The sequence below is a fragment of the Podarcis melisellensis genome, assembly GCF_964234715.1.
Source record: "Podarcis melisellensis genome assembly, chromosome: 17".
NCBI lineage: Eukaryota > Metazoa > Chordata > Lepidosauria > Squamata > Lacertidae > Podarcis > Podarcis melisellensis.
Genome location: NC_138534.1, coordinates 19,002,278 through 19,070,997, shown reverse-complemented (window position 1 = coordinate 19,070,997; position 68,720 = coordinate 19,002,278). Strand labels below are relative to the sequence as shown.

Sequence of the window (68,720 nt, the reverse complement as noted above, 5' to 3'; positions counted from 1 at the left end):
AGCATGAATGAACCGGGAATGTCCCTAGTAATTCTATTCCCAAAGGCAGCCCAACACTTCAGTATGTCACTGAAGAAAGAGGAGCTGGTCCTCAAGGGACAAGGGAGGCCCACCTAAGGACCAACTCTTAATATGATGACCTGCCTCTTCTCTCTCAGTAGCAGAAATGCAGATTCCAAGGCTGCTCTTTGATCTTTCGCACAGAGCGACCTCTGAAGAAATAAACAATCTGGCAGGCTAGATCAAAATAGAAAGGCCAAGTGTAGTGGTTAGCAAATGGTTTCTCAAATGTCAAGATTAAAAACCAGTTGACTGTGCACATCACACACGAGAATTCCTCCAGATCCACCGCATCTTTGTGTCCCTTTAAGACTTGTAGCATGATTGCGTTTAGTGTAATATATCTGTGCTAGCCCTGACTCTCAGTGGACACGCAACCTCTGACACATAAGGGATGCATCTTGTATAAATGTGACAAGAGCGCATTCGTTCCAATGGGTCCTTCCGTTTATGGAAGGCTGTTTGCTCCAGCAGATTCTTCTATTGTCACCTTCTTTGCAGCAACATTATTTACAGAAGTCATTGACAGTTCTAGTGTGCAAAAGCAGCAGCAGCTTCTGTTTGAGGAATGGTGGTGGCTGTTCCTCTCTGTGTGTCCCCCCAAAATCCACAACTTACTTCCAAGCACACTGAAAGGTGCACCCAAAATTATTTGAAGAGGCATGCCCCTTGCACAGACAAGAGGGACAGCATACCCCCTTGTGAACGCTTTGGGTTACGATCTCTGCTAACCCGGAAGTAGATGCTCCCGTTTGCAAACTTTGCCCCGGGATGCGAGTGGAAGTCGCAGCACGGCGGCAGCGGGAGGTGCCATTAGCAAAAGCGCGCCTCATGTTACGAGTGGTTTCGGCTTAAGAACGGACCTCCAGAACGAATTAAGTTCGTAACCGGAGCTACCACTGTATTAAGCATACACAATCTGCATCTTTTGAGTGGAGCAAAAAACTTGTGAAGACGCATAGTTCAAATAGCATGAAGAGGCAAATAAATGGCCTTCTTCTTAGGGCTATGCTTTAAGCAGGTCACTTCCAGATGACCTGTTTACTGAGCGTTCATCCTTGTTTGTTTGCAGGAAGACTATACAGCGTACTATCAAACAGTAGATATTCCACACATTCCAATGTAGTTCCCCATGCCTGGAAAAAAAATTCATTGGAAAAAGCAGATTTGTTGTTCAAAAGCACCAAATCCACTTTAACCGCACAAAATTGATTTTGCAGGTATGCTGTTGAATCTCGCCCACAAAAATACCAACAGCTTCAAAGTGCCACAGTCACCTGCCCGGCTGGATAGATGTTTAAATCAGGCCTTAAAGAAGATTGGGAAACTATAAAGAAGATTGGGAAGATTGGGACTATAATGTGTTACCTTGGTTTTAAAGTGTGTGTTTGCTCTTTCTTGGCTCAGTTTCCAGACAGCTCATCCGCACATTCCAGTGTTAATCCCTTCGTATATGTGCTTTCCTATTTTACATGATCCATTTTATACTTGAGCTCAGTTTTATAAATATAGATCAAAGATGTTACGGTTTTATTAAAAATTCCTTTGAAGTTCACGTAACAGTACTTGACGTGGAGGCATCAGGAGAATGTGTGCTGTTTAAATTCACCTAGGCTTCTTGGATTTAAGCTGGTTGTGTGATGAAATGCCCCCTGAATTTCATATAAACTTTAACTCTGCTCTGCTCAACACTCCCTGCTGAAACATCCTTTCCAGGGAGGAAAAACAAAGTGGTTCAAAAAGTGTGTGCTGAAGACTGACTCACACATTACCAGTGTGGTGCTGGAGCTACAAAAAGATTTCAGAATAAAAGGTGGTTCTAGTTTTTACTAGTTCCCCTCTGTTTGGTCTAATAATTTAAATCTAATTTGTTTGTTAACCAGGGGGGTGTAGGAGTCATTACAGGAGGAATTCCACCTAATTTCAGCATCATTTGAATAAGTGAATCACGTAGGTTGGTTGAATCACAAAAGAAGTTCCCACATTATGGAGGAACCAAAAATGCATCTCTTCCAACATTTCCCTGATAAAAATCGGGACACCCTAATCAAGAGGAGGAGGAGGAGGAGGAGGAGGAGGAGGAGGAGGAGGAATTTTACTATTTCTACCCCACCCATCTGACTGGGTTACCACTCTGGGTGACTTCCAACTTATATAAAAACATAATAAAACACTAAAAAAAACCTTCCCTATACACAGGCCTGCCTTCGGATGGCTCGGCGGTCGGATAACTCCATACCCTCCAGCATTTCTCTGATAAAATAAGCACATCCATGTAGACCCCAGAGTTTCATATATGGCAGTGTGTGAAATGGTTTGGAACTGAGGTTGACAATATGAAAGTGCATTGTACACTAAGTGAAATTTAAGCTGTGTTTAATAATAATCTAACATCCACTTTTGCTGATAATATTCCGGTAGCTAGGCCCAATTTCCGACTTTTGCACACAGATACATGGGTGGCGCTGTGGGCTAAACCACAGAGCCTAGGACTTGCCGATCAGAAGGTCCCCACAACAGGGTGAGCTCCCGTTGCTCAGTCCCAGCTTCTGCCAACCTAGCAGTTCGAAAATACGTTGAAGTGCAAGTAGGTACCACTCCGGTGGGAAGGTAAACGGCATTTCCGTGAGCTGCTCTGGTTCGCCAGAAGCGGCTTAGTCATGCTGTCCACATGACCCGGAAGCTGTACGTCGGCCCCCTTGCCCAATAAAGCGAGATGAGCGCCGCAACCCCAGAGTTGGCCACGACTGGACCTATTGATCAGGGGACCCTTTACCTTTATCTCATAATAGTTCCCAACATTAAATGCACAAACCTACTGCAGTGAGTGGCAGCACTTTTCCAGGGATTCTGATAAAGGATCCCTCTTCGTCCCACCTGGAGATGGTAGGGATTGAACATGCAACATTGTGCCCGTAAAGCTGTTCCTCTAGCACTGAGCTACACTTAACAGTTATGGTTAATTCTGTGATTGCCTGTTTGGCCTTCGGACGCCTCTGGAAGCCTGCCTCTTGCGTGCAATAAAAGAGCTTGTGTGTGGTCTGAAAGGCCACACAAGGATTGTTGGATATCGACTTTGGAAGGAGATCTTTTGAACTCTGGTCCCCTTTAAAACTGGAGACCTTCATTTAGAACCTTCGGGAAACATGAGAGAATGAAATAAACAGATAGCTAAGCCATGGAGGATTTTTAAAAAAGCCACACAGGCCAAAACTATAAATTATTATAGTTTTTTTCTTGAAAATCATTGTGTCTCAAGTTGAGGTCGCCCCACCCTGAGGTGCAGTGTATCTGATGGGGAATATCTCCTGCCAGGAAGCAGCTCGTCAATTTATATTTCTGTTAACCACAATGGTGACTGATCTCATTGGAAAAAAATAGAGAGAAGTTCAGAGTGTTGCAAAGATTATGAAAATCAATGTAAAGCTGTATTGTTTTTTTAAAAAAATGTTTATTAAAGCAAATTACATTTTTTGTGGGATGGGGCAGTTGTATTCAACATAGAACATTCCATCAGTGCGATAATTTCTCCTTATGCAATGCAACATTCTCCCCCTGTCCCTCCATGTTCCCTACTAAATCTGTTTTGGGGGGCCCCATACCCTCTGGAGCTGATCGGAGAGAGGGAGAGAAAGAGGTACAGAATTACCGTATTTTTTGCACCATAACACTCACTTTTTTCCTCCTAAAAAGTAAGGGGAAATGTCTGTGCGTGTTATGGGGGGAATGCCTACGGGTGGCATGCCTACGGATTTTCCTCCTCTAAAAACTATGTGTGTGTTATGGTCGGGTGCGTGTTATAGAGTGAAAAATACGGTAATTGTTTTTTCTCTTTTTGCCAATAAGCGCTGTGGAATTCCTAGGTACTTGAACATCATGTTTTGCTCTCTTTGGAATTCTAATGGAAAGCGTTTGTGCGCGCATGTGTTTTGAGGCCCTCTTATGCCTTGCATCTGCCAGGGGAAGTATGCAACTCTCAGGGAGTGACATTCTACAGAGGAGAGCTTCAGGTGCTCGCTGTGTCCAGCTTGCTGAAAAACGAGTGTCTAGGATCAGTCAAATGGTTGGGATCCCAACACATTTTTGTAATGAATAGATCTCCTGTCGCAAACCGGGGAGCTGCCAAGGAAGGTCAGCCACAGGCCACATTTATCTAACTTTAGCAATAGCATGAAACAATTCATAAATCTGTGTTAACAGTCTATGAGTGCAAGGGAAAAGCTTCTGCCGCTCCTTGCCTTTGGAGCCATAAATCTTAATCTTGCAGAACCGCCAATGTTATAAGAACCACAACTTGGGAGTCCCAGGTGGGATTTTAAAAACAAAAAAACTGTCAGCGTTACACTATTTCTGCTCCCCTTGAAGCCAATAATACAATGGCGAACCTTTCAGGTGAAGCTAAATGTTTCTCGAAAATGCACATAAATAATCACCTTGTGTCACAGAACTATTTCCAACATGGGACACGAAGCAGATGTTGCAGGTAGGGTAGCCAAAGTATAAAAGGTCAACATTTTTTGGGGGGGGAAACAAAGAGAAATTCTGCAACAATGGTGCTGGACTGTTCTGAAATCTGCCTTGTTCATTGTGTTGAGATGGTCACCAAATGGCAGAGGGCGGTGTGTGTCTTAAAATCAGCTTGCCATTGGTCCCATTCAGATGATAATATCTCAGCTGATTAAGCCAATGATTACCGAAGAATAGATGCTTTTGAATTATGGTGCTGGAGGAAACTCTTGAGAGTCCCATGGACTGCAAGAAGATCAAACCTATCCATTCTGAAGGAAATCAGCCCTGAGTGCTCACTGGAAGGACAGATCCTAAAGCGGAGACTCCAATACTTTGGCCACCTCATGAGAAGAGAAGACTCCCTGGAAAAGACCCTGATGTTGGGAAAGATTGAGGGCACAAGGAGAAGGGGACGATGGAGGACAAGATGGTTGGACAGTGTTCTAGAAGCTACCAGCATGAGTTTGACCAAACTGCAGGAGGCAGTGGAAGACAGGAATGCCTGGCGTGCTCTGGTCCATGGGGTCACAAAGAGTCGGACATGACTAAACGACTAAACAACAACAAATCTCAAGCTTTCCCCACCTCCTTGCAGCCCCTTCACCCCTTCTTTTAGGAAGACATAACTAAACCAGGAAGTCTGGATGGGAGTTGGGAAGTTGGCTGGTTGTTTTGCCATTGTTTTGCCGAGTGTGGAGACGTTGTGTCTGAAGGAATTGGTGAGGACAGACAAGATGTAATTTATGGACCACTTCAAAGGAGTTTTAGAAGCAAGAAAATCCTCTCTTGGGCTCAAGGGAGAGAAATGCATTGCATTGGATTTGATATGCATAAATAGTACTGCTTGTTAATAGTTGCCATGAAGAGTCATCTTCAAAACCTTGTGTGTGGAGTCTACTCCATCACTAGGGCTTCGAGGGTGAAACTGTTGCATCACTCTGCATGATTCAGAAAAATAGCCAATTCCTTCAGTTGCTCATAGTTCAAATCCTGCTTGCAGATTCATCATACTATAATATTTCTTTAAGTAGTTCTAGAAAGGTTTCCATTCTTCCACAAAACAATCATCATTAGGTTTTCTTAGGACTCAGCTACATTAGTAAAAAAAACCAGTGTTTTGAATGCGTTATAAACGTGAAACACCAGATGGCGCAGTAAAGCAAAAAAAAATCTTAGCAATTTTCTATAGCATTTTTTCCCCCTTTTGTTACAACAATTTAATTTCTGACTTATTTATAGTGGGGGGTTTCCCCCCTGTGTGTAGATAGACCCTTATTTTAGCTGTTAACTTTGCTGATTCCACATAGTCCATGGCTTTACTTATCCATTTTTCTTTGGTGGGAACTCCTTCTTTCTTCCATGCAGAATCCTAGTTGCATACATAAACAGCTTAGTAATCTTTTTGGAACTTATATCGCTATAATGCCTAAGAGAAAAGTTTCAGGGTTTTTTTGTTTTTTTAAAAAGGTATAATCACTTTAAACATCTTTTCTTATCACAGCCAGGCAGTTTTCTGGAATAAATGCCTAATCATTAGAAACAAAGCAATGAAATACAGAACCAGTATATTTCTGAACTAACTAGAAGCCTTAATGGGTGGGACACTCTCTGGAACATGAGAGTGAAGGAAAGCGAAGGGGCCTTCTCATACCTGGGCCTGATTCAACAGTGTGCTAGGATTGGCTATACTCTGAATGGCAATCTAACCACCTTCCCATCCAAACAGCCATCTGTGGCTGAATCATGGAGCAAAACCCTTGCTCCCAGAGGAGGTCAAGAAGCCAGTGGCACAGATTATTGGCTGCAATGTTTATATTGTAGGAGAGAGAATTTTGGCCTTCATCACCAAGTCTGAATACAAATATATACAACAGGAGAATGTTGTGAGCGGGAATACTGATTACTGTAGTGTTTGGATTGTTGGCAGCAGATGTGGCTAACTGAGGGATCAAATCCTTGCTTAGCCAGGAAGTTCATTGAATAGTCTGGAACAACTATCTCCCTGCATAATAATGATAATCATTTTATTATTTGAACCCTGCCCATCTGACTGGGTTGTCCCAGCCACTCTGGGCGGCTTCCAGAATATACAAAAACATAACAAAACATTAAACATGAAAAACGTCCCTATACAGGGTTGCCTTCAGATATTTTCTAAAGGTTGTATGGTTACTTATCTTCTTGACATCTGATGGGAAGGTGTTCCACAGGGAGGGTGCCACTACTGAGAAGGCCCTCTGCCTGGTTCCTTGTAACTTCACTTCTCGTAGTAAGGGAACCAGCGGAAGACCCTCGGAGGAGGACCTCAGTGTTCAGGCGGAACGATGGGGGTGAAAACAAAAAAAAATCCTTCCAGTAGCACCTTAAAGACCAACTAAGTTAGTTCTTGGTATGAGCTTTCATGTGCATGCACACTTCTTCAGATACACAGGTTGATGGACTTCCATTTCATGCGGCTCAATGTGGTGCCTTCCATAGTTCCAGTTACAGATAGGTAGCCGTGTTGGTCTGCCATAGTCAAAACAAAAAAAATTCCTTCCAGTAGCACCTTAAAGACCAACTAAGTTAGTTCTTGGTATGAGCTTTCGTGTGCATGCACACTTCTTCAGATGGGGGTGAAGACACTCCTTCACGTATACTGGGCTGAGGCCGTTTAGGGCTTTCAATATCAGCACCAACACTTTGAATTGTGCTCGGAAACGTACTGGGAGCCAATGTAGGTCTTTTAGGACTGGTGTTATATGGTCTCAGCGGCCACTCCCAGTCACCAGTCTAGCTGCCGCATTCTGGATTAGTTGTGGTTTCCAAGTTACCTTCAAAGATAGCCCCACATAGAGCATGTTGCAGTAGTCCAAGCAGGAGATAACCAGAACATGCACCACTCTGTCAAGACAATCTGCGGGCAGGCAGGGTCTCAGCTTGCGTACCAGATGGAGCTGGTAGACAGCTGCCCTGGACACAGAATTTACCTGCACTTCCATGGACATCTATGAGTTCAAAAGGACTCCCAAGCTACACGCCTGGTCCTTTAAGGGCACAGTTACTCCGTTCAGGATCAGGGAATCCCCCGCACCTGCCGATCTCTTGTGACCCAGAAACAATACTTCTGTCTTGTTGGGATTCAACCTCAATCCATTAGCCACCATCCACCCTCCAATTGCCTCCAGACACTTACACCTAACCTTACACAAGCAAAAATCATTAGCACACTTACAGCCAGGAGAAAACACTTGAGGAGGGAGAAGAGCACAGCCACAGAGGGGTGAAGCCTGGGAAGAATCACAAGGGCCAGGCAGAGAGGCCGGGGGGGGGGGCACTCAGCTTCTGAGCCTGAGATTCCCCACTACAGAAAAAAACAAACTCTTCTGCCCTGAATCAGAATCTTGTTCTGAGCTCATTATCATTTGAACCATATATTCTTGTTTTCATATCGAAAACCTGCTTATCTTTCTAAACCGTCTAGTATGTAGTATGCCATAATATTTTATCCAACGCTTTTTAAACACTGCCGTCCAATAAGTAAACCCTTGGGCTTGTTCGACATAGGCTGGTGTGGAAAAAGGAACATTGTTTTGAAGCATCTGCTTCATAGTGCAGCGAGCTCGCCAAGAAAAATATTTGTGCTGCTTCGTGCTGAGTCAACATATGGTTCAGAATAAACAACGCGCTCGTTTTGCTTGGCGCAATGGTTTGTGTCATGGAAGGTCGCTGGCAAAACATGATGGCCACTGAGATGCTGCAGCTTGTCCTCCTCCGGGATCCAAGAGAGTGTTTATAGCACTGTATTTATGAGATAACATAGAGATAAAGGCTTTGTCGCTGGTGTATAGACCCAGCTGGATTTTTTAAAGATATATGTAGAGCACCGTGTTTGGCTGAAGCAGCCAGTTTGGAAGGATGCCAAACAGGGCTGTGGAACTTGTGGCCTCCAAAGTTAGCTTAACATTCTCTCCATCCTTGACCATTGGACATGCTCACTGAGGCTGATGGGAGTTGGGAGTTCTAGAACATCCAGAAGACGGCAGGTTTTCCATTCCAGATGCAGAAGATGTTCAACCTTATGTGTTGCCCTCATCCCTACTGGGACCCAGAAGTGGCCTTGACAGGCAAGGTAGGAGAACTGTTGCCTTCGGACCCTGCTTCTGAGCTTCCAGACAGCACCTAGAGAGGTCTGCTTTTGGACAAAGGGTGCCAGATTGGAAAGGCCAGCTTTTCCCAACCTTGGAAACACAACTCCCATCATCTCCAGCCAGCATGAGTAACTGTCAGGGAAGGTGGAAGTTAAAAGCAGCAACTGGAAGGCACCAGGGTGGGAAAGGCTGAGATCAGGGATGGAAGTGCCTGGAAATCTCAATAGTATTCACATGTTAACTCTTCATCAGAGGAAGGGGTGGGAGATGATCCCAAGAGTCCAAGGGCTTGCAGATGAACAAAGGATAAGGAAAGGTGTCAATCAAAGAAATTGTTTCTAACTCTCCCATTGCTCCATTCTGTTCTCCCAGTGGCGAACCGGAAGCCTGAAATCAGGACCTGAGCACAACAGCACTGTCCTCATTTGGGATTCCCAGCAACTAATATTCAGAGAAGTGGAGGTAGAAATATAGCCATCAAGCCATCGATTGCCTTACCCTCCATATCTCTCCTGAATCTTACAACCTTCAGCTTCAGTAAATGCCTCCAAGTGCTAGAATTATGAGAGAGAAAGAAAAAAAATCTCTTTCCTCCACACTATGCAGAAGGGCTGAGAGATTCCATATCACAACTGATGTCAAAAACTGGAGGAGTGGGTGGGAGGAACCAGCTGGGGAACCCCAAAGAGAAAAAGGCTCAGAGCCTGGGAACTGGTGGGGGGGACGATGATGAGTGGCCAGAGGGAGAAGACTGGGAAGAGAAAGTGTCAGAAGATGAAGAGATAACAGGGCTTCGTGAGCTGGGGGAGTTGGTGGCAGAGAGCAGTCCAGAATCGGAGGCAGAAGCTGAAGCAAGAGGGTGGGAGGAGGAAACCCAAGAGGCAGAGATGAGTCAGGCTGGTGAGGAGTCACAGGGGTCTCCCCCTCCTGCTGTAACAAGCTTCCCTCCTGCCTTGTCTCCCAGAACCAGAAGACAGCTGACAAGGGCAGAGCAGAGGCAGACTGCATGCAGACGCAGTCTCCAATTGCTTGGGGAAAGCCCTGGAGAGGAGGGGACATAGATGGCAGTGAGGAGGCAGGGACTTTCAGTCTTGGCAGCTGATTCATGGGGCTCATTAGGCCTGAGCCTCAGCTAAGTGTGCAGAGATTGGGCTTTTGCTAATGAAGAGTTAACTCAAACTTTGAACGGTGTGATTGAGTGCTGGCTGACAGCTGATTATGTAAACTAGATTGGTGGAGGAACAGAGAGAAATGACTAACAGAGATGGGAGCGTGAAGTTTCCAGTCCTGGGCAGGGCCCTAAACTTCAGCTCAGGAAGTTTACACATTTATCTGACTATGTGCAAAGGCATTCTTGTCTGGGTGACTGTGTGTTTGCGCAAGGCCTTCCAACCAGGGCAGCTGCGGTCCCTGACCATTTGTCAGTATGTGCCTTGAGACTTTGTGGTGGTTGCAAACGGCAGCTAAGAGGACCCTGAGGTACTCCATAGTTCTGCAGGCTTTTCTCTCTAGGGGTCAAGTGCACTTGGCAAATCTCTCAACAGACTGCCACATGTCTGGATGTTAAGAACTTCCCGTTCCCCTGCTGTTCCTTTCTGGGAGACATGCTGTATCATCCTGTTAATGATCGGCAGGGTACCAAAGACTTCCAAGTCCCCTTCGCTGTAACCCAACTCCGACTGCCTTATTCCCTGGCATCCCCGTCTTGTGAACTGAATCCAACTCCCCCAACGAAAACTGATAAATTTAGAAGGCAATGATCTCACCGCCAAGGAGAGTGAATGACGCTCTTTTCATTCACATAACCCTGCTGGCTTCGTGCGGTGTATAGCTCTGCTCATTCACCACCAAGTTGTTTGTTTACACAAGACATCGCTCCCCCTCCCCACATCTAAAGTTCCCGAAAATTCTGTGTCTCCTGTGATGGATGCACAGAAATATACATGCATGTTCATTTGATTTGCAGCCAGTCAGTACATACAGTGTATTCCGTTTTCAGACAAAATAAATGAACGAGGTTTTAAAGGGGGTTAGAATTGCAGGACATCGATCAGTGCTTTTCTGTTCTTAACCCACACATCTAAAATGGTCCCTCGTGGAACAGGGTGTATACAAGGAATTGATTTCTCCATTCTTAAATTCAGTTCTCCATATTTCTGCAGCAAATTTGCGATTAAAAACAACAACTACCCTCGCATCAGTGCGAATTTCTTCTAATAAACACATTTTGGAAGCAATTTTCCGATAAAATACATACAAGATGAAACCCTGTACTCTTGCCCGCCTGATCAGATTGAGCAATGTTGTGACTCAGGATAAATCAAGACATGAGATATAGACACATGTTCAAAATCACCTGTGAAGAAGTTCCTGCTCTAGAAGGAGTTGGGTTTTTAGAATTGTTCTGAATGCTCCTGCTATAATATCCAACATGCCCCCCCCCCAAACTCTTCATTTCCTCTTTCAATTGATTGTATTTGAAATTCTGCTGCTGCGTTTAGCTTATTCTCTGATCTTGTCTTAGTAGTAGTGGATTTTATTTTTGAACGTCGTGGTTTTTGGCATAACAGAAAGTCGTGATAAAAAAAAAGTTTTAAAAGAAAACAGAAAACAAAAATGACATTTCAAGAACAGTGTCCTTGCTGGTTATTTTCAAAATACACTTGTGTCGCTTCCCGAAGTTGCGGCCTTCACTCAAGTCAACAACCACACTTGCTTCAGTTTCCTATTGGGAATGTTGCTTAAGGAGCAACTACAAAGCCTGTGTTGGCACAATTGATCCTGCTGATATATTGAGGTCCAGGCTCCTTCTTTCACCCAAGCTTAGTCATTCAAGAGAGGAGGCCATGAAAAGCTGCCCTCGGTCGCACAGCTCATGCATGATCAGCTGCCACTGCCCTCTCATACATGCGCTCCAGAATGCGATAGATGCTCGCAAAGCTCGGCCTGTCAGAAGGGAGCTTGCTCCAACATAGGCGCATGAGGTTGTACAGTTCCAGAGGGCAGTTATCTGGGCAAGAGAGGACATTTCCGTCTCTCACGTAATAGATGACTTCCTCGTGAGCCATCCCGTAATAGGGCTGCAGGCCAAAGGCAAAGATCTCCCACAGGACCACGCCGTAGGCCCAGACGTCAGACTCAGTCGTATAGCGATTGTAGAAGATTGACTCGGGGGGCATCCATCGTATGGGAATGGCGTCATTCTCGTTGGCTTTGTAATAGTCTGCCGAGTACATGTTCCTGGAGAGACCAAAGTCTGCAATTTTGACCACCATGTTTTCTCCCACCAAACAGTTCCTGGTGGCCAAGTCGCGGTGCACAAACTTGCGTTCCGAGAGGTAGGCCATGCCAGCTGCCACCTGTTTGGCAATGCAGAGCTGGTCGGTGCACGAGAGGCCAAGCACGCTGGGGCTCGAGGGCCTGATCCGCATGTCAAGGTTATTGTTGCTTAGGCTACAGAGGTTGCGTGGCGATCGGTTGCGCAGGTATTCGTTGAGGTCCCCGAAGGCCATGTATTCGAAAAGTAGGCACATGGGCTTTCCAACAGCACACACCCCTGAAATCAAGGATAGACATGCAATAAATATTTGCTTGCTTGCAGGCCAACAAGCTTGTCGGCAATAGCAAGGTGCTATTTAATGTGCCAGGATATGCAGGCATTTAAATAATAATACAGTGGTACCTCGGGTTAATTACTTAATTCATTCCGGAGGTCCTTTCTTAACCTGAAACTGTTCTTAACCTGAAGCACCACTTTAGCTAATGGGGCCTCCTCCTGCTGCTGCACCCCCGGAGCACGATTTCTGTTCTTATCCTGAAGCAAAGTTCTTAACCTGAAGCACTATTTCTGGGTTAGCAGAGTCTGTAACCTGAAGTGTATGTAACCTGAAGCGTATGTACAGGTACCACTGTAATCTTATAGGTTCTTTTCCCCCTACAGAGGATGTCCAGCAGTTAGCTATTTAAGAAAGGAAGTCCATAAAATGCTTCCTCAACTTGTTAATTGCAATTGCAACTTGGAATTGCAACTACCAACACTCAAACTCTGGGTTTTAGGAGTTTTATTGCTTCTGTTGTTAACAAGATCAACGATAACTCATGTTATGATAATGAGTTGCTAGAAGGGCAAGTTGCGTCGTACAAAGCCACTGCATGGCTCAATAAATGTGTTAGTGTTGTGCGAATAACCATGGCACCAATGTACGGTATGTACTAATTGTGTTAGTACCATTGCTGGGAAGAGAATCACCAGTCCCTTCCTGCCTGAGCCCTCTCAAATGTGCAGCCTTGCCCACAACACTGTTCCCTGGTTCCAGTTACAGATAGGTAGCCGTGTTGGTCTGCCATAGTCAAAACAAAACAAAATTCCTTCCAGTAGCACCTTAAAGACCAACTAAGTTAGTTCTTGGTATGAGCTTTCGAAAGCTCATACCAAGAACTAACTTAGTTGGTCTTTAAGGTGCTACTGTAAGGAATTTTGTTTTGTTCCCTGGTTGTTGTTTTTCCTTTGAAGGCTGTGCATGAAGGCTTTTCGGCACTGACAATTTCCAAAACTACAAATACATAAAAGGAAGATAAGGAATGCTAAAGTTGTGATGAAACTATGCCTGCTCCTTCCTATTGCATGGAGGTCGAGCCCTAGAGGTCCTGAATTTGCTAACATGTGCAAAGAAATGAGCGAGAAAGCAAAACGGAATTGTAGAAAGGGCCAGCGCTTGAAGCACAGAAACACAACATGTAAAATGCAATGTCTCACCATAACACACACATACCCCCCAAAACCCCCCAAAAGGAAGCAATTGATTCATTTCATCTGGAAGATTAATGTTTAGGATCCAAAGGGTCTGTGCACCTTGGCGAAAGCAGTACATAAAGTAGGGGCATTTACTGCTCTTTTGGCTTCTATGGCCAAACAGCCTAACCACTGCTCTGTTTTAAAAGCAGTTTGCCTCTTTCGTACAATAGGTGCTCCTGCTAACAGATCTCTGGCTACATTTGTGGTTTTCTCCCACATGTTCAAATCTCTTGTTTTAATGCCAGCTAATAGCTGTTCAGGATTTTTACAGATTTCAGCTGCTGGAGCATTAACCACTAGAATGAGCTAAATGATTACATTGTGCAATTGTGCAACTTTTGAAGTATGAATTGCTGAAGTATACAGCCTTATACAGCTCATATTAAACCTAATAAATGGAGTATGAAAAGTGAACAAAGTGTGCAAGTACATTTAAGCCTCTGGTGTCCTGATGGACATTTCTGTCCCATTTAGTCACTGAGGCTGGATTTTCGCTCCTTCTCGCCATTGGGGGGGAACGGGACAGACACAGACATTTCATATTTCCAAAACAGCTGGTCCAAGCTAAAAGAGAAGCATGCACGTAAAAGGGTTCTCGGGTCAAGTGATGTTCAACAGTCCCACACCCCCGCAACATGAAACTGATGGATTCCTTTGGCCTTTCCTAATTTATCCAGCATGGTGATAATAAACAAAGGGATCTCTCCAACTGAGTGTCCACTTCCTGTTTCCCCTTTCTCCTGCTGAAATGTACACAGTCATTTGGGCCCGAGGAACTAACTTCAAACCCCTCTGTAACACCTCCCACTGCCCCCCCAAAAAAACTTCTGGCTTGACAATATTTCTAGCAAAATAAACTTTGTTTGGATTGATTACTAGAACCAGTCATATTCATTTGGAGAGATTTGCAGCTGACCAGCCCAATGACCTATGATGTTGACGGGGAGAACGGAGGCATAGCATGATAACATCAAATCATGCATTGCGTTACGCTAGGCATTATCAGAAAGAAGGAAGGAGAGGCAGCTCTGCTTTTGCAAAGGATTCTGGGAGAACACTCAGTTCACACACGGACAGATAGATCAAGGACTTCCGGTTAACATGGCGACAGGTTAGGCAGTTGGCTCTGGAGCTCTACAGATAGCACAATTTTAATTGAGTTTCAATGTGTTTTAACCTCTTTTAAACCAATAGCTCAATTGGTTAGAGCATGGTGCTGATAACACCAAGGTTGCAGGTTCGATTCCCTTATGGGACAACTGCATATTCCTGCATTGCAGGGGTTTGGACTAGATGCTCCTCAGGGTCCCTTCCAATTCAATAATTCTATTAATTTATCAGTTTCATACATGCATCCAGATGTGTCAGAGGCCTGGTTTGCACAACGCTGTTTTGTTCTTGGCTGTGGCATGCAGTTGATGAGATAAAAGATAAAAAGGTAACGGACTCCTGGATGGTTAAGTCCAGTCAAAGGTTCCTAGGGGTGCAGCACTCATCTCACTTTTCAGGCCAAGGGAGCCGGTGTTTTTTCGCAGACAGCTTTCCGTGTCATGTGGCCAGCAGGACTAAACTGCTTCTGATGCAACAGGACACTGTGACGGAAACCAGAGCGCACAGAAATGCTGTTTACCCTCCTGCCACAGTGGTACCTAGTTATCTACTTGCACTGGTGTGCTTTCAAACTGCTAGGTTGGCAGGAGCTGGGACAGAGCAATGGGAGCTCATCCCGTCACCAGGATTCAAACCGCCAACCTTCCAATTGGCAAGCCCAAGAGGGTCAGTGGTCTAGACCACAGCACCACCTACGTCCTGCAGTTGATGAAGGGAGTCCTTAGCCATGAGTTCCAGTTCGGGTGACAAACTAAGTCAAACCTTCACTTAACTTAGAAAGGAACACAGAAGAGCAAAATGGCAGTCTTGGTAAGCCGCAGTTTGGCTCCCTGTGTCACGTGAACCAAGTCAGAAGCAGCACAAAAGACCAGACTCCATGTTCTGTTGCTTTTGGTATGGCAACTGCTTCCTCAATATGTCACCCAAGATGGCTGCCTAGTCTGCCTGCATCTTTGAGCCAGTGGTGTGGGATAAGGTGTGTGTGGGGGGGGTCCATAACAATAAAAAATGCATATTGATGGTTTTAAGAAGAAGAAGAAGAAGTCAGATTTGGTACCTAAAAGTTTCACAATGTTTGGATTATCAAATTCAGCCATGAGGGCCGCCTCTCTCTGGAAGTCTGCCTGCATGTCCGCCGAGGCTTCTTCTTTGAGCATCTTCACAGCCACCATCGTGAACGGCTCATAAGGAAGCAGTCCAGGGGCCCTAAGAGAGGAGAGGAGGAGAACAAAAGGGAACGAGGCAGAGAGAAAAGTCATGCGTAGCTGCAGAAAACGAGAGCATCCCTTTTGCTATGCATTTTCAGTGAGCAAAACGTGCACCCACATGAAAAATGCAAAAGATGTGTACAAAATGCATCAGTTACTGGTGATTACACAGAAAAGTATTTAGAAGTGTATGTTATAAATAAAAGTGCATGTTTTATGGAAGACATGCACACAAAACGTGTACAAATGCTTGCCATAATGGCATGCAACGGGAGAGAAAGGGAGAGAAAGGATTCAGGATTGTGTGACAGTGAAACCAGAATGGGGTGGAATGAGCTGCTCAGCTGATCTCTAGGATCTTGCCCATCCCATTCTGGTGCGACATTCTTTGTCCCCGACAGCAGAGAGCAGCATCTCCCATATATAACCTAAGGAATAAGTTGCTGGCTGGTGACAACATTCACTTTTCTCTCTCACTGCCTCATAAACACCAATTGTGCATCTAGCTCTGAGGACTTTGTGTGTCAGCTGCTGGCTATTGTACATAACTGTCTCTGCCTCTGCCTCCCTTTGATGTCCACAGGCTTCAACCGCAGAGGAACAGGTATGAATAGAAGGAGGCACCCATTTCCTTTCTGAACCAGGTTCATTGCTTGCAGCGCTGTGCTGTTTCCATTCTGCTGCGGTTCAGCTTCCGACGCTAACTACATTATTTCGCTTGCTGCGGTGCTGCAGCAGATAATGTACAGGCAACCCCCCATTTACGCACATTCAATATGTGTGTGACTGCGCACATGCCCATTGTGCCAAACCTGGAAGTGAAAAGGTCAGGAAAACGTCACAAAAGGGGCGGAATGGGGCAGGGCAGAGGGGGTGCAGAACAGGGTGTTTGCAGACTTTCCAATGGTGTTTCAAATATGCCTGTTTGCCCCTTTTGGGGTGGGTGGTTTTGTGGGAGGGCCCCGGGCCTCCCTTGTGAAATGGCATATCGCATGCCAGATCATCCTCCTGCCGCCAAATCGCCCAATGGTGGCAGGATTTGGAGATCGTCCCCTGGGTGTGAGGCCAACTGCCCAATATCGGCGCTTGGCACTGCAACCAGGGCCAGGATAAATTCCCGGCCTGCCAAACCTCCAGCCTCCTTTGTGCTGCGCTGGTTCTGTGGCAGTGACGAGGATGCTCGCTTGTTAACCTACCAGTGGCAGCAGGTTCCTGCACCCTTGCAGTCCCCATCTCAAAACAGTTGGGCAACAAGTGAAGGGGTTCCTACCATGGAGCTGGTGCCAGAACGGGCACTGTGCCTGCTCCTCTGCTGCTTGTCTAGCCACCATCCGAGGTGTGGGATGTAATCCACTGGGAGTAGTCAAATACCACATTCCTTGTTTTCCTAGAATGGACATGCAAGGGGATGTTGGTCCAGCCAGTATAAACTTCCTGTTCCTCTTGGGCTGGAGCATCCTTCCCTTGCATGTGACTAGAGGTGGGCGTGACCTTACCTGTCCAGGTAACAAAAGGACGAGTCATGCAGCACTCTCTCCCTTCTCTCTTTTTCTTTCTCTTCTTTGTTGGGCCAGCTTTTTAGCTACGAGTGATTTGCTAGCTAGCAGAAGCACTGGGACTATTCCCCATATGGGGTAGATCCACATGTACATATTTGTAACTAAGTCTGCCTTCAGGAATCCAACTGTGAACTGATGATGTGAGTAAACTTCTTTTATTGACTTTAAATAAGATTGTTGTGTCTTTATTCTTTTAAGAGGGGTTAAAGGGAACTTACCAGGAATGCACAATTCAATCTTAAAGGTAAAGGGACCCCTGATCGTGGACGACTCTGGGGTTGCGGCGCTCATCTTGCTTTACTGGCCGAGGGAGCCGGTGTACAGCTTCCGGGTCATGTGGCCAGCATGACTAAGCAGCTTCTGGCGAACCAGAGCTGTGCACGGAAACACCATTTACATTCCCACTGGAGCAGTACCTATTTATATACTTTGATGTGCTTTCGAACTGCTAGGTTGGCAGGAGCAGGGACCGAGCAACGGGAGCTCATCACGTCGCGGGGATTCAAACTGCTGACCTTCTGATTGGCAAGCCCTAGGCTCTGTGGTTTAGACCACAGCACCACCCACGTCCCTCCTAATTCAATCTTAGACAGACTGAATTGTTCAATAGTGAGAGGCTTACACAAGCCTGCAACCAGCTATCTGCTGTGCATGTAAGAAAGGGGAACGAACTCTGCCACATAAAGAAACTTGCTAGTGCAAGTTATAAACAATATATCCTCTCCTGGCACCCTGAATATTCCCAAACTAGGCTCAGGAGCCCTGCTTAGAAATCCCTTTCCCACGTCCTAGCATGATCTGAGTGTATCTGGCCTCAAGATGGGGCTCAGAAGGAGATGGGAATGGAAACTGACAGCCTCAGAGTGGCACCTGCACTTCCTCTTGCCTTGATAACCCTCCCTTTATTCAGCTGAGATTATTTATGTCTGAGCTGGCCCATGGCCACGCCTATGGGGATGCCATCTCTGTGCTGTCCCTATGTATGGCATTATATAGGAGGAGACGCCTGCCTGGGGAGCCAACTTGCCCAGCTGTTGCTGAAACGTCAGGGTGTTTTACTACCCAGTAGCTATAGGAAGTCCCAGTCTCCAAAGCAAACTTCCAGTTCTCTTATCGCCCGCTCCGGACATGTGGCAGTGTGACAGCTGCAGTGTGGATACAGTAAATGTCACATCATTGTCAAATGCCTGAGAATGGCCTCCTGCCCATCTGAAAACAAATCTTCCAGGAGAGCAACACAGCTGCAAGGCTGGCCCATGTGGTTTGGCAACCATGATCGACACCGTTTTCTGCACATGCCTCAGCTCAAGTTAAATGCCTTTTTGACCTCTGCCTTTGGGGGCAATGGCCATTCCTTGCTTAGCTAATTCATCGAAACATAGAGAAACGAAGACCGAAAACGTGTCTAACATTGGGATTCATGTAAACAGAAACGACCAGAGATGACAGCTGGTCATTTACCTTGCTTGGAAGACCCGGCCGAAAGCGCCTTCTCCAATATCTCTCACATATTCGATATTGTTCCGTGGATACTCCAGACTGAATAACTTTGGGTTCAAGAGTAGAGGCATGCGCTGGTACATGGGATTTGGGTGCAATCTGTCCAATAAGAGCTCAGAAGGAAGTGTTGTCAGGGCTGGGGGTGCTGACTCCCTGAAACAATGGATGGAAGATTTGTTGCAAGATTAGAGCAAGCATAACGTTGTTGGTGATGTTGCTGTGGATATTAAGCAGTTTACCAGTAAAAAAAATAATCAATTACACAAGTATTAAAAATAAACTTCAGTAATTGAATGCATCCACAAGTAAAAAGAAACACAAGAAACGATCCTATTAAAACATCAAAACGTAAGCATCCATAATTAAAATATGCAATAAAGCAATGCCTTTGAAACAGCAACAATTGAAATAGGAGACCCTCGTTGAGAGATCAAATAGCACCAGCAGGCAACTTTTCGAAACCATCAACTGTAGTAGTCAGTCTGCAGAGAGGTGTATGTGGAAAGAATTAGTGCATGAAAAATATATAAAGGATGGGATATCTGTATGAAGCCATTTTTATTCCAGGAGTTGACAGGGGTACAATTTATGTAAGAAGAAATGCCATCCCTTCCCTTTGGTCCCCAAGAACATCTGTATTCCTAGTTCTTCACACTGAGTGACAATTAAACTGGCCTATATACATAAGTCAAATGTGCCAAAAATACTTTCCCTTTACTTCAGCAAAGGGCAGCTATGTGGCCTCGAGTTGGGAAGACTGCTATAGCTATTATGAGTTATAAAAAGGTAACTACAACAACTGCTCCTAAAATACACTGCTCTATTGTAATCTAACCTTGCCCATATCCAATGCCCTTCTACATCTTACTGAGAATCTCCCCATCCCTGAAATATTTTTATCCCTCTGCCTAACGGTAGGGCTGGCGCAACCCCTTGACTATTCTGCTTAGCTAGCTTCTCGAGCAAATTTTTAAACCCTATTTTTACCACATTTAAGAGAATCGTTCATGAACAAACATAGAAAATGGTTACCGGAGAAGTTCTTGTATGAAGGCAAGATGCCTTCAGTGTGTCTCTTAGACAGGTGGTAACCAAAATGGGAAGAGAAGGGTTGCAAGGTCAAGGGTCAAAATGTGCATTACGTCAGCCAATGACACGAGTCTGTTTTTAATATGAGCAATTGTTGTGACCCAGCCTCGACTAGGCATAGATAGGCCTGACTATTTCTAGTCCACAATCGTTTCACGTGTGCTGATTCATAAATCCTTTCCATCCAATTTCTGCTTCAAACTGATTTTTTTAAAACAAAAAAGAAGTGCATAATGTTCACATTACCCTCTAAATGCACTTTTTCACAATAGACATAGCTCATGCATTTATCCTAAAATATGCATTTTTGTATGCATTTTAACCCAAATACCGTATTTTTCTGTGTATAACATGCCCCATGTGTAAGACGACCCCTATTTTTTGGGACAGCAACAAAGATTTGGGGGGGGCAGATTACCAAGTGTTATAGAGCTTCTTTTGGGGTGGTCACCACCACCAATCGCTCTACAGCCTGCCCACCAATGCAAATCACACTCATTGCCCTGGGCACCAATCGTCTGAACGCTCAGTGGAAAAAGCCCAACTGCCCACCCCACGCAACCACAGCCAATTGCAAGCACGCCTCGACACTGCCGAGGCGGCAGTGTCCAATTGCCGTAACCACAGCCAATCATCATCAGCCCTTGGCGCAGCAACCAATCACAAAGCCAATTGCCGCTGCCAATCTCCTGCTGGCTGCTGCAACCAATCACCAGTCATGAGAACAATGACTTGCAATGACATCTTGAGTTCATATTCACTATGGAAACAGCAAGTGCTCTACTTGGCACAGAAACGCTTGCACTATTCAGGAGTGGGGAACCTTGGGGTCCAGGGCCACATGTGGCTCCCCAGGCCTCTCTTTTTAAAGAAAATATTAGCAATTTCAACATAACAAAATATTAAAATATATCTTATTCATTATTTTTCCCCTTTTTTCCCACCTCCCCATCAACCCCGCCCCCGAGTCTTCCCTCAGCTCCTCTGATTTCTCCACACATATTATTCTTTGCATATTGTAAAATTGTATAAATCTTGATATTATCTGTCTACTATGTTAACAATCAATAAATTTGTGTATGTTTATTCAAAACCAACCAAGGAGTCCAGTTCATTTTGTTGTCTTTTTAAGTAATTTGTAAAAGGCTCCCATTCTTCTTTGAAGTCACAGTTGTCCTTATCTCGCAATTTGTATGTCAATTTAGCCAGTTCTGCATAGTTCATCAATTTCTCTTGCCACTGTTCTTTTGTCAGGATTTCTTCATTCTTCCATCCTTGTGTTATCAAGACTCTTGCCACTGTTGTAGCATACATAAATAAGTTATTTATTTTCCTTGGCAGGTCTTGTCCTACAATCCCTAACAAAAATGCTTCTGGTTTTTTTTACAAATGTCATTTTAAACATTTTCTTCAATTCATTATATATCATTTCCCCCCAAAATTTAACTTCTCTACATTCCCACCATATGTGATAAAAAGTCCCTTCTTTTTCTTTACATTTCCAACATGTATTTGACCCGGTTCCCAGGCCTCTCTATCTGGCCCTTGGGACCCTCTTTAAGGCCCCACCGCCTCCTTGATCCTGCCCACACACCCTCCAGTTCTGGGCTTGAACAGTTCTTGCTCCCTCGAATGCTTCTCACTTTCTGCAGAGATAGATGTTCCTCTGACTTTTGCATAGCTGGACTGTAATCTCTTCTGCAAAGGCAAGAGTTGCACCCATCGCCCAGCCTACCACTAGGATGCAAGAAGGCTGCTCCCTAGGCTTTTGGGTTGAAATGAGTCCCTCACCTCTGCTCTACTACAAGAACTATTAGTCCAAGTGGGACTTCTTCATCCCACCCCCAGTTATATTTTATTAAATATAAAATTTCACATGGACGCTTCAATACATAATAATTTTTTCATTTGTTTTGTCGACTTCCCACCTTGTTTTCCATACTGTTTTTTGTTTCTCCCCCTTCATGCACCTTATCTTCTCTCTCTTATGTCATAATAACCATACAATAATCTCTCATTTCTTCTGTTGCTCATAGATCAAATCCTGCATGCGAATTCGTCGTGCTGTAGTATTTCTTTAAATAATTTGAAAAGGGCTTCCATTCTTCTACAAAACAATCCTCATTAGGTTCTCTCATTTTAGTTGCCAATTCCACATAATCCATCACTCTGTTTATCCGTTCTTCTTTGGTGGGAACTTCTTCTTCCTTCCATTTTTCTACATGCAGAATCCTAAGTTGCTGTCATTACATTAGACCAAGTGGAACTTCTGATTAAATATGATTCGGACTGTCCTGCTGAACAAACCACGCACAACATTGGTGAGCCAAATTCTTCTTCGCCGCCTTTGCTTCTAATTATTTCCTCCCCATGATGGAAGAAAAGAACCCCTCGTTTGTATTAAAACAAATCAGCACTGCAGTTTTAACTGTAAGCACCATTTCAAAGCTGAAATTAATGGAATGAAGTGCTCTCAAATCAAATAGCCTTTATTAGGCATAGCAAACCACACATTATCAAACAGACACCGTATACAAATTATGCAAAATACTAGTTCAACATAACAAGGTTTGTCCCAGTCAGATCTTTAACTCCAAAGAAAATCAATTTGCATAAATAATACAATACAACCACTAAATCTCTTTATAATGGCCCAGTCTTTCTACATGGACAGCACCCCAAATTCAACCACTATCAAAGTAATTTGATCATTACTGTCCGAAAGCAGGTTCTGAACCGTTGGTAGCATAGAAGTCAGCCTATTGAGTTGTAAGGCCTCTAATAATTGGCTTCTGGCATAAATGCCAAAATCACAAGAAAAGAAAATATGCTCCAAAGTATCAGGTTCATGTTTACTACATTTGCAGAGACACTGTGATTCTGGGAGAGCTAAATATCTTCCTCTCACTATCATTGAGGGAAAAATATTAAATCTGGCTAACATAAACATCTTGCACAATTCATGATTCGTGAATCTCTCTCTCTCTCTCCATGAGTTTTACTTAAAGGTGTCTCCCTCTGAAGGAGGCTGCAACCAGGGAAGCCCCAGGTCTTACCTTGTTTTGTTTTTCAGCTGCTTGCGCCTCCGGCAACAAACAAGAGCCAGGATCACAAGGATTATCAGCATCGCAAAACTGGAGATGATGGAGATAATGACAGTCATAGAGTATGTCGGGGAAGAAGAGGGGGCGAAGGGGAAACGTGGAGGAGCCGCACTCAACTTCGTCGTTTCCTGGGTCAAAGATGCTGAAAGGGAAACAGGGAATTTGAGAGCGCTTGCTTGCCATTTATTTATTTGATAAATGTTAGCACAGTGGGACACAGGTGGCGCTGTGGGTTAAACCACAGAGCCTAGGACTTGCCAATCAGAAGGTTGGCATTTCGAATCCCCGCGATGGGATGAGCTCCTGTTGCTCGGTCCCTGCTCCTGCCAACCTAGCAGTTCAAAAGCATGTCAAAGTGCAAGTAGATAAATAGGTACCACTCTGGCGGGAAGGTAAATGGTGTTTCTGTGCGCTGCTCTGGTTCGCCAGAAGCAGCTTAGTCACACTGGCCATATGACCCAGAAGCTGTACGCCAGCTCCCTTGGCCAGTAAAGCAAGATGAGTGCCGCAACCCCAGAGTCGTCCATGACTGGACCTAATAGTCAGGGGTCCCTTTACCTTTACGTTAGCACAGACATAGCTTTTATACATGTAGTCTATCAATGAGGAGACCCCTATTCCCATCAAAGAGTGACAATTCCAAGGGTGGTTTAACGGTTAATCCCTCTTCTCAGGGAACCCTGCATACAGACCCTCCAAGTGTCCCTATTTCCCAGGGACAGTCCCGGATTTACTTAAGCCGTCCTGGTCTCTGATTTGATCCTGGAATGTCCCGCTTCTCCCTAGGATATCCCTATTTTCATCGGAGAAATGTTGGAGAGTATAGAGTTAAGCAACCCTTGAGCCAAGGAGATAAGTAGCTATACAACCTTTAGAAGATATCTGAAGTCAGCCCTGTATGGGGAAGGTTTTTTTATGTATTATTATGTCCACCTCATGAGAAGAGAAGACTCCCTGGAAAAGACCCCGATGTTGGGGAAGATGGAGGGCACAAGGAGAAGGGGACGACAGAGGACGAGATGGTTGGACAGTGTTCTTGAAGCTACAAACATGAGTTTGACCAAACTGTGGGAGGCAGTGGAAGACAGGAGTGCCTGGCATGCTCTGGTCCATGGGGTCACAAAGAGTCGGACACGACTAAACGACTAAACAACAACAACAACAACAAAATGTTTTCATATATGTTGGAAGCCGCACAGAGTGGTTGGGGCAACCCAGCTGGATGGGCAAGGTATAAATAATAAAATTATTCTTATTATGGAATAGGACATCACTATTTCCATCAGAGAAATGTTGGAGGTTGTGTTTATGGTGTAGATGGGTCCTATTTCTTGTATATATAATTTTTATTAAATTTGCTGTTTTAAAATTTAAAATATTCATTTAAACATCCTTAAAATATCAATGACTTCCTATCTTCTCTTTCCAGGTTCATTTTTCATACCCTAAATCCCTATATATTTTACAAAAACTAAACCATTCAGTATTTCATTATTGCATCCATCAAAACTTACTTACACTGTTTAATTTATCTTAATGCTGCCAAAGTTTTCAGGCGTACACAATTCCACCCCCCATATATTCAATAGACATTTTCCAATCTTCTCTAATGATGGGCCCTATTTCTCATTTAACAGTGATATATATATATATATATATATATATATGGAATCGTGAGTTTGCAAGAAGGCTAGAAATGTAATAAATAAGAGACTATAATCTGCTAAAACCTATAATCTTTCAAAATCTTGAGCAGTTTGTCCTTTACGGTATCTTTTCTTGCAAACTGAAATGACATTCCATGGTCACTGAGCACATTGAATGCTCACTGGGCTGTTTTGGGGGTTCTCCCCCACTTAAGGTATTTGCCCTCTTACAGATTTTCTGTACTTCTGCAAACTCTGGAGTTCCCCTAAGCCTGCTGAGGCCTCCAGTGTGTGCATGCAGGTGGTGCAATTTTGGCGACATGAGTAACGGTGCTGACAGCCTCAACATCAGAAATAGACGGGGAGATAGATTCGTGGTTCTGCATTCCGATATCTGGCAGACTGGCTCAAAGCTATCAATAGCGCTACGCAGCTCAGATCTACGGCATGCCTGCCACATCTCTCAGCACAATTTATTGATTCAAAACAAGCCAGCTAAAACTGGACGCACCACATATTGTAAAAAATATATATGCAGTGTTAAACATTCTGAAGCAACGCATCTGCAGCTTCCGGGGCTAACGGTTTAAAGATTTCTCAACATTAAGCGGTCCAGAAATGCATTTCAATAAATAAAATGAAATGAAAACAACTGGACTAGAGCCAACGCGTAATAAGATCAACACCCAAGCAGCACCTTTTGCTATAAACTGTACATTATGGTTTCTCACCATCTCCGCAATGAGGCACGTTGCAGTATTCCCATTTCACAGATGAGTCCCTCGTGTAACACCAGGGCCGTGCATTTTCACCCCCTGGATTGCGGCAATAGTTTTCTGCATTGGACAGCTCTGGGAAAGCCAGCGGGGTTTTCCGGTGTGAATGGGGTACCTGGTGACAATGAAAACGAATACTTTTTCAGACTGAGTTAACTTCTGTTGGCATCTTGAAAAACAATAATCAAACGTCTGATGGACTGGTTGGTGATGGGACCTGCTTCCATGGAAGTGATTTGTACCACTGGTTCTCAGGTATACCTCAAGTCAGTGCTGTTTTTCTAGAAAAAGAGGTGCCAGAACTCACCATGAACGCCTTCCTTGTTCTCTTATAATGGCAATGGCGCCCACTTGACAGATGCCAGAACTGATGAGCTCTGATGAGTTCCAACTGGACAAATCCCTGCCTCGTCTGCTTTAAACCATCACTGCCCTCCAGCTTCAAATAAACCTTCTTACCTGTTCATTCCACTTCTGACAGGGAATCCCAGAGGTTGTGACATTGACAGGACCCTCATAGGTTAACCCATTGCCTTTGTAACAAGTTGCTGAAGAGAAACAGAGGAAAACAGAATTGTAAAGCAAGGTGCCACATCCCACTGGAACAGAAGGCCATGCCCCTATCTCAATGCCCTCCTGACAAACAACAACTGGGCTGAACCTCTTAGAATGTCCTTTTACCAGTCACTGGAAATCACAGGTAAAGGCGTGTCACATTTCCCTTGGGAGGACCATCACTTGGTGATGGCTGATAGGGTTCCAGTCGGGGTAATGGATGGTGAATTTCGAGATCTGTTCCCCTGCCCACTCTAAATGCTGTGATACCCATTTCAGCAGCCTTCTTATCACACTTTAAGTCTTCGACCGCATCCAAAAATATAGCACAGAAATATGACTGCTGCCATGGAATCAAATTTAATGCCCTACAGTCATATGCGATCTGTGGGTATAGGGCGGTACATAAATTTAATAAATATGAATACAACAAAACACCAGGCTATATAATAATTCTTATTATATTAGTGCAACGCTGGGTGCTTCCACAAAGCAGCTTATAAAGTGCTTGGCACTATCGAGGCTTGCATTTTTTTTGTACCACATCATCATCAAAACGCCATTCCCCTGTTATTGTCCTGTTTCATCCCGATTCACCGTTACCGCAGAAAATCTGATAAATTAAAAGAACAGCAACAACCACAAAACATTTCCGGTAAAGTGCAGATTCCGAAGAGAGCCACTCACTTGTTATATCCTCCTTTTTAAGCTCTGAGGAAGGAAAAAGACACAAAGATGTCATCAATTTGTATCAGAAAGATTTTGAAATGTCGCTGTCTGCAGTGTTAGCACTGTCCCTCCCCCCATGCTCTGATTAGAGGGTTGCTAATTTCAGCAGTTTTCAGCCACTTGATACAGCTGTGCCTTCAGCTAATGCTGAAGACATTTGCAAAGTCTGATGTACATTTCCATGTCATGAAAATTTTCTGATTTCCGTGTGTCAAGCTGTTGCTAAAGGTCACGGAGCCCCTAGATTAAAGGTGGTTCAAACATGTTCACATGCTACATGCTGAAATTTAAGTTATTTCATAGGACGGTTGAGCAGAGCTAGTTTTGACAGGTTTCTGGCCCAGAAGAGTTAGCAAGCAATGCTTTTAAAGGCATTGAGATTCTGACACTCCTATGCTTCCTGCCTGCTCTGGAGGAAAAGGAGAGTCTTGCTTCCCAAATCAAAATGGGAAGGAAGGCAAGACAAACTCTCCAGGATGATAGCTAAGATAGCAACTCTAGAGGGGTTGCAGCATTCGGCTTCAGTTTAAAATTTACATCCCATGAACACCTAATAAATTAGCTAAAAGGTATAAGGAGGTTCCTAATAACTGCTGGAAGTATAATAATAATAATAATAATAATAATAATAATAATAATAATAATGCCTTTATTATCAATGTACAACCTGCGTACAATGAAATAATCGAGCCTCCCCACCCAAAAAACACTCAATCTCATTGCACTCTGTGTGCTTGTCGCACAACACACCAACCCTGAAAGTCAGTTGCGCTATATTATTTTTCGTTCAGCAGCCTAACAGCCCATGGATAGAAACTGTTTTTTAGCCTTTTGGTATGACTGATTATATTTCTATATCTCCTGCTCGAGGGTAGAAGATTAAAGAGGTGCTGGCCAGGGTGTGAATCGTCCCTGAGAATTTTCCTCGCTCTCCTAAGGCAACGATCCCTTGCAATGTCATCTAGGGACAGCCCATGATATCATGTGCTGTGTTCACCACCCTCTGTAGAGACTTTCTGTCCATGGCAGTCAAGCCAACGTACCACACTGTGATACAGTATGAGAGAACACTTTCTATTGTGGACCGGTAGAAGGAGGTCATCAATTGTTGTTTAACATAGTTCTTTCACAAGACCCTGAGGAAATGGAGTCTCTGTTGGGCCTTCCTAACCACCTGAGTTCTATTGTTTCTCCAAGTAAGGTCTTCACTAAGGTAAACTCCCAGGAATTTAAAGGAAGACACTCTTTCCACATAACTCCCCCTGATATACAATGGGGCTAGTTCCCCTCTCTTCCTCCGAAAGTTCAAACCATCTTCTTCATCATCCAGATAGATGGATCCTATTTTCCTATGTGGTGGACTTGTAAGAAAACAAGGGCATTGCAGGAGATTATATATGATGAAGTAAACAACAACAACAACAACCCTGAAGCTTTTCTTTTAGGGATTATAGGGACAGAATTCCCCCAAAAGATGATTAAGTTGTTTATGCATGTTACAAGTGCAGGTAGGAATCTCTACGCACAAAAATGGAAAGAAGCGGAAATACCCACTAAAGAAGATTGGACAAGCAAGTCAAAGGATTATGCAGAACTGGCAAAGTTAGCCGCTAAAATAAGAGAACTTAATGGCGAAGGTTTTGTGAAATAGAAACCCTTTTCGGGTTATTTAAAGAAATATTATTATTATATGATGAACAAGTGAGCAGGATTTGAACTATGAGCAACAGAAGGGATTGAAGATGATAGTAGTTTTGTTAAGGTTTAATAGACAGAAGACATCTATTAAAACACGATGAGAAAGGGGGTGGGAAGAAAAAAAATTTTTTTTATTATGTATTGAAATGTTTGTGTGAAATTTCAGAAAACTTTAAAAAAAACTTCAGGGGGGAAATATAAAGTATAATATAATATAGTGTATAGTATAATATAAATATAAATATAAATAATATAAATATAAATATAAATTATAAATTTGTTGAGACAACGGGCTACTTATTGAACTGCTTACCAAATTGTGGGATCCTCGTGCAAGTATTGGGGTCCTGCTGTATGCTGGGGAGACTGTTGCACTTGGGAAGGGTAAGCAACATCAATCCAGGCTTATAGATTCCTTTGCGGGCATTTTCTTCCATCGAAAGCCATTCTTTAAAGCAGTAGAGATCCTTTACAGCAAGGCAGTGCTCTCTAGAGTGTTTCACAAACAACAGCAGAATGCACAGTCAATGGTGTGACGGCGACAATATTACCCTAACTATGGACAGCCAGCAGCATACAAGAAAGTCGTCATGTGGCGTAAATCAGTACAGATTACATTGATTCTGATTTTTTTAATGCTAGCTAAGTATCTGGCCAGACACTGCCATTGCCCTACTCTTTTACCATTGATTTCAATGGAAGTTGCTTCTGGCATGCGATGCATTTGGGTACTCTATGCATCATTGAAACGTTACCAGAAGCCTTTGACACCACCAGGCCCTCTCCACAGATCAGACAAGAATATAGTTTGAATATTTCCTTGGTTTTCTGCGCTTCTTTCTCTTTAAGGAAAGACTTCCCATGTAAGTTTAACAGGTTTTGTCCTGTGATTTTGTAAGCATATTCACATAGGACTTTCTTCTTTAAAGAAATTAAAATTCCATTCTCAGGATAAGGTTTGGCAGTAGCACAGAACATTCTGGTGCTTTTCCTGAAATTCTGGTTTGACATTAAAAACAAAACTCAAAAACAAAGCCCGTTTAGACAGTCCCTGAGAAAGTGTCTGGCTAAAGCAGAGGGAGAGGGAGAGACAGTGTGGCTTTGGTTGAGACCAACTGGTTTCCAGAACAGTCTCTGGCATGTTGACATGAGAAATTATAAATGAGAATGAGCAGGGCTGGTGAGCACTGCTCAAAAGCCCCCTCTTTGTTCTTGGTCCTGATGAACTGGGAGCAGCAAACCAGAAGCATTGGCAAGTCACTTGGTCCAAACCCAGCTTTCGGGTTTATTTCCAGCAACAAACCATGAGCATTAGGCTACAACAAACCTTGGCTATTACTCACGATTTTGTTTGGAAAGCCACAAACCACCAGCCCAGGTTTGGGTCAGTGAAGGAGTGAAGCAGGGATTTTTCAGCTGAATGCACCAGCATCCTTCATGTTAAACCATGGCTAAATTAATCTCTAATTAACAGAAGAACCTCTGCTTCTTAATGGCAGAGTTGGGGGGTTATCGGCAGGTGAAATGCTTTTGCACTCAGCGCCTCCCTGCCTCTCGCATTCCATGCCAGAGCGAGAGCCAGGTACTGAGACGAACCGCCCATCCCCCCTGTCCCTGGGGGGAATTTGCAAGGATAATTACCCTCAATCATCCTTGTTTTTTCTTTGCCAATGATCTCCCGCTGTCGTGGGAGGTGCCTCCATTAAGGCAGACAGGAACCGGAAGCCAACCATGGCTAGATGTTAGCCATGGTTGAAAGTAGCAAGTGAACCAGGCCTCCATGGGTAGTCGCTATGGAACAGTATGGAAGAGTCCATATCTGGATTTACTCAACTTACTCCCTCCTTCCCCACTCTCCCAACCCATCCCATCCCCACTTTATAGCAAACAGTTAGGTACAAGCCCCATGGCTGTTATGACTCAGGAAGTTCATACAAGAGAACAGCTTCCGGTTCTTCACTACATGCTAGCGACTGGCTCCCTACCAGGCAATAGCTATGCACCAATCATTGACTAACAATGACAAAAGAATATAGGTTGTATTCCATCGATAGCAAGGAGCACTGGGAGGTTTCATTGCTTTCCTATGAAAACATGGGCTTGCTGGTTGCCCATTTTATTTGGGGAAATTAGAGTCAGATGGAAAGAATGAATTGCACAGGACTGTTTGTTTATTTATTGGAGGTCACATCTAAAAATGACCCGATAAATGCTCTTATAAACAAAACACAAAGCCACACTTCTCACTCGAAGTAACAGGTGGTGGTAGCGGCGGCTGGTCAGCCCCATGCAAGCCTCTGGGGAGAAAGCCCTGCTTTAGGATGGATTTGGGAAGGCTTAACGTTTTCAGAATGACCTATGAGTCAACGCATATATTCATTGGATGAAAGGGTTTGCTGGCTGGGATCCAAGGAGCTCTCTGATTGGTTCCAAGTACGGCACGCCCAGCAAGGCTCTCGCTTTGGGATGGTTCCTGAATAGCAAATAGCTTTGGGAACCCCTGGGGACTGGCAAAAACGGTCTGTGATATGACATGACAGCAGTTGTGGACGGGGAGACCCAGAGGAAAGTAGCTAGAAATGCCACAGAGCAGATTCGACCTTTTGAGCACACCTGAAATGACACTTTGGATCAATGCCATCATAAATGCAGTCACGAAATGCGCATTTGATCTGGAATAATGACCAAAGTAACCCAAGCCAATGTGGTTCGTTGGGCCTGATCCCCTAATTAGCTGAGGATACTTGCAGCATTCCAGTCAGGGGTGGTGGGTGGTGGGAATGAAACAGACACCAAGCCAAGCCTTGCCAAACGCTCAGGAATGTCTAGCATACAACATCTGCAATTTGTCTCCAATAATGGATAGTACTAATGATTAAAACTTAACTTCCTGTTCCACATCTACTTAGGCACAATCATAGCAATATTTATACACAGCAGTCATCGTCAACGCCAATAGCCAATTAATAAATAATCTGATTTCAAAGCAACTCACATTTGAGGAGGAAATTTTTCCCCAACTCGCATTGGGGGAAAACATAATTGGAATTCCAAAATATAATTTGGAATGTAATTCCCCAAATACGACATTTTTCTTTGTATTTCTCCATGCGTACCCTACCCTTTCCTGCAGGATGTGGTGAAATTGTGGGGGGCGGGATGAGGATCAGGTTTGTTTGTTTTGCTCACTTGTGTTACCTGCAAACAGGTTTTGGAGCAGCTCCGATCCTGGAGGGATTGCACTCCTGGAAGATGTAATGACACAGCAGGGACTCAGCAGCTGGGCGGCAAAAAGGACTCACTGTTTTCAACTCAGCCCACGCTGTGCGGACAAGCAGTTCTTGGGTCTCCTCTGGGTCTCCATAGGAGGCGTTGAAGAAAACAAAGGCGTCCTTGGCCAACAGAGAGCTACACACCTCTCCTCTGTATGTGCTGCAGTAGCCTGTATCACCCTTGTAGAGTCTGATGGGGAAGAGAAAAACACACGGGGGGATTTCTGAGTGTTGACAAATCATGCAGACAAATCTGCAGACTATACTATCAGCACTTGAAGTGGTTAAAGCTAAACCCCTAGAACAGTTATTATATGGGGCTCAGATCTGGACAGGCATTCCCTTTGGATCTACAAAAGCTGTTTAATAATAAATAATAATATTTTTTTATATTATACCCCACCCTTCCCAGTTCAGAAAACCGGGCCCAGGGTGGCTAACAACAACTTTAAAACACTTAATTGATGCAACAACAACAAAATACAGTATAAAACGTGAATAACAATAAATTCAGAATTCAAAAATCAATTAGGGGGGAAATCCATCCAATAAACATTAGATGATCACCAGGGCTAGCTGGCTAAATTAGTCCTATTTGGACCAGCGAGGAGACCAGGGGAGAATTAGCTGTGGGATCCCAGAGCGGGTAATCTTCATAAAAAGGGGAGGGGAGGGAAGGAAGGGGAATAAAAGATCAGGCTAAGTCCAAATTGAAAGCCAGGCGAAATAGCTCTGTCTTACAGGCCCTGAGGAAGGAAATTAAATCCTGGTCTCATGGGTTTAGTCTAAGTTCCTAAGGCAATTTTTTCCTGTTCCATTCCAAATGCTTTCTTGCACTTGGAGACTAATCTCACCTCTGTTGAATTACAGACTTGGCGTAGGACATTTAATTATTGGCTTCGCCTAAATTTAAACCCCACTGGCCTACCACCCTTAGTATTGCAAGATTGTCATGAGAGCACTTGGACTAAAATTGTCAGCCGAAAGCTTTACTTTTCTGGTTTATCACCACAACAGTTATTAACACTGGGCTTCCGTAAAGCAAATAATTTAACCAGACAGAGCCTATGTCTGTGATATCGAGTGACAGAATAATCTGGCCACAATAAGGAAATTTTGTCCATGGTATGATTATTTTCCACCTAGTCATTTTGACACTTTGGCACCCTATTTGCCAAATTTAACAATTCCAAAATACAGACGCGTTTTCACTTTCGCAAGATTGAATATTCTGCCTTCGGCTGTACTTGAGGGAATTTCAAAAAATTCCACTGGAAAAATGGTTATGTCCCTGTGGAGCTGGCAGTACTGAGTCTGTGGCTAATGTCCTTCTGGCTTGCAGTCTTTATAAAGATTTGAGGAGTGAGGCTATTACCCCTCTACTGTGGTCCATGCTGGGTTGCTCAACCACTGTTACGGTGTCCTTTCTCTTAGCAGATCAAGATGATCAGGTGACAGCAAAAACTGCAAAGTTTTTAGCAGGGGCAATTAGAATAAGATCGATTATTTGATTATTTATGTAAACCCCCAAAATGTATTTGCTATAGTTACGTTTTTACCTCTATCTTCGGTACATTTTATTTTATTTTATTGCTGTTGGTGAAGCCAGCAAGGACAGTGACTTTGGGGGTGGGTGGGGCCAGCACAGGTAAGCCCCTTCCACTCTCTGCATGTTACTTGTATGTGTGAAGGCTAATGGGAGAGGCTGTTTCTAAGGCAAAGAGGAAGAGAAAAGGCATTTTGAAGCCTAACTGGTTATAGAGCAAGGGAGCGTTGAAGATGGAAATTCAAAGATGGGTCTCTTCATTGTCTCACCAAATCAACATTAAAGTAAAGCCAGGAGGATCATACCTAACTAGAAGCATGATTGCTGTTCGTTCTGTCTTGACCCCCAACGTTCTGCCCAGACACTGAGGTCCAGCGCCGAGGGCCTTCTGGCGGTTCCCTCACTGCGAGAAGCCAAGTTACAGGGAACCAGGCCTTCCCGGTAGTGGCGCCCGCCCTGTGGAATGCCCTTCCACCAGATGTCAAAGAGAAAAACAACTACAGTGGTACCTTGGGTTACAGATGCTTCAGGCTACAGACTCTGTTAAGCCAGAAATAGTACCTAGGGTTAAAAACTTTGCTTCAGGATGAGAGCAGAAATCGTGCTCCGGCAGCACGGCGGCAGTGGGAGGCCTCATTAGCTAAAGTGGTACTTCAGGTTAAGAACAGTTTCAGGTTAAGAACGGATCTCCAGAACGAATTAAGTTCTTAACCTGAGGTACCACTGTACCAGACTTTTAGAAGAGATTTGAAGGCAGCCCAGTTTAGCGAAGCTTTTAATGTTTGATGCATTACTGTATTTTAATATTTGTTGGATGCCGACCAGAGTGGCTGGGGAAGCCCAGCCAGATGGGCAGGGTATAAATAATAAATTATTATTATTATTATTATTATTATTATTATTATTATTATTATCATCATCATCATCATCATCATTGCACAAGGGTCACAGAGTTCAGTTTATATCAGTCCCAAATATTAGGAAATGCCAAAGGAGCTATCTGCACCTCTGTTAAAATATTTCCTTCCCTCGGCTGACTTCCATCACCAACTTATTTGCTTGAAGCATGTGAGCTGCCTGCCATTGACAAGATGACTCAAGGTTTCGCCAACACTCAATATGTGTAAATATGCTTTCCAGCTGTAGGGACACTGATTTTTTTTCTCTCCCTCTCTCTTTTTCAGCATTCCATACCAAGGTTGCAACTTTCTCCCTTGACTCCATTTCTTCTGGGATACGATCAGGGTTGGATTAAAAATTTTTGCTCGTGTTTGCAGAAAAGGAAGTGATTCATCACGACAGTAACCTGATAGCAGTGCAATGTCCCCGTGGACATAGCAGACGAGCCAAGATTAATGTTTCTCCTGTGTGTAGCTCAGTCCCTTTTCATGAATGATACATGCACACAAATGCAGCGCTTGCATTCATTGAATTAATTTTACTGATGTCTCTTCCTTTTACACTGTAGTACCTTGTTCTGTTATAGAAGTGTGGCTTAATAATAATATAAAAAATCATTGTAACAATATGTCGCCTAAATTTTAAATGCCAACAAGAATGGTGTGCTGGTAAAACGACATGGATCTATCAACTTTGAATCTTTTCAGAATAAGATCTTTACAACTATCCTAAGTATTCGTAACAGCATGTCTTGAGTTTTATTTAAGGACTCAAGTCGGCATATTTTAGGCAGAACAAAGTGTGTACTTAATAGTTTTTTCAACTTGTTGGTTTATGTAACTGAAAATTCCTGAAGACATGCTCTCAAATGTTTGTTTAATGGAACAGATCCAATCAAGTTCAGTTAAACAAATGACATGCTTTCGGAAGATTAGAAAGATGATTCATCCTGAAGGTTTTTCCATGAATTATTTGCTTTTGTTCTATCAGTTTTAAGGCAGCAATTACAAAACTGGATTTTTTAAAAAAGGTAAGAGATGCATAATTAGTTTATTTTGGCCAACACTAAGGTTGCATCTTAGTCTTTTCTGACATTATCAACCTGAGACTGAAAAATGTGTTTCCCTTTTTTTAGATCCAGTCAAATTCTTCATACAGTCGTTGCTAGGAGATCCCATACAATCTTTGCACTGAAAAGAGGCACACAATCCACAACTTTTGCCCTGGCTGTGACTGAAATGTGCTTAGATATTGTCAAGATCCATATGGTTTGATTAATCTGGTGCCATTTCATTTTGGGTCTCTGTATCAAGATTAGGTCTTGCAATGCTGGTGTTTTCGTTTTTATTTTGGTCGGATTCTGTATTTGTTTTACTTTGATTCTTACCTCTGCTTTTACCCAGAGCTCTGCAATAGCTTACGGCTAAAAACAAATACATTTGATGCTGGCTTGACTTGTATTCTCCAACAACAGCAATGGGTTGCTATAACAATCAAAACATATTAGCTCGAAACCAAAGGGAGCCTAATCCCTTCCATCATTCAAACGCTGTTGGTTTAAGAGGCTTAGAAGGAGTTTGCAAATGAGCGAATACCAATCGGTAACTTACAATCTCGTGCATTGTTACCACTTTGCAAGCTTCTTGTTTCCTCCCTTTGCCAAGTGGTGATGGGAATTTCACCTTTCTGCTGCTTCCTATAATTCGTCACACCCTAAAACCCTTCACTCCACAGACTGCCGTTAGCAAGAGTGGGGTCAGTGGTGGAGGAATCTTCTCTGGCATCTGTGGTGGCGCACCCAGGGCCAGGGTGAACCACCCATAGGGGTGGGGTGGGGCACACAGTACCCATAGGGATGGGGCACGCGGTGCCCTTAGGGAGGGGCGGTGTGGGGCGCATGACACCCACAGGGATAGGGTGTGTGGTGCCCATAGGGACAGGGCACGCCACAGGGCCTCAGACGCCCTACAGCAGGTGGGGAGGCAGCGGACAGACAGAGTGGAGCCTGTGGGTACCCAAGACGCTTGGCTCGGGTCCGCTGCACAGGCCCAGCGGTTTGTGCCGCCCGCCATTTTGTCACCCCCCTCAGTGGGGACACCTGGAGTGGGTCCATAGCTGTCAATGTTTCCCTTTTTTTAAAGGGGAAATTTCCTTATTCCGAATAGGATTCCTCACAAGTAAAGGGAAAAGTTGACAGCTATGGGCGGGCCGCACCTACTGCATCCCCCTTGCTACGCCCCTGAGTGGGGTAACTCACAATGGGATGGTTTCACATCAGGCATTTCAGACGCGAGATGAGAAGGAGATTGTGGCTGTTGCTTTTAAGAGCAGCCGCACATTTCCCATATAATGGGTGGAGCACTCCTAGCATCATCCAAGGAGGAGAACCTGTCTGAAATCATGGTGAGCTTGTCAATGAACCCAATGATGTGGCAGGGGTCAGCAAACCTTTTCAGCAGGAGGCCGGTCCACTGTCCCTCAGACCTTGCTGGGGGCCAGACTATATTTTTTTTTGGGGGGGGGGGAAATGAATGAATTCCTATGCCCCACAAATAACCCAGAAATGCATTTTAAATAAAAGCACACATTCTACTCATGTAAAAACACGCTGATTCCTGGACCATCTGCAGGCCAGATTTAGAAGGCGGTTGGGCCGGATCCGGCCCCCAGGCCTTAGTTTGCCTATGCATGTGCTAGAGGAACCAAAGGTCTGACTCCGTGTAAGGCAGCTTCCTCTGTTCCGATATTCTTAATTTCTACCCTAGCAGGAAAAGGTCTGTGACCTGCTTGGCAGGTGGTTCCATGTGCCCTGTTCGTGTCACACAATCTTTTGTCACACAAAATCCACCCCCAGGTGACCCTTACCTCCATTCTAATAGCGCAAGCGTGAGGTCCATCCGAAGAAGCAGTTGCGTTGGAGGGAGTGAGAGGAGGAAAGAGAGAGAAAGAGAGGTGAAACGGCCAGTGCAAAATAGATTTGCATCTTTACACAAATAAAGCTTGGAATAGCGTTTTTCTCTTAAGTTTCTAAGGGGAGGGAAGAGAATAAAAATACCTTCGGATAGTGCCATAATAATTATTATTAATAACAATAATTTATTATTTATACCCCGCCCATCTGGCTGGGCCTCCCCAGCCACTCTGGGCGGCTTCCATAGAAACCAAAAATACAGTAGAATATCACACGTTAAAAACTTCCCTGAACAGGGCTGCCTTAAGATGTCTTCTGAATGTCAGGTAGTTGTTTATCGCTTTGACATCTGCTGGAAGGGCGTTCCACAGGGCGGGCACCACTACCGAGAAGGCCCTCTGCCTGGTTCCCTGTAGCTTTGCTTCTTGCAATGAGGGAACTGCCAGAAGGCCCTCGGTGCTGGACCTCAGTGTCTGGGTTGAATGATGGGGGTGGAGACGCTCCTTCAGCTATACTGAACTGAGGCCGTTTAGGGCTTTAAAGGTCAGCACCAACACTTTGAATTGTGCTCGGAAACATACTGGGAGCCAATGTAGGTCTTTCAAGACCGGTGTTATATGGTCTCGGCGGCCGCCCCCAGTCACCAGTCTAGCTGCAGCATTCTGGATTAGTTGTAGTTTCCGAGTCACCTTCAAAGGTAGCCCCACGTAGAGCGCATTGCAGTAGTCCAAGCGGGAGATAACCAGAGCATGCACCACTCTAGCGAGACAGTCCGCAGGCAGATAGGGTCTCAGCCTACGTACCAGATGGAGCTGGTAAACAGCTGCCCTGGACACAGATTTGACCTGTGCCTCCATGGACAGCTGTGAGTCCAAAATGACTCCCAGGTACACCTGCACACCTGCTGTGAGTCCAAAATGACTCCCAGGTACACCTGCACACCTGGTACTTCAGGGGCACAGTTACCCCATTCAGGACCAGGGAGTCCTCCACACCTGCCCGCCTCCTGTCCCCCAAAAACAGTACTTCTGTCGTGTTAGGATTCAACCTCAATCTGTTAGCCGCCATCCATCCTCCAACCGCTTCCAGACACAGGACCTTCACCACCTTCACTGGTTCTGATTTAAAAGAGAGGTAGAGCTGGGTATCATCCGCATACTGATGAACACCCACCTCCTGAAAGCATGGGGGAGAGGACAGAACCCTGAGGCACCCCACAAGTGAGAGCCCAGGGGTCTGAACACTCATCCCCCCCCACCACTTTCTGAACACGGCCCAGGAGGAAGGAGCAGAACCACTGTAGACAGTGCCCCCAGCTCCCAGCCCCTCAAGACGGTCCAGAAGGATGTTATGGTCGATGGTCTCAAACGCCGCTGAGAGATCCAGCAAAACTAGGAAACAGCTCTCACCTTTGTCCCTAGCCTGCCGGAGATCATCAACCAGTGCGACCAAGGCAGTTTCAGTCCCATGATGAGGCCTGAATCCCGACTGGAAGGGATCCAAATGGTCCGCTTCTTCCAGGCGTGCCTGGAGTTGTTTGGCAACCACTCGCTCAATCACCTTGCCCAAGAATGGAGGGTTTGAGACTGGGTGATAGTTGGCCATCGTGGCTGCATCTAAAGATGGTTTTTTAAGAAGCGGTTTAATAACCGCCTCTTTCAGCAGGTCTGGGAAGGCTCCCTCACGGAGGGAAGCATTCACCACCCCACGAAGTCCATCGCCAATCCTTCCTGGCTAGCTTTTATAAGCCAGGATGGGCAAGGATCAAGGAGACAAGTGGTTGGGGAGGGGGAGGGCAGGGGGGCTAACCAGGTTTTTATGCCCTGGGTGAAGACTTCAGAGGGGCACCACTGAGGCTCCTGCCTGTGTACACAAATGTGCAGTGTATGTGAGCAGGGCCAGATTTCAGTTTGATGAGGCCCAAAGCTACTGAAGGTAATGGGGCCCATTATATGTCCAGCTGTCCTTTGTCAGCAACAAATTGTTGCTGTTTCTTGTGTTGAATATATGCTATATGGTAATTTATGGACCTAATAGTTATCTCAAGCCATTTGCCCATGTTGCCCTGCAACCAGTCCATGTAGAACGTAGGTACCCTATATATAGAAATGAGCAAACCAGTGATAATTTAGGGAGCGGGCTAGCAGGCAGGGCCCATCAGGCATAGGCAAACTCCAGCCCTCCAGATGTTTGGGACTACAATTCCCATCATCCCTAGCTAACAGGACCAGTGGCCATGGATGATGGGAATTGGAATCCCAAACATCTATAGGGCTGGAGTTTGCCTATGCCTGACTTATATCATAGGAGCCTACACAACACAAAACACTGTTGCTGTCTGTAGCTTTTATTTCATTTGCTTTTTATCTTATATTTTGGAAATGTAAATTTTTTTGGGCCCCCCAAGAGAGTGGGGCCCTAAGCTATAGCTTGTTTAGCTTATACGTAAATCTGGCACTGTATATGAGTCAAACTGGGTCTTTCACTTGGGTGAAATGAAGCCTAGTTTCGCCCCTCCCCTTTGGAGAAATTGTTCTCTTGATTTGGTTACAGGCATAGAGGCACAGAAGCAAGCTTCCGAAACAGGAATCTAGCTGGATGAGGAGTCCCATAGGGGCAAAAACAGAAAACCCTCCCAAAGCATTTTCTGTTTGTCTATTTCCCCCTTCGGTTCACTTCCACAACAGTTTGTGTGATGCCCGCTGAGCAAATTGGAAAAGGGATCCGATTGTCTGTCTCCCACATCAGTTTTGGGAGAAAGGGGCAGAGAATACAGACATTATTAGCCTTGCCTGGTTTAAAGCAAACCAGATAAGGGGTGGTACTGGATATCAACAAGGCTTTAAGCAGCCCGGTTCTCGCCACATCTACTCAGAAGTAACTCTACATTAAGTTTGATAGTACTTACTCCCAAGTAAGCATCTCTAGGGTTGCAACCGAAAAGGTTGGCCTACACAGAAAGCTGCCATGAGCAGAAGCAGCTTGCCATGGGCGGTGAAGGCACTATGCAGAGCCGTCTTTCCTATTGGGCTTAGTGGTGCGTTGCGCCAGGGCGCTGGCCTCTCAGGGACGCCCCAGTGAGTGGGAGAGCTGTGTGGCTTTGCCGGTAGCATCCCCTTTCCCTGCATGCCCGCCAGCTGTGCCCCATCAACCATATGGCTGGCGGGTGTGCAGCTTGCCTCCCAGGCCTCTGCGGGAAGAGAGCGATACCCGCAGAGGCTTAGGAAAAGGTCGACAATTCTGGGAAACGGGGGTGGGGGGGGTGGGCAGAGGGGTCTTTGAACCATGGCGCCAGATATGCTTAAGACGGCCCTGGCACTATGCTACCTTCCCGTTGCTCACCAGCAGGGAGGTCAGGGCAATACATTTGCACTGCTGCCTCACTCCTCCCAGCAGAAGTTAGGGGAGCTATGCAAGTTGTCGTCTTTTATCACTGTTCAGAAAACTATCTGAAGTGGTGCCTCCTCCTATATTGAGCTGCATGGGTCAGCAGACGAGGCCCAGCTACTGATGCTGCCACGCTCTGTGGGTTTGAGCAGGCACAGCCTTCTCTGCGGTGGCCCCTCCAAGTTGTAGACTGCCCTTCCCTCTGAGGTGCGTCTTGCACCATCACTGCATGCTTTTCAGGGACTGGTCAAGACACACTTCTTTAGCCAGGCCTTTGGTCAAGCGGATGTCTTCTCTGCCTCTGCATTGCTGTGCTCTGCAGCTCTGCCTGGTCATTCTGATGTTGGCTTTATTTCATTATTTTATTCAGCCTTAACTTGAATTGTGGCATTGACAGGGGGCAGGTGTGTGTGTGTGTGTTACTAGGAGCATTTGGCGAAGGACAAATAACAAATAAATGAAGACCACACACAAGATCAAAGTAATCTCGACGTGATTTTTGCACCTTGTCGTGTTGTACACATTGTGAGCAGAATGAGAAACGGCGGGGGGGGGGGGGGAGAGAAAACACAAAATTTTTCCTGAACACTTTGGTATTCCATATACAGTGGTGCCTCAGGTTACATACGCTTCAGGTTACATACGCTTCAGGTTACAGCCCCCGCTAACCCAGAAATATTACCTCAGGTTAAGAACTTTGCTTCAGGATGAGAACAGAAATCATGCTCCGGTGGCACGGCAGCAGCAGGAGGCCCCATTAGCTAAAGTGGTGCTTCAGGTTAAGAACAGTTTCAGATTAAGAACAGACCTCCGGAACGAATTAAGTACTTAACCCGAGGTACCACTGTACTTTCCTTTGGAAAGTACTTTCCTTCATGTAAGTAATACTCAAGATGTTCATGCCTCCCTGAACTATTTTCACATGGCTGTTAGGTGATATTAATATAGTGCTTCCTCACTTCCTTCTCCTGGATGAGTTTACAGAGTGTCTTGGGACACCGTAACCAGGACGGCAGCAAATATGTCGGAAATTATAGCTGTGCCAACCTCTGAAGTGTAATAATATAGGAAGAAACAGCCGGGAATGAGGTGCACTCCTAGATCAAATTTATCCTGCTGCAAATTACAAGGAAGCCAAGCCCTTCAACTTTCTATGAGGTCTCTCTCTGTGTGTGAGCGAAACCCCAGGCAGAAGTTAAAGGACATTTGATTCCCCCGCAAGTGCCTCTTTCTCGAAAAGCACACCTGATACGTTGATAGTGGCTGCGGCTTTTGCTGTGCCATAAGTCTCGCTGTGCTTATTCGTAGCTATGCAGGTGAACAAACCCGGCCGGGTGACGTAGACTTGCAACCTGGAATCGATCACTCGGTCTTTGACGGTTTCGACGATGGATCCTGCTGAGACCTAAAACAAATGAGCGACGGTTCAGATGTATTGCGTAAAAACCACAGGTCATCAGAATATAGAAGCAAAACAAGTGTAGCTGGTACAGAATTCAGCAGCCAGGTTGCTCACCAGAGCAAGATGGTTTCAGCATTTTACACCGATCCTGGTCTGACTGTACTGGCTACCAATTAGTTTCTGGGCCCAATTCAAAGTGCTGGTTTTGACCTATGAAGTCTTAAATGGCTCAGGACCACAATACCTCAAGGACTGCCTCTTCCCCTATGAACCTACGCGGTCCCTGAGATCATCTTCTGAGGTCCTGAAAGACCTACACTGGCTCCCAGTACATTTCCAAACACAATTTAAAGCCCTAAACAGCCTCGGCCCAGTAGACCTGAAGGAGCGTCTCCACCCCCATCGTTCAGCCCGGACACTGAGGTCCAGCGCCGAGGGCCTTCTGGTGGTTCCCTCAGTGAAGTGAAGTTACAGGGAACCAGGCAGAGGGCCTTCTCGGTAGTGGCATCCTCCCTGTGGAACGCCCTCCCATCAGATGTCAAGGAAATAGACAACTATCTGACTTTTGGAAGACATCTGAAGGCAGCCCTGTTTAGGGAAGTTTTTAAAGTTTGGTGTTTTATTGTATTTTTAATATTTTGTTTAAGACCACCAAGAGTGGCTAGGGAAACCCAACCAGATGGGCAGGGTATAAATAAATTATTATTATTATTATTATTATTATTATTATTATTATTATTATTAGCAACTTAAAAAGTCAATAGGGCACAAGACTCTTAATCTCAAGGTCGTGGGTTTGAGTCCCATGTTGGGCAAAAGATTCCTGCATTGCTGGGGGTCGGACTAGATTACTCTCATGGTCCCTTCATATGTAGCATGGTAGACGACGACTGTTTTTAATTATAAATAACCAACGTGCTTGCAAAGGGGGGACATGGACTGTGAGGTTAGGACCAATGATTTAAACCTGTAATATTAGTACATTAATGTGTCTCTCTTGCCTAGGAAACGAATAAGGGAGAAGGTGTTGAAGAGCCAGTGATTTAACACTGATATTGTATACCCTGCTCTGATTCACACCAGCATTTAGAGCCACTTGTTCGCTTTCATTAGGAGCACATATTTCCTACATTAATAGGCATGCTTGTACAAATACTGGGAACAAGCCAGAAGTTGGTCTGGTGACAAAGGGCCGGTGTCAATTAATCCACAGGTTGTCAGGTTTCCCGTTTCTGTCCAAATATTTCTTTGAGCGAAATATTTAACCAGGTCGTTCTTTTAGTCAGAAATCACTTCTCTGGATTTAGTGTACAGAAGCAATTTCCTCAAGGTCATGAACCCAGTTCTGATTGAGTTCATTGAGGTGCTATAGTGTCAGAGGCAAATGCACCAGATTTAATAAAGTCCCAGGTTTAAACTGTTTTTCCTTATTTGCCGTAGGATAAAGGCAGATTTCCCTGAAGTCAAGGAGGAGGTCAATGATGCTCTTTCAGCGAGACATGTGTGTCAGATTGCATTTCTTAGTGCAGAAAGTATTGATCTCATGTGTAAAGATCTTTCTGATGCTTTCCTATTCTGATTAATTCTAGAAGCTACTAGAGGTTTCTCTGTATGAGAGAAGCAGGGGCAGAAGGGCTAATGATTGTTTGGGTTATACCTTCAGAGAAGCTGAGTACAGCTGCTTTAAATTAGTTTTCTCTCAAGTGAGGTCATGGTGACTATAAATATAGGCCAGAAGGAGCCTGGGTTTTTACCTTTTCTCTTCTCTCTCTTTCCTTTCTGGTGTGGTGTTTCTGTTTCTGTACATAGGATGCTTAGTGCTAAGGTTTAGTCTTATTGTGAGTTAAGTTTATAAATGCTGCAACTGGATTTTGTATGGACTGAGCCAAACCTCATTGTATTGGATTTGATAACCATTACACTACATTTGCCTTCAGCACAAGTAAAGCTCTGTTGAATGAAGCACTATTGCCATAGCTGTCAACTTTTCCCTTTTCCTGCGAGGAATCCTATTCGGATTAAGGGAAACATTTAAAAAAGGGAAACGTTGACAGCTATGACTATTGCCTCTGGTCTATTTTTGGGAACTCTGGTGAACTCTGCAATGTGTTTAAGGTTTTCCTCCACACGTATGACAACATATGACAACATATGACAACATATGGACCAGATCCAGATTTACAGAATCATAGAGTTGGAAGGGACACCAAGGATCATCTAGTCCAACCCACTATATAGTCCACTCACTATATAGAAGGGTCTGGAAACTTCTGTTTCAGTGTATCTGAAGAAGTGTGCATGCACACGAAAGCTCATACCAAGAACTAACTTAGTTGGTCTTTAAGGTGCTACTGGAAGGAATTTTTTTTGTTTTGACTATGGCAGACCAACACGGCTACCTATCTGTGTCAGAAAGTTCTTCCTGATGTTTAGTCAGAATCTCCTTTCTTGCAACTTGAAGCCATGGGTTTGAGTTCTATCCTCCAGCGCAGGAGAAAACAAGCTTTCTCCATCTTCCATGTGACAGCCCTTAAGATATTTGAAGATGGCCCTCATATCTTTGGCTGCATGCCAGAGTGGTGCATGCTCTGGTCATCTCCCGCTTGGACTACTGCAATGTGCTCTATGTGGGGCAACCTTTGAAGGTGACCCGGAAAAGCAAAGGATGCCCCCCATTTAATGTGGGGAGTGGTCACTGATGAGAGAGAGAGAATTGGATAGAGAATAATCAGCGGGAGCAATGGAGGTATAGGCCTTCTGACCTTGTTGTTGTTGTTTAGTTGTTTAGTCATGCCAACTGATTGGTTCAAAATTGGGAAAGGGGTACAACAAGGCTGTATATTGTCTCCCTGCTTATTTAACTTATATGCAGAATTCATCACGCGAAAGGCTGGACTGGATGAATCCCAAGCCGGAATTAAGATTGCTGAAAGAAACATCAACAACCTCAGATATGCAGATGACACAGCCTTGATGGCAGAAAGTGAGGAGGAATTAAAGAACCTTTTATTGAGGGTGAAAGAGGAGAGTGCAAAATATGGTCTGAAGCTCAACATCAAAAAAACTAACATCATGGCCACTGGTCCCATCACCTCCTGGCAAATAGAAGGGGAAGAAATGGAGGCAGTGAGAGATTTTACTTCTGACCTTAAAAACCTCTATTCTGCAATGTGATAATTTCTTGACTTTGGCCCTTTTTTTTTAACACCTAAGAACGGGCAGTTGGTAGCGCCAACATGGCCCCTCAAACTTCCTTTCCTTTTCCTTCTGTTCCTCTTCGTCTTAAAGGGACCCTGTCAAGTCAGGGAAATTTGTGTGTGTGTGGCTTTCCGTCCTGGCTACAGATTTTGGAAAGGAAATGTGAGAACTCGGAAGGCTGAGTCAGAAGGCTTCGCTCTCAGCCTGGACCACACAGCCAAGGAGACTTTCCTTGCCACGTTCGCTGATAGAATTCACAGGGACAGGGAAATAAACGCAGGGAGAATTGAAAAGAGCTTCAGTTCTAGGGGCAAGCTGTCGCCAAGCTCCCATTAGGTAATAACAATCCCTTACTGCCTTGGCACAGCTAACTTCAGACCAGCTTGAAAGACAGTTAAGTGCTGCACTCTTTGCCATTTGCACTGTGGAAACGAGGAGAAAATAGCTGCAGGAAACCTCGTGAACATTGCAAGGGACTGCATTTTTAAGTCCGGGCAGCTTTTCAACTTGAAATGTGAGACCCTGGTAAATTATGACAATTTATTTCGTACAAAAATCCTGTCACTCACTCTCAAGAAATCACTTTTTTTTAATCCTTAAAAAAATAAAAATAAATCAATTTAGGAATTAAACTTGAGACAAGATCAAGTATATATTTAGGCTACAAATTCAGATCCAGTTTTACACCCATTCCACTGACGAAAAGAATGCAGAGAGCAGTACTTTGGCAGGAAAGCTGATACTTTCCTATCGTGGGTCCCCATGCACTCAGTTCGTAGCATTCCTTCCAGAGAGAGAGAGAGCAATGCCTTGTAACTGATAACAAAGTTCAACAAAATTAAGGAAGTGCAAGTGGGGACTGCAACAGAAGGTTGCAGGGCAAAGTGCTCCTGTTCAGAGTTCCAGCAAGCCATGTTCGCTTTCACTCCATTCAATCCCCATCAATCTCATTTTCTATTTCCCCACCTCCAATAGACACGCGGTATTCTGTGTGTATTCTAGGGATGTGGGTGGCGCCGTGGGTTAAACCACAGAGCCTAGGACTTGCCGATCAGAAGGTCGGCGGTTCAAATCCCCGTGACGGGGTGAGCTCCCATTGCTCAGTCCCTGCTCCTGCCAACCTAGCAATTCGAAAGCACGTCAAAGTGCAAGTAGATAAATAGGTACCGCTCCGGCGGGAAGGTAAACGGTGTTTCCGTGCGCTCCTCTGGTTCACCAGAAGTGGCTTAGTCATGCTGGCCACATGACCTGGAAGCTGTAGGTTGGCTCTCTCTGCCTATAAAGCGAGATGAGCGCTGCAACCCCAGAGTCGGTCACGACTGGACCTAATGGTCAGGGGTCCCTTTACCTTTATTATGTGGCCCCTGAGTATATTCTCATGGGGCTTCTTTATGCCCAGTTAGTTTACCCCTCCCTCAATGATTGTTTGTACTTCTGCACTCTTGTGGGTGGGTGGTGCAGTTTCAGCTGCAGAATGATCAGCACTTGAGCCTGAGCATCGCTAAAAGAGGGCATATCTTTGCATGCCCAGCTGCAGACCCTCCTCCCGGGAAGCCAAGCCCAGATAATTATATTCGCGTTTTTTTCCTTTTTTTCTTTCCCCCCATTCAAGTTTAAAGGTGTGGCTTTTATTTGGGTATGGCTTATATTCATGCTGTGATAATAATTTAAAGGCTTAGATATATAATAAATGTTCATAAATGTACCAACCAAGCACGTACATAGATCAGCACAGGAAGGCAGACCTGGAACCATTTTTGATTCCCAAACTGACCAAATGTTTTCTCTGCAAGGTCAAAGGAAAATGGAAAAGCCTCCCCATTGTCTTTTCCTTCACAAATCCTGTCTTAAGGGTATGTCTCTCTGTGTTTGATTAGGATGAGCCTGTGACCTGGCTCAGGAACTAAGTATTTATCATTACAAAAGACTGGCCAGGCTCCACAGGGTATCCAATCAAGTGAGCATTAACAGGTAACCTATCAGACGAGATAAACAACGCACTCAGATTTCTGCTGTAGAACGCCTTTTCTGTGATGTAGGTATGATGTATCTGGGGTGGGTGGTCTTGGGTTACACCCTTTCTGTGATGTCTTTATGATGTATGGAGGGGTGGTCTGAAGCTCCAGGCCTGGGAATTTAAAATTTCTATATAAGGGCAGGCACACCTTTGTTCTGGGTTCCTCTTCCTTTCCTCCGTGTGAGGGGAGCACCCTGTTGCAACAGATCAGTAAAGATCAGGCTTACTAGCTGCTTTGCTTTTCAATATTCTCTGGTTGGCCTCTGTTATTTTCTCCTACCAGTAGGGAACCTACGTAAGGACTCTATATGGGCTCTTGGATACCCCATAAGGGGAAAAGGGCAGATTTTTGTTTACAACAGTCCCAATGTGGTAGCTAACTTGCTCCACAGAGCACATACTTGAGTAAGGATCTCATCCTCTACTGGCTGAACTGGGAGACCCCCTGAGTTAAACCTGTGTGCGCGCGCGCGCGCGCACGCACACACACACACACACACACAACAATGCAGCAGTATGATTGGTCTCCAGGAGCCACCCAATCCAGCTCCAGGTGGAAGTGAATCCACAACCTGATTGGCCTACAGGAGAATCCTGGAATTAGCCAATCACATGCAGCCCATTGTGTAGATAATGTCTATAAAGCAGATATTTTGGGGAAACATTCATTCCTCCTCACCACTATGAGCTGAATAAAGAGCATGAAATCCACTCTCGACTCAGAGTATATTTCAAAAAGCCTTTGGCATTTTCTTGCGTGTTTCCTTTTTTACTCCCCGGCCTCCTCAAGGTCCAGCTGACAGCATGTGGCCTGCAGACCTCAGCTGAAGAACCACACATGTTCCCAGCAACTGCAAAAACACTTACGGCTTTTCCATTTTCAAGCCATGTCACCGTAGGGGTTGGAATGCCTGTTGCTGCACATCGCAGCGTCACCACAGAGCCAAAGCTGACGTTGTAGGATTCGGGAGCTTTCAGGATTCGGGCGAAAACTATATATGGAAGAAGACAAAGTTGTGGTTAATATTCATGGTCAGCCACTGGTCAAAACTCTGGGGATTTCTCTGTCGGAAAGCACATCAAACAGCTGAAAGTCAAGCTAATCCGGGGTTAAAACCAAATCATTACTGAAAGCAAAAAAACAAGCATCATCATAATCACAATATTTATTTGCTGCCCATCTGACTGGGTTGCCCTAGACACTGTGGGCAGTTCCAAACAAAATAATAAAGACACAATACACCATCAACCATTAAAAACTTCCCTAAACAGGGCTGTCTTCAGATGTATTCTAAAAGTTAAACAGTTGCTTATCTCTTTGACATCTGATAGGGTATTCATCCACAGGCAGGGTGCCACTACCAACGTGTCAGTTTGTTGTAAAAGGTAAAGGTAAAGGGACCCTTGACCATTAGGTCCAGTCGTGGCTGACTCTGGGGTTGCAGCGCTCATCTCACTTTATTGGCTGAGGGAGCCAGTGTACAGCTTCTGGGTCATGTGGCCAGCATGACTAAGCCACTTCTGGCAGTGCATGGAAATGCCGTTTACCTTCCCGCTGGAGCGGTACCTATTTATCTACTTGCACTTTGACATGCTTTCGAACTGCTAGGTTGGCAGGAGCAGGGACCGAGCAACGGGAGCTCACCCCGTCCCAGGGATTTGAACCGCCGACCTTCTGATCAGCAAATCCTAGGCTCTGTGGTTTAACCCGCAGAACCACCCGTGTCCCTCTGTTTGTTGTACTTTTGCGCATATACAGTGGACCCTCTGGTTATGAATTTAATTCATTCTGGGGGTCCATGCGCACCCCAAAAGATCCATAACCAGAGGCCTTCTTCTATGCACGCGTGATAGAGTACTTCTGTGCATGCGCACGCGGCAAAGCCCAGAAGAATACACTTCTGGGTTTGCAGCATTCGTAGCCTGAAAGTTACGTAACCAGAGCAGTATGTAACCAGAGGGTGCACTGTGTGTGTGTTTTCTACAGTCCTGTACACAGAATTATGTACACAGAATTATGCACCCCCCACAAAAGAAATAACAAAACTATCTATCATACTGTGTCAAAAAGCTGGCTTCTGTTGCATGAATAAATTATACAAATTGCATCCCCAGTCATGCTTGGATAGCTCAGCCAGTAAGAGCTTGGTGCTGATAAGGTTGCAAATTTGATCTCCATATGGGAAGGCTGCATATTCCTGCATTGCAAGCGGTTGGACTCGATGATTCTTGGGGTACTCTAACTCTATGATTCTATTATTCTTTTTACATTTTTTACTGCTTGAGCAGGCAAAAGCCAGAAAAGGCTTCAAGCGCCACAGGTGGCCCTTGGGATGTGTGCTAGACTGCCCTGATCTGGAGGAGCAGACATTCTTCTTCTCCGCCTTACAGAATCAAGCCAGCCCCTCTAAATCAAATAGGCTGCAGATTCATTTAGTGGTGGGGAATCATACTGCATGTATTCCACCAGTAGATTGCGTGTTGAGTCCCACAATGCCACCCCTCCCAAAAAATTCACACATCACACATCAAATTTTTGTTTAAGGTTTTTGGCATAATTTTGGCCACAACTTTATTCAAATACAAAAAATGGTTGCTTAGGTTATGACTATCTGTCCTTGCCCCAGGGACAGAACTGACTTCCGGATTCCAACGGAAGCCAGCGTGGGAAACAAGTATTGGGTGAGAAAATGAAGCTGGGCCTCAGTGCCTCACTTCTCACCCTCATGTTCCTGTGGGGCTTGCACGGCCCAAGTCCGATGCCAGGGACAAGGACGAAAAGAATGGCAAGTCCCTGGATTCCTTTAACGGAATTCCCTTTCCGCACCACCATTGGAGGGGTAGGCACTTACCCCTCCACCAACCAATTATAACCAATGCCTAACCACCAACCTTACAAGTTGTGACGATTTGCTACGCAGTAGGCAAAAACCAAATGGCACCAGCCAATCAGCCAGATGGCAAAATTCCTACCAAGCCCCTGCACCAAGGCAGACGACCCCATGACAGGCATAGCAAGGTCAAGCGATCAAGAAACACCCCTCCCCCCATTAAAGGGAGGGTGGGCGGGTGATCCGGTGCAAAACAGCCAAGAGGACGCCCAGCGTTGGGCGTCCTGTATTTAAGGACTCTGACCCCTCCTCCAAATTGGCAACAATCAAAACTCCCCAGCAACCCAATTTTAACCACTTGTTGCTTGGGATTTATCCAAATCTGCCCAGCAACAACTGGGTGGCTTGTATCCCCCAACCGCAACACGTGCTCTCTGTTATGGAGAACACGCTTTATCAGAAGAAACCTCTTTAGACACATCCATAATACAGAGACCGAAACAAAATGTGAAGAATTTTTGTCTGGCGTCCCTGTAGAAAACCCATGTAATACAACGACTCATTTCTATATTCGCAGCAGCAAATCCCTAAGGGCAAGTGCATGGAAGGATAAGATGTGTTCGAATTACCTTCCTAAGGAAATGAGGGAGGAAGTTCTTTTCATGCCAGACTTTGTTCTGTGCACGTAAAGGAGCCTTTAGCCGCATGTATAAAGTTAAAGGTAAGCCAAGTCTGTTGGCTCAGCTGTCGAGAGCATCTGATGACTCAAGTCCAGGAAATAGTACACCGTAATAATTGTTTTAAAGATGTCTCAAGACTGTGGGCTTCTCCATTCATCCCTTTTGCCCTGCGGTTTCTAGGCACAGGTTTGCACTTTAAAGCTCTGAGTCCGAGCGTTGCTGTTGGTTGGTTGTTTCCTTGTTTATTTTGCCCTGCGCCTTTCCCTAGGAAAACCTACTCTTTAACACTGTAGCAATTCGGGTTTTCGTGGATTGCTATTTGCTCTGATTCAGTATTAAAGAGTGGGCTTCCACAGGGAAGTTATTATTATCATTTAATTTATTTATGAGATTTATAGACCACCATGGGACGTGGGTGGTGCTGTGGGTTAAACCACAGAGTCTAGGGCTTTGCCGATCAGAAGGTCGGCGGTTCGAATCCCCGTGATAGGGTGAGCTCCCGTTGCTCGGTCTCAGCTCCTGCCAACCTAGCAGTTCGAAAGCACGTCCCCTCCCCCATGTGAAATGAAGACACAGGACACAGTATTTTCCTCGTATCTCCAATAACATTTAATATATTTATGACATTTAAATACCATCATAGTCTTCCAAGGATCTCCTTGGACAAAGAAAGAACCAGTGCACATTAGGGGATACCAGTTTCCACCAACACTAATTATTCTCCCCTGCAAATGCACCCCAGGCTGTATGGATTTATTTTTCCTTACTGGTCTCCAGCACGGAAATCAAGCCCAGCTGAGGGGGCAAAAATAACCAGATGCAGCCCTTTCGGGGGAAGAACTGGCTCGCGTGGGAAATATTAAGTACCCTCTCACTGCCAATTTCCACATACAGAAAACCTCCCCCTGTTCCAAGCCCAACATTCTGTTAACACAGCAAATGAGGGTTTGGAGATACACAGTGGACCACTTGAGAAGCGACTTGCCCTCAAGTTTATTGTGGACATTTATCTAACTCCCCTAAGCAAGGAATTCGGGGCCGACTTGGGTGCATGAGAAGAAACATGACAGTCAAGAAACATTACATGGTCCAGAGAAGAGGAAGCTGAAGGACCTTCTCCTTCCTCTGAGCTTCATTGTGAAGGTTGCAGTTCTTGCATGTCCCCTGCCAAGGACTAATGATTAAGCAGGGGGGGGGGGGATTTTAGCTTTCAAGATCTGCTGAAGTCATTTAGGTGCCATCAGTCATGCCCACATATCAAGTCCTTTTCACACAGACTTTGCTTTTTGTTGCACACTAGACTAAGCCCAACGAGTTCTCTAGTTTCTCTGGATTTTGTAATGTGGAAAGTGTTATGTACTGAAGTTCTCACCCTGGGCCAGCAAAGAGATACCGTAGATAGTTATGCAAATAAGGGATCGAAAGTGACGTTCAGTGATTGGTTAGTTTTAGAAAATTGTTTCAGTTACGTTGTACTGGAGCTCTATATAAGCAGGCTGACTGAACCCTTCAGTTCAGTTCTGGCCTGGCCTGTGAATAAACAAGAGCTGTTTGAAGAATCGCTGTGTCATCTGATATGTTCACCCACAACTTAACAGAAAGCACAGTCCTGCGGATGACCGTGAGTTTCTGAGACTGCCACAGCTTTGTGACACCCACATGCATCATCATAATTGTTACAAAGGCCCCTGTTTAAGACATGCACTTTGTTAAACCATGCAGATTGCGTGTGCGAGGGGGAGCCATTTCCCAATGAGTTACGCGCAGCCATTTATCCTGGCTGACTTCCAAATCATTCAGATAATTGGAAATTTGGATAAATGGGTATGCCAGCCACGCGAGGTTACATTTATACTGCTCTGTGGGGGTGAATACACAGTGAACGCACAGAATGAACTTGTGCAATGTGGTGTTTAGATTAAATCGTCTTTGATTAATTGGGTTCTACCGAGTATACAGTGGCTTGCAAGATTCGCCCATGCCAAATTTCTCGTATGTCCTCTTTCCTCCATCAGTTCCATTGAGCTGTTGTTAGTGTCATCAACCAAACAGAGTTGACGGGTTGGAATATTGCCACTGCAAAGATCATTAATGCTATAATCACTAAAACACAGCACACATGGTCTGAAAATACCTCCGTCTGTTGCATTTCTCTCATTAAGAACTGCACAACAAAGAAATTGATAAAAGAGATGAATGTTCCAAGTTCTCCAAACAAACAAACCCTGCATATGCCACAATTTATTTATATTTATTTTTAAATAACCTACCAAATTACTTACTACCATGACCGCATCTTAAGTGCAATGCTTAATTTTGATAGGAGGGAGAATTAAAGCAGGAGCTGTGTTAAAATATCATAATTCCTTAAGGGGGGGAGCAATGCAAGTTTGGAACATCTGCAGAAGACTTTTAAGGCCTTTAGTCTGTATCTCTTTTGTCATTGTTTATTTAGAATGAGCATTCCAGTACTGCAAACAGATAAACCCTTCTGGTGAAGTGTTGTATTTGTACGATTTTGCAACATAGTGCAGAACAGTCTGTGCATTAGTCGGAGTGAATTAAAGAGATTATTTTGAAGCAGACCGTCCCCATTAGTGGCAGTTTTATAAATTAAGAAATCATTTAAGTGCGGGGGAGGAATGTATCAAGGACATAGTGCTCAGAATTTGAATATTTTGGACATTTAGAAGCAAATAAAAAGGTAAAGGTACCCCTGCCCGTACGGGCCAGTCTTGACAGACTCTGGGGTTGTGCGCCCATCTCACTTAAGAGGCCAGGGGCCAGCGCTGTCCGGAGACACTTCCGGGTCACGTGGCCAGCGTGACATCGCTGCTCTGGCGAGCCAGAGCCGCACACGGAAACGCCGTTTACCTTCCCGCTGGTAAGCGGTCCCTATTTATCTACTTGCACCCGGAGGTGCTTTCGAACTGCTAGGTTGGCAGGCGCTGGGACCGAGCAGCGGGAGCGCACCCCGCCGCAGGGATTCGAACCGCCGACCTTTCGATCGGCAAGTCCTAGGCGCTGAGGCTTTAAGCCACAGCGCTACCTGCGTCCCGTTAGAAGCAAATAAATTGTTGTAAAAGTGCTGCCAACTTCAAATAATAATAATAATAATCTATAGGAAAGTATTAAAAAGAGATGGGCAAGGTTAGTTGGTATACTCATTATCAAATATGGATGATTGTGCACAGGGGAAAGTAGTCACAGCTGGAAGTACCATAAAAATAAAAAAAAATCTTCTTTTTGTAAATGTAGGCATATTTATGTTAAGCCTGAAGAAGAGAGGACTGAGAGCAGTCGTGGTTGGTTGGGTGGTGATCATAGGCTCCAGCTCCTATGGGGCTGGAGACACCTTACTTCACCTCCCCCAAAGTATGGGGGAAAGGAGCTGAGCTCCCTAATTGTGAGGGGCTGAGCGACGCCAGGCCTCTCTGCAGTGGTCCGATGTGGCTTCCGCTTGAGTGCAGGAACTTCCTGCAGCCAATCGGAAGCCCAACCTTGGTTTTTGAATGGTTTCAGGAGTTGAACGGACTCCCAGAATGGATTAAGTTTGATAACCAAGGTACCACTGTAGTCACCAGGGGTCCAACATGGCAGAGTGCCCAAGATGGACCTCAAAATGCTTCCTCCCCAGCTACAGTCAGAAAGTTCTGCCAATGAATATTGGATTGAGGACATGAAGGCTCATTTAGAGAGACAAAAGCCAATGGCTACTGCCTAGAAATTGCTGATTCTGGTTCCACTTATATATTACCCATAAGGTGTGTTTGCTTCTATCTCTGTCATTGTTCTCACAGCATAAAAGGTAAAGGGACCCCTGACCGTTAGGTCCAGTCGCGGACGACTCTGGGGTTGCAGCGCTCATCTTGCTTTACTGGCCAAGGGAACCGGCGTTTGTCTGCAGACAGCTTCCAGGTCATGTGGCCAGCATGACAAAGCTGCTTCTGGCGAACCAGAGCAGTGCATGGAAACACCATTTACCTTCCCGCTGGAGCAGTACCTTTTTATCTACTGGCACTTGACGTGCTTTCGAACTGCAAGGTTGGCTGGAGCTGGGACCGAACAATGGGAGCTCACCCCGTTGCAGGGATTCGAACCACCAGTCTTCTGATTGGCAAATTCTAGGCTCTGTGGTTTAGACCTCAGCACTACCCGCATCTCACAGCATATTCAGTTCTTTTCAGACCGTGTGATTACGTATCATTGCTAATATGATTATGTGGCGTGTTAGTGACGTTATTATTATTATGGATCACTCACCTTCCACTTCCAAAGTTACAGGCTTTGAGTATGCCGTCCCAAGGCTGTTCTTTGCCATACACCAATAGTGACCACTGTCTTCTCTTCGAACATTATGAATCCTCAAGTTGCCTGATTCAAGAATAGCAATCCGAGCATTTTCCTGCCACAAAAAAAAGGCCCAGAGTGAGAAAGGAAGGGATTTGCTTTACACCAGGGCTAAGGAGCTTTCAGACGATGGGTTAATAAGGGTATTTTGAACCCAGAGCCACCACTCACACCTGAAACAGGTTGCTCACCTTTATAACATTTTCTCCTTTGATCCACGATACTGAAGGTTTGGGGTTCCCCATCGTAGTGCATGGAAGAACAGCCTTCAGGCCTTCTATTACTTTCACATTGGAAGGTGGGCGGGTTATTTTGGGTTCTAAAACGAAAAAGGTCAAAATGAGATGGAGATAGCGATAGCTGACACATAATCAAAAGTCAAGTAAGACTATAACAAGGAGGGTGGGGGAGACAACAGCCCTGTTTTACTCTCACTATTTGTGCTATAGGTACATTCACTTTCTTATAGTTCAGAGCAGAAACAAAGCTTTCCCTAAACCCCTGTCAGGGACTGGGCAGGGGAGGAATGGTGGAAATTGCCTCCCCAGGCTGAACCTTCCAGGGAGGAGGAAGAGGGAGACAGTATAGATTTACAACAGGGGTTTGAGGGAGGTCACAGCTCAGAGGCAGATGAGGGAAAAGTTGGGAAATAATGGGAGACAAGGAGGCAGAACCAGAATGGCAGCTGGCTGACATGGTGCCTTTAGAAAGCATTCTAGACCCTCCTTTCCCTTCCTCCCCCACAACAAACAGTCTGTGAGGTGAGTGAGGCTGAGAGACTGCAGAGAAGTGTGACTAGCCCAAGGTCACCCAGCAGCTGCATGTGGAGGAGCGGGAAATCGAACCCGGTTCACCAGATTATGAGGCTACCGCTCTTAACCACTACACTACACTGGCTCACTGTAAGTTATCCTGACTACACATCCCCGAAGTTGGGTGTCTCATGAGGCAACTGCCACAGCTATGAGCAATTCATAACCATGACCCAAATCACAGATGCATCCCAAGGGCAGAAATAGACTGAGACATAGGCTGCATCTACACAGCTATAAAAAAACGCTCCGGGGAAAAAACGTTTTAAAGTTCACAATGGAAAATTTCACAGCGCCATTTCTTTTTCATGTGAGAACAAAGCCAACTATACGTTCAGTATGGCGGGTGTATACTCACTCATTTTCACCTGCAATGCACCACATCTTTCTGCTGGAACCCCTACGCCATTGTTTGCAGTGCAGCAATAGACTCCATCATCACTTTCCTCCACACTCAGAATGGTCAGGAGCTGCCCATTTTTCTCTATGCTATACCGTGTGTCAAAGAACCTGAAAAATACATTTAAGTGCATTAAAGGGGCATTTTAAAAGATGCATGTTGCAGACCTGAGCTTATTCACTTGTTGTGAAATGTGGGCTTATCACATTCACATATGTGAAATAGGCGTACACCTATTTTCTTTTTTTTTCAAAAATGTGTGGAAATTAATGTGCGGCACCAGCAAATACAAACTTAGGGTGGGGAGTAATAACTGGCAGAAAAATAGCTGTGGAGCCTAAGTTGGTTACAAATGCTGGGTGCCTGCTCCTCTCTCTTGCAGTGGCAAGAACCCATGGGGTCCCAGGTAATCACACTGGATCTGTGCTCCTTTGAAGAACTGAAGACATGGCAGAGACCATCGTGACGTGAAGAAAAAATGGTTTATTCACCCAATTCAAAGTGCTGGCTTTGACCTATGAAGCCTTAAACGGCTCAGGACCGCAATACCTCAAGGACCGCCTCTTTCCATGTGAACCTACCTGGTGTTAGGATATTTCCGTTCCACCTTAAAAGGGAGCAGGCTTTGTGAGTCACAGAGTCTGCGTATTTCCTGTTCACAGGATGTTTATGTTTTCTGTTGCTTTCGTTTTTCCCTCTGGGTGCCTGAACACGCTAGCAGGCGGTCATGTTTTTCTTTGTTCTGACCAACGCTGAATAAACTTTCTAAATACTGCTCTCCTGAGTGCAACTTTCGCTGTGTGAATTCTTCTGATAGAGCGTGCATCAGTTCTGGAATGTGGAAGGCTATTTTCTGGAGCTCATGTCGCTAATTGCTGATACTGTATCTACGGGAGGTCGATGGACGTCCGGAGTCCGGAGTCAGCGTGAAGGCAGTGATGGCCTATGTCTCCCTGGCAGTATCCCAACAACCGGACCCTGAGATAGCCCTCTGAGACCCTCCTTCGTGTGCCTCCTCCTCAAGATGTCCGGAGGGTGGCAACACGAGAACGGGGCCTTCTCTGCAATGGCTTCCCGTCTGTGGAATGCTCTTCCCAGGGAAGTTCACCTGGCGCCTTCATTATACAGCTTTAGGCGTCAGGCAAAAACATTGCTTTTTTACCAGGCCTTTGGTTGAACTTATTGAAATCAAATTTCCTTTTAGAATGTGGCTCTTTTTTTTGGGGGGGGGGGTTAATTGGGATATTGTTTTTGGTTTGATGTTATATGTTGTGGTCTTGTTTGTGAACCGCCCTGAGACCTCCGGGTATAGGGCAGTGTATAAATTGAATAAATGAATAAAATATTTATTTTATTTGGAAGGAGTCCAGATCTTACACCATAGACCTTTCAAGAGGTGCTGGTAACCCGCAAAGCAGTGCAGGCACCCTTCAGCCAACCTGCCCAAGATGGCTCTCAGCTCTTCTTCCTCCTTCTTCCTCTCAGCCACCCTTGCTCCCACAGCAGTTACCCTGGCAACCTTCCAAATCCCCACTCTCTGTTCACACCTCAGGGCCATAGCTGTCAACTTTCCCCCCTTTTTAAGGGAAATTCCCTTATTCCGAATAGGATTCCTCAGAAGAAAAGGGAAAAGTTGACAGCTATGCTCAGGGCAAGGGAGAAGGAGTTCTCTCATATTGTTAATGGATTATTCTTTTGATCGATGTAGCTCGGTCATGTTGTTTTGCATAAGCTAGGCCAGGATTTCCTCTGCAGCTTGCATTCTGCTTTCATATCCCAAATAACCCGAATCCTAGCATTTATTAATTTCTAGGATTTAGGGAGGGGTCCCCTCCTTAAATCTCTAACAGTATTTTTGCATCCGTTTTCGCTAACTCATTTGTGGCAATGCGAAAATCTTTTGCCCACATAATTTTTACCTGATGGGAATGTTATTGCGAGTCCATGTGATCTCTGCCTGAGGATAAGCCTCGACTACACACTCAAAGATGGCCACCTCTTCAACTTGGGCATCCACTGTTTCAAGAGAAGCGGTGATGATGGGCGCTGCAAACAGAAGGAGGAAAACGAAAGATGGCTTAAGAACACTAGTAACGTTCATGGTAGACTCTAGTTGTTGTTTAGTTGTTTAGTCATGTCCGACTCTTCATGAACCCATCGACCACAGCACACCAGGCACTCCTGTCTTCTTCTGGTAGACTCTTGAGTTCACTCAAAAGAGATATACCTGTCTTTTATGCACAAAGCAAGCCCTCAGGGCAAATTAGAAGACAAAACCAGTTACACCCAACTGAAAGTTATCAAGATGAAGGACAAAGAAGAGACAATCAGGTAATTTGGGATGAGGGAGAAATTCCATTCAGTTCAGTTTTAAAGGCAATCCTACCCAGCGCACACTTTACAAAGCAATGTATGAACTGAAAGACAGCCATCCTTCAAAAACCACACTTCTCTGAAACTGGCACTCCTCCAAATTTTGCAATGCCATTCTCAGTTAATTGCTGATGTGTGCAAAACCAAAAATGGTGGAAATGAGCAAGACCTCATTTAAAAAATATTAAGTGTAGAAGATGAATCTACTGCGGCAGAAGATGCCTCCTAGGCCTAGGCCATTTAGAACTTCAGAGATAAGAAGTGGCATCAGCATTTTGATGCAAACATCTCCTAATAATCCATTTTATGCTGTTTTGACTAATAATATGCACATTTTTTTTGCCTAGTGTTTTTCCCTAATACGATGCGCTCCAGTGATATTTCCTTGAATGTGGGCAATTTTATGTAAACCTTCCTGTGTTTACATTATTTGGTCAGAGAACTGCAGCAGAAAATTAGGAGAATTTCTTACTTGACAGGTAGTTGTATTCCATTTTGCAAGGTTCGAATGAGGTACGTTCTCGTTAAAATGCAAACAAAGTTGACTTTCTCCCCCCTTTCCCAAATACAGGGCGTACTTCGCTTCTTTTTCTTTGGAGGTGTAGCAGATTTTGTGATACAGCTGACAAATACATATATATATATATATATATATATATATATATATATATATATATATATATGCAGGTTTTGGTGTCCTCGGGTGTCTTCCCGTGTAAAAGTTGGGGTGTCTAGGCGACGTTTCGACGAGGTCTCACTCGTCATCTTCAGGCTGGTGCTTTCGGCTTCTTGTTATCTGTTCCCTGGCACGCACTCAAATGGGTCTAGTAACATGCTGGTTTGGGTCTCCAGCTTTCACCTGAGATCCCACTAATGAAATCCTTAGTAATGAGTGCTAAATTGTGGGTGAACATAACAGACGACACAGCGATTCTTCAAACAGCTCTTGTTTATTCACAGGCCAGAACCGAACTGAACTGAAGGGTTCAGCCAGCCTGCTTATATAGAGCTCCAGTACAACATAAGTGTAACAACTTTCTGTAACTATCCAATCACTGAACGTCACTTTTGATCCCTTATTTGCATATGTGGACCTGAGTGAAAACTATCTACAGTATTCCCCTGCTGGCCCAGGGTGAGAACTTCAGTACATAACAATGAGGATTTGTTTTTAAAGATTGCCACTAAAAAAGTAACATATGAATATAGCAGGCTGTTCGTTGAAGGAAAACTATATGAAAATGATGTACCGTTGGTACCTAACACCGAGTAAAATTGTGAAAATGTATAGAACTAGTTCAAATCTGTGTTGGAAATGTAAAGGGAAAGAGGGTACCTTTTACCATATGTGGTGGTCTTGTGTAATGGTAAAAGGCTTCTGGGAAATGATATACAATGAGTTAAAGAAAATGTTTAAGAAAACTTTTGTTTAATTGGACTCCTTGGCAGGTTTTGAATAAACATACACAAATTTATTGAGGGTTAACATAGTAGATAGATAATATAAGGATGTATACAATTTTATAATATGCAGAAGTTAAAATGGGATGAGAAATCAGAAAGAGGAGCTGAGGGAAGTCGTAGGGAGGAGGGTTTGTTGGGGAGGGGGGAGGGGGAAAAGGGGGGTCACCCTCCCCCTTGAAAGTTCTTTTCTGGCTTGGATTGTAATCCAAGCTGGAGAACTCCCTTCCCCTTTGACTGTACCTTCTCCTCCCACCCATTTATTTATGCAATGGCAGGAGGTCTGCCTCTTCCTGTCTCCCTGCCACCATCAAAAATGAGAGCGAGTGGGCAGAAAGGGAGAAGAGAGACACTTCTTTGCTGCCACCGTCATCACCAAAGTATCAGCTGACAATACAGCAGCAGTCAGGGAAGGGTGTTTCAGGGCACACTTGGTGAGGAAGCCAGATCCTGCCACAATCCTGATGAACATCCTTTAGAAACAAGATGTCATCTGAAGTGGGTTTGGAAATGCCTTGAAACTGACTGAGCAATTTTGGAATTTATTTATTATTTTGGGGGATGGTTGCTTGGTTTTCTAAGCACCACTCAGAATCAAGCAGGGGTTGGGGTAGGTGAGATCGACCCACCGCTACTCAGGTTTTCAGCCATAGGGTACGGATCACATGATGGTAAGAGGAAGGATCCTCTGGGATCCTTGCGGTCCTTGAGATCCAGACCTTCCAAGTGTCCTTATTTTCCAGGGACAGTCCCAGATTTACAGAAACCGTCTCACTTTCTGATCTGATCCTAGAATGTCCTTTTCCCTTAGGACGTCCCAATTTTCATCAATGTTAGAGAGTATGGAGTTACGCAGCCCCCAAGCCAAGGAGATATGTAACTATTCAACCTTCAGAAGACATCTGAAGCAGCCATGCAGGGGGAACTGGTTTTTTTACTGTTTAATGATTTATTATGTTTTTATATATGTTGAAAGCCTCCCAGAGTGGCTGGGGCAACCCATTTAGATGGGTGGGGGTGTTATTATTATTATTATTATTATTATTATTATTATTATTCTATTACAAATACCTCAGGTTACAAATACCACTGGTTACAAATACCTCAGGTTACAAACTCCGCTAACCTGGAAGAGTTACCTCGAGTTGAGAACTTTGCCCCAAGATGAGAATGGAAATCGTGTGCCAGCGGCACAGCAGTAGCAAGAGGCCCTATTAGCAAAAGCATGCCTCTAGTTACGAACGGTTTCAGGTTAAGAACGGACCTCCAGAATGAATTAAGTTTGTAAGTAGAGGTACCACTGTATTATTATTACAGTCAAACTTGAACGCCTCCGTTGCCAAACGTTTCAGTTCCCGAACCCCGAAAAGCCAGAAATAAGTGTTCCAGTTTTCAAACATTCCTCAGAACTCGAAGGTCTGATGCTGCTTCTGCAACCAATCGGAAGCCGTGCCTTGGAACTCAAACATTTTGGAAGTCGAACGGTCTTCCGGAATGGATTACTGGTTCCGAGGTCTGACTGTATTGTTATTATTATTATGGAATAGGATGTTCCTATTTTCATTGGATAAATGTTGGAGGGTATGTGGGATTTTCTCACTGGAGCTCTGTACTGTGCCAATTTTTTGCAAAAAAGACATTCCTAGGCTTTTCTTGACAGCTTGTTTATATCTTAAAAGTCTCGTGTGACACATGATGATCCACATAAGCCTGACATCCTTTTGCTTTCTCAAAAAATAATAATAATAATCAAGTGTGGGTGTTTCTCTGAGAGATCACGATTCCTTCGTGCAGAGTTAAGGAAAGAATGCCATCCATTTTGGGGGGTTGCATCCAGCTACTAAATCATTTCCACACTCAAAGTGGATTTTCTCCTCTGCTGTACCCATGGAAGTTGTTCCTTATGCACAACGATTTAGCTGGATACAACTCTTTCTTTCTTTGCGCTTAGACGACAAAAACTGCCATGGCACCAGTTTTCGTGGGCCAGGCAGCTAATTAGGAGCTAATGTTTTCAACTTGTGACTCAGCCTGTTCTATTTACAAAAGCTGTTGACAGCATTATGCAGTTGGATTGCGGGCACAATCTTACCGCCAGTATTTTAATTAAGTTCAGGCAAACACTTCTTTGAAATATTTGTGTAAATCTTCCTCCCAGCACATTTTTCCCCCTCCCACCACCATGTGAAAAATAATTTATAAGTAGCGTTCATCCTGAACTGATAAAAACTGTTTGCACAACCCGTGGTCTTAGCGGCCAACCTCTGTGTTATGTGCAATTGAGTATCTGCTTCATCCAGTGCTTTGGGGAATTTTTAAATGAAAATAATAGCTTGGCAGGCAGTAACCAAGAGCAGAATAGTGGCTGCTAACTCTTTCCCTTTCTGCTATAGGTAAAGGTAAAGGGACCCCTGACCATTAGGTCCAGTCATGACCAACTCTGGGGTTGTGGCGCTCATCTTGCTTTACAGGCCGAGGGAGCTGGCGTACAACTTCCAGGTCATGTGGCCAGCATGACTAAGCCGCTTCTGGCAAACCAGAGCAGTGCACGGAAACGCCTTTTACCTTCCCTCCGAAGCGGTACCTATTTTTCTACTTGCACTTTGACGTGCTTTTGAACTGCTAGGTTGGCAGGAGCAGGGACCGAGCAGCGGGCACTCACCCCCTTGTGGGGATTCGAACCGCCGACCTTCTGATTGGCAAGCCCTAGGCTCTGTGGTTTAACCCACAGCGCCACCTGCATCCCCTTTCTGCTATATGTCCACCCAAAAGTTCACCTCTCAATCTGCTTTCTCAGCTAAGTAGGGAAAGGTACAGGCTCTCCAAATTTCTCTCTCACAGAGAGAAAGCCATGGGGAGTCGAATATGGGGACGGTGTTGAACAGACAAAGCGGGTTCTCCTTCACGGAGAGCACGTGTTGTGGTGGGAGCAACCATGACATCCCCTGTTGCTGAGCAGGTTAGTTTGGATGGCCACAAATTTGATTGGACACCTTCAGTTGTTGCTGGGGAAAATTTATTGTTGAAATTTTATTTGATTGATGTGGGTGCTATATATGTTCCCTGCACGCAGCGATGAGCTTCCTCTTTTCGCTGCACACATCGGATTACCGCCCACCCTCCCTTTATTTAGGGTTTGTTCACGCTGACCTTGCTATGCCTGTCATGGGGTCGTCTGCTTTGGGGCAGGGGCCTGGTAGGAATTTTACCATTTGGCTGATTGGCTGGTGCCATTTGGGTTTTGCCTACTGCATAGCAAATCATCACAACTTGTAAGGCTGAGGTTAAAGGTACAGTAAAGGTAAAGGGACCCCTGACCATTAGGTCCAGTCATGACCAACTCTGGGGTTGCGGCGCTCATCTCGCTTTAATGGCCGAGGGAGCCGGCGTACAGCTTCTGGGTCATGACTAAGCTGCTTCTGGCGAACCAGAGCAGCGCAAGGAAATGCCGCTTACCTTCCGGCCGGAGCGGCACCTATTTATCTACTTGCACTTTGGCGTGCTTTTGAACTGCTAAGTTGGCAGGAGAAGGGACTGAGCAATGGGAGCTCACCCCATCCCGGGGATTTGAACTGCCAACCTTCTGATCAGCAAGTCCTAGGCTCTGTGGTTTAACCCACAGCGCCACCCGCGTCCCTACAAGGTTGTGGTTAGGCATTGGTTAATTTTTGGTTGGTGGAGGGCGTACGGTTGGCTGTGCCTGCCCCTCCAATGCTGCTGCTGCAATGGTATTCCATTAAAGGAATCCAGGGGCTCGCTATGCTTTTGTCCGAACCCCTGCCAAGGGGCTAAGGCCATGCAAGAGCCCCTGGGAGCATTTGGGGAGAGGGGAGAGCCTGGCGCCCAGCTCTACGATCTCCCCCAAAATGTTCTCCCTTACTGACTTCCTCAGGGGTGCGGTTGTCAGTTCTGTTCCGACCTCCAAGTGGTAACAGATAGTTGCTAACCAATGCCTAAGCAACCACTCAAATACTGTAATACAATAAAGTTGTGGCCAAAATTATGCCAAAAACCAAAACAAAAAGGATGTGTGAACCGTGTTTTTATTCGGGGGTGTCTTGGGAGTCCTCGACATGCAAAAGTTGCTGAACAGACAGAAAGTTAAGCAGCCTTCTTTTCTACAACTTGCCCTCCTTCTTCAATGTAAACCTCTCTCAGAGTTGCCTTTTTAAAAAAAGAGAACAATGGGGGAAGGATCACCAAACTTCCAGAAATGTGTCACTTGGGCCCTAAACAGATCTGTAAAATGTCAGCTGAAGTCATTGTTTACAAACTGAAGTCTGAAAATTAAAAACTGAAGTCCGTCAAAGTTTAAACTGGATCATGCACCATAGAGGTATGACACTCTATGCAAATGCATATATTTAAGAGATATAGTTACACACCTTCAAATGCATAGGTAGATATAAAACATACCATATTTTTCCATGCATAAGACTAGGCATTTTACCCAAAAACTTGGTTTAAAATTGGGGCTTGTCTTATACATGGGTAGTGCTGAGGGGGTGTTTTCTTAATTTGGAGTCCCCAGAATAGGAGGCGTCTTATACATGGGGGTGTCTTATACATGGAAAAATACGGTATAAAGCAGGAATAAGTCCAACTAAAATTGAATGCTGTTAACTGTTCACAAGGCTGCAATGAATATTTGGATCTGTGTGTATGAAACACATATAGCTGTATGAGAAGATCTGTCTAGCAATCTGTATTTCAGTGAATCTTTTAAAGTGTGTTTTCTCTCTGAATGTGATTTCTATATGGGCTTTCAGAATAAATATTTGACGTGTTTTGTTTTGTTTTTAGCTGAATCATGCAAGGAGTGCCAAAGTCAGTGGATAAACAGATGAGGCTACAGTCTCGTGCAAACTTAACTACAGGAAAGCCCTATTGAACACAGTAGGGCTTACAAACACACAGAGAATTGCACTGTTAAATTCTAATCCACACCTTGGTCTGGGAGATACAAATCACATCAGTTAACTTGCACTGAATGGGCAAAGATCAAATTCCTCAAGCATCCCTATATCTTCCTATCTCGCACACTTCTGAAGATTTATTTCATGCAGCCCGATGGTCTTATCTATTTACTTACAAGTCGCACAGAGTTCAGTGGGACTTAGTCTCAAAGCATTGCTAGCTGGAGCGTATTCCAGCTCACAGCACAGGAAAAAGGTTTCTGTCTTATCACTTGTGTTTAACATGATACGGAGGATAAGCAGCCTTCCCACGCAAACAGCCCAGAGAAATTCCTTCCTCCATCACAGCGCCACTGATACGGCAGTTTTGTAAACACAAAAGAGACACCGGTTCTCCTTCGAAGGCAATCACAGGTACAGTGCTGGGAGAAAGAAGTTCCCTCGTGCAAATTCTGCGGCTTGTATCTCGATCACAGGCTTCGGAGCAAGTATAAAACTGGGGGCAAAGAAAATAGAAGATGGACATTAGTTTACACCAACCTTTAGGAGATTTCTCAGCCAGGCTGAAGGCCGCAAGAGTGAAGAAATGGACCAGTGGAATGTTGAAAGCGTCTTTCATGATTAATCCAGGAGGGAGAAAGGGATACGTCTCCTTCAGCCAAAGGCAGGCATATTCCTTCGTGACGGCTTCCCGTTGAAGCACGGCTTACTGCAACGTCCCTCTCAGCCACTGTCCCTGCTGTGGGTACTAAGTATAATCAGGAATCCTCGCACTTGCTTGCAGTGATGGACAGGACCAGCTGCTGTGCTTCCACTTAGGTCAGTATCAAAACGTGGGGCTCATGAAACAAGAGAACACAAATCCCTTTAGAATTCCTTCTAAGCAAACATTCGGCAGCAGACAATGCCCTCGATGCCTTTCTAATATAATAGCTGGAGCCAGGGCGACAGAAAATGCCCGGCCTCTGCTGTGGCCAAGAGCCAACAAACGCAGCGTTCTTCTTTCACGTTTCATTTGTATTTATTAAATTTGTATACCGCCTTTCACGGTGCTGTTTTTTTTTCTAGAAAAAGAGGTGCCGGAACGCGCCCTTGTTCTCTTAGAAGGGCAATGGCGCCCACCTGAGAGGTGCCAGAACTGAATTCCGGCAAGTTTTGGCTGAACAAAAAGGAAAAAGTCTCAGCCTTTCATCTAGGGCAGTTCTCAACATGAAAATGCAAAACGAGAACACGAAATACATAATGAAAGAAAAACAGACCCATAACTCATAAAAGGTAAAGGGAGCCCTGACCATTAGGTCCAGTCATGGCCGACTCTGGGGTTGCGGCGCTCATCTCGCTTTATTGGCCGAGGGAGCCGGCGTACAGCTTCCGGGTCATGTGGCCAGCATGACTAAGCTGCTTCTGGCAAACCAGAGCAGAGCACGGAAACGCCTTTTACCTTCCCGCCGGAGCAGTACCTATTTATCTACTTGCACTTTGACGTGCTTTCGAAATGCTAGGTTGGCAGGAGCTGGGACCGAGCAACAGGAGCTCACCCTGTCATGGGGATTCAAACCACCAACCTTCTGATCGGCAAGCCCTAGGCTCTATGGTTTAACCCACAGCGCCACCCGTGCAGATTTAAAAGGCTGTTAATCAGTCATAGGCCTGGTTACAGAGAAACATTTTTGCCTGGCGCCTAAAAATATGGCACCAGGTGAGCCTCCTTGGGGAGAGCATTCCACAAATGGGGAGCCACTGCAGAAAAGGCCCTCTCTCGTGGTGCCACCTTACTTACGCAGAGGCAGAATAGAGTGCATACTCTCCAACATTACTCTGATTAAAATAAAGAAGTCCCATTCCACAATGATAATTTTACTGTTCATACCCCACACGTCTAACTGGGTTGCCCAAGCAACTCTGGGCAGCTTCCAACATATATAAAACATGAAACTTTTTTTTAAAAAACCTTCCTTCCCTATACAGAATTGTCTTCAGATGACTTGGGGGTCGGATAACCAGTCAGCCAGTGTGGTGTAGTGGTTAAGAGTGGTAGTCTTGTAATCTGGGGAACTGGGTTCGCGTCTCCGCTCCTCCACATGCAGCTGCTGGGTGACCTTGGGCTAGTCACTTGACGTCTCTCAGCCCCACTCATTTCACAGAGTGTTTGTTGTGGGGGAGGAAGGGAAAGGAGAAGGTTAGCCGCTTTGAGACTCCTTCAGGTAGTGATAAAGCGGGATATCAAATCCAAACTCTTCTTCTCCTCTTCTTCATACCCTCCAACATTTCTCCAGTGAAAACAGGGACATCCTAATGAAAAGTGGGACATTCCAGGATCAAATCAGAAACTGGAACGGCTTCTCTAAATCAGGGACATCCCTGGAAAATAGGGACACTTGACGGGTCTAAGAGTGGTGTTCTGACCAAGGCAGAATAGAATGGTATTAGTGGTACTATTACTTCCCTTGAAACTATACTTCTGTTGAAGCATTGGCTTTTTTTGCTGCTGCATCACACTGTTGACTTTTGTTAAGCTTGTGGTCCATCAAGACCCCTAGAACCTTTTCACATGTACTGCTAGTAAGCCAGATGTCCCCCATCTTATATTTGTGCAGCTGGTTCTTCCGGTCTAAGTGCAAAACCTTACATTTTTCCCAGTTGAAATTCATTTTCTTAGCTTGGGCCCAGTTTTCCCATCTGTTAAGATCATTTTGAATTCTGATTCTGTCTTCTGCAACATTAGCTACCCCTCCCAGTTTGGCAGAACCCTGCGGCACCCCAATTGTCACTTTTTCCAGGATGATGAGGAACCATGAATAAGCACTCTTTGGGTTCCGCCAGTCAAGCAGCTACAAATCTGCCTAACAGTTACCTCGTTCAACCCACATTTTACCAGCTTCCTCGCAAGAATAGCGTGGGGGAATTCGTCAAGAGCTTTACTGAAATCAAGATACACTATGTCCACAGCATTCCCTTGATCCACCAAGCTTGTAACTCCATCCCCCAACCCAAAAAAGAGAAATGAGTCATGGAACTAGAAGATCGATAGCTGTAAAAAACAACAACTGCTGGTCAGAAACTGCTGCCCAGGGAGCAAGAGCATATTTTGTTATTATGCCAGCAACAGTCATACAAACTGAGATAACTCAGGTCCGCTATACAGTGGTACCTCGGTTCTCAAACGAAATCCATTCCAGAAGCCCATTCAGCTTCCAAAATGCTTGAAAACCCAGGCACAGCTTCTCATTGGTTGCAAGAGCGTCTTGCACTCAGCAGAAGCTGCATCGCATGTTCGGGTTCCGAAAAACGTTCGAAAACTGAAGCATTTACTTCCGGGTTTTTGGCATTCGGGAACTGAAATGTACGACAACAGAGCCATTCAGGAACTGAAGTTCCACTGTAATCTGAGGTTGAAATTCTGCAAAACTCATTTTCAGTGAGGGCAATACACAAGTGCTTGTTTCACTCACTGTTTATGGAGCATGTACATGACACCATCATCCAATTGTTGTCATCCTCTGACTTCCTCATGCTTTCTCAGAGTACAAAAACCCAAATTTTGCCCCTTATTTCTCAGAATAGTAGTGCAATCATCACAGTTGTGGGTGGTTCTTAACAATACATTTCTTTATTTTTAAAACTGTGATTTTGAGGTGTGCAGAAGCTTTAGGATGGGCATAGGCAAACTCAGCCCTCCAGATGTTTTGGGACTACAACTCCCATCATCCCAGAACACTGGTCCTGTTAGCTAGGGATGATGGGAGTTGTAGTCCCAAAAGTTGTAGTCCCAAGTTTGCCTATGCCTGCTTTAGGA

At 44.8% G+C, this 68,720-nt stretch overlaps 1 protein-coding gene across 1 annotated transcript; it reads right to left on the bottom strand.

Moving 5' to 3' along the window:
* Window positions 1–10,896: 10,896 nt before the first annotated feature.
* Window positions 10,897–65,780, bottom strand: MUSK (muscle associated receptor tyrosine kinase). The gene is made up of 17 exons (XM_081893558.1): window positions 65,465–65,780; window positions 58,094–58,220; window positions 56,133–56,284; window positions 55,154–55,281; window positions 54,876–55,017; window positions 47,969–48,093; window positions 41,730–41,889; window positions 33,418–33,451; window positions 31,667–31,930; window positions 28,782–28,957; window positions 26,729–26,752; window positions 25,946–26,034; window positions 25,442–25,601; window positions 23,017–23,206; window positions 18,833–19,024; window positions 15,662–15,810; window positions 10,897–12,255 (listed from the first exon to the last, which is right to left on the bottom strand). The coding sequence occupies exons 1-17, from the start codon at window positions 65,541–65,543 to the stop codon at window positions 11,573–11,575; spliced, it is 2,874 nt and encodes a 957-aa protein (XP_081749684.1). The 5' UTR covers window positions 65,544–65,780; the 3' UTR covers window positions 10,897–11,572.
* Between the last annotated feature and the right edge of the window lie 2,940 nt (window positions 65,781–68,720).

Coding starts and splice junctions, on each gene's coding strand:
- MUSK (XM_081893558.1), bottom strand. CDS start 65,543: ATGAAAGACGCTTTCAACATTCCACTGGTCCATTTCTTCACTCTTGCG. Junction 33,452..41,729: donor AGCCACTATCAACGTATCAG/GTGTGCTTTTCG, acceptor TCTTTGCCTTAG/AAACAGCCTCTCCCATTAGC. Junction 19,025..23,016: donor CAGCTGAAAAACAAAACAAG/GTAAGACCTGGG, acceptor CCATTGTTTCAG/GGAGTCAGCACCCCCAGCCC.